Source organism: Microtus oregoni, unplaced genomic scaffold, assembly GCF_018167655.1.
Source record: "Microtus oregoni isolate MIOR12 unplaced genomic scaffold, Mior012 000009F_ref0000495, whole genome shotgun sequence".
Classification (NCBI taxonomy): Eukaryota; Metazoa; Chordata; class Mammalia; order Rodentia; family Cricetidae; genus Microtus; species Microtus oregoni.
Window position 1 is genome coordinate 38,588,020 of NW_024543068.1, and position 57,588 is coordinate 38,645,607.

A 57,588-nucleotide genomic window follows, 5' to 3' on the forward strand; every position below is an offset into this window, starting at 1 on the left:
AGTTAGGAACTCTGAGACACCTTCCAACACACACCGAAAAGAAAAGGAAAAAAAAAAAAAGAAAAGAAAAGGGGAGAGAGACAAATGGAGAGATAGGGAGGAAGAAAGGAAAGGGAAAGAAAAAAGGAAGAAGAGAGATGAGGGCCCGAGAACCAGGTTATATTATTTCCAGGCCAGTCTGGGCTACGTGGAAAATCTACAGGAAAAGTAAATAATAAAAAGGGCATCATCAGTTGTAGTTTAATTTCCTTGAGTGTTTGTTGTGGGATTTTTATATACTGCGTGAAGATGTATTTGCTGTGGTTGGTGTAAAGCTGAATATGCAGGAGGAGGTATAGGGTTTTCCAGGGAGACAAAGGAAGAGGCACACGGGAGATGCCGGGAGACACTGGGAGCGAACAGGAGGTGCAAGGAGACGCCAAGTGGTAGAACGTAGATTAATATATAAATGTGTGGCTAAGTTATATAAGAGGAACATATCTAAGCTATAGGCCGAGCTTTCACAATTATTGTCTCCTTGTTTTTTGTGAGCTGGCAGACCAAAGAAAAGTCTGACTGCAGGTTTATAAAAAGTACTTGTGTGTATGGATGTTTTGCCTGCGTGCATGGATGCCTTTGCACCACATGTGCGGAGTGCCTGTGGTGGCTAGAAGAGGGTGTTGGAGAGCCTGGAATTGGGAGTCACAAACGGTTGTGAGCTGCCATGCGGGGGCTGAGAATTAATTGAACCTAGATCCTCTGGAAGAACATTAGTCTTAATCCAGTCCCAGGCAAAAGCCATTAATGTTTTTTTTCTTGTTTGTGAGGGTTGCTTGGTTGGATTGCTTATCTCTGGTAGTGGCCTTAGCTGCCTTGGACCTCAGAGAGTTGTATTATTTTATATCCCAGACAGTGTGTCTTCCAATCTTCCGTGATTAGTACTTGTCAATATTTACATCGGAGTTAAAAGATGGCGGCTAAGAGCACGGACTGCACAACTCTTACAGGAAATTAAACCCAATTTCTCAGGAACAATATATAGTCTATGTAAAAAACCACAAGTGGTACCCTAATTACTCTGAGTCGCCTGTAAATAATGCAAGCGGAAAGAATAAGACAACAGTACGGACTTTTAGAAGCTACTTTTCAACCAGAGAAACCAGGGGAGAGCGCGAACGCAGTCCCCCACTACCACAAATTATGCAGTCGAGTTTCCCGCATTTGGGGAAATCGCAGGGGTCAGCACATCCGGAGTGCAATGGATAAGCCTCGCCCTGGGAAAACCACCTTCGTGATCATGGTATCTCCCCTGCCAGGTAAGTATGAGTTGCTCTTGCCACCACCGCGCCCTCCCTCACGACACACGCACTTACAACCGACGGTCACCGCCCTCGCGATGCCCCCTCGCCGCCCTCTCATGCCGCCCTCCGAGCTCCTCACCGACATCCCATCCGCCCCACGCGGGACGGTCACCGCGCCGGACGCGCCTCGCCGACACCGCCGGACCGGCAGACACTGCGCCACAGCTCATCTGCATACGCCCCGCCCTCCCCTGCGCTCAGAGGCTCTGCCCCGAGCTTCCGCCCAGTGTGCACCCAACTCTAGGACGCGCCCAGAGGGGCCCTCGCCCTGGGCCTGAATGGGGACTGCGCGGACGGCCACACCTCCAGACCTTTACACACAAGCCCCTTTACAAACCACCCGCCGTCTGCGGGCACCGTCTCGGGATGACAAGCTGGGGTGTCGATGCAGTGTTGACGTGAGCCTGTAGTTCCAGCACTAGGACCAAGGGCTCAAAGTCATCCCCGGCCAGGTAGAGACTGTGAGGCCAGCTGGGCTACAAGCGGGCCGTGTCTCAGAAGAAAAAAACAATAATTCACGCGCCCGCGCAGATAGCTTGCTGTGTGAGCCTGGAGACCTCTCTTCTACCCCCAGAATCCACAGGAGGCTTCCAAGAAGCTTTTCTCTGACTCCTATGCTCCGTGAAAACAAACAAAACAAAACAACACAACGGGGGAAAAGAGCCCACAAACACTAGGTTCTTTTCTTTTGCTCAGTTCAGTTGCTGCTGGGTGTGGAGGTTACAGACCTTTAACCTCCGTATTCCAGAGGCAGAGGCATGGGCTTGGTAGGCAAGGCAGAGTGTAGGGCCCGGTTTGCCCCTGTTCCTGGGGTTCATCTTGAGGACAGTTTCTGGTCAGCCAGCTAAAACATTCTGTTTGTTCCTGTGCTCTCCCTGCCCCGCCTGGTGATTAGCTGTAGGGCATTATTGACTCCATCTTTGGTGTGGTCATTTCCCACCTGCCTGGGCTGAAATCCTTGTGCAGCAGCGAGGTATATAAGGATTTCCCCAAGGTTGAATAAACGGCATTCGCTGTTTTCCTCTCAAATGACCCAGGTCTCTTTGTGTGTTCTTTCAATCTCCAGGCCCTTGCCCAACTTGCGCATGGTACAGTGACACGCGAACTGTACCGAGGGGGTAACACAGAATCGGGTGTTAGAGCAGAGGGAGGCGGGGACGCAGAGGAAGCTCTGAGATCGAGGGCCTACTTGTCTACGTCTCGAGGTCTAGGCCAGCCAGGACCACATAACGAGATCCAATTTGCAAAGGAAAAAGGAGAAATTAGAAATTCAGCTACTGGTCTCCTATCAACCGCCTGCACTGAGTTTGAGGCTCAGTCAGGGCTTACAGACCCGGAACAACTTAAGAGGAGCAGCGACCCTCCCAGCTCAGCAGAAGCGCGAGAGAGGACACCTGCCTGACAAGAGGCCCGAGGTTCGGCCTTGGGACTCGGGGGATCACAGCCACTTAAAGCAGAGTAGGAAAGACCAGTAATTAGAAACCGATTTGCTCAGTGGCTTACTTTAAAGCACTGCTTGTACGGCCCGTTCCTCCAGCGTGACTTCACTTGCTATCTGAAGCAGGGTGGGCTGGAGAAATGGCCGTTAAGGTCCTGTCCCTAACGACCTGCTGCTGACTGCGGCCAGGCTTTTGTTAAGGCTTGCTTCCTTGCCTGCCCCATCTGGTGGTGTTGTGTAGGAAATGAGAATAGGAGCTGGACCCGGCACTGGAGCCTTTTAGGGGCTGAACTGCTTTCTGGGGACCGCTCCTCCCCTCCACTCTCACTGTCCCTGCTGTGCTTCCGTTTAAAGTAAGTCAAACACACGAACGCACAAGAGCAAGGGTTGTGTAGCTCAGATATATTTTGATGGGGTCCTCCTTTAGTCAATGCTGTTTCAGAGACTGGACCAGGTTGGGCGTGGCCTTGGTACCAAAAAGGTGCGTTTCCTTTCTCGCACCTGGATGTTGGATTCGGCTCCTGTTTCCCATTCATACAGAGGACTGTGTTCTGTAAGTCTCCCTTTAAATAAAGAACCCCTTATTTTACCAATTTGGAGCTTTATTCGCGTTTTCCTTCTGGCGCTCCCGATGTGGGTATGAGCCAAGAGCCAATATATAGGTAGATTAGTGTGAGCTTATTACACTTATAGCAATAGTGAGCAATAGAGTGAATACTTGTGAGTTTTGTTTTTTATTTTTTAGTTTTTTGAGACAGGGTTTCTCTGTAGCTTTGGAGCCTGTCCTGGCACTAGCTCTTGTAGACCAGGCTGGCCTAGAACTCACAGAGATCCGCCTGCCTCGGCCTCCTGAGTGCTGGGATTAAAGGCGTGCGCCACCACTGCCCGGCGTGAGCTATTATTTATAGTAAATTTACATTGGTATAAATTTTGTATATTGATACAGATTCAAATTATATTTATGTTGAATATGCTCCTATTTTGACAATATTTGTACACCTATGCAAAGTTATTTTGTCATATACCTCTGTTTAAGACATTTTGTATATTAATACAATCTTAGGATGGGTTTATCATATTCCATTATACATTTCTACCTCTGATCAAGATACTTACACATGGTTTATATTTTGAGACCACTGTCCTCATTTACTGCACCGTTGTGTAAGATGGTTTAATATTCTAATATAAAATCTTAGTCTTTAGATTATACAGGTATTAAGTATTATAGGTCAATAGTCATCCATGGGAGCTGGAGAGATGGCTCAGTGGTTAAGAGCATTGCCTGCTCTTCCAAAGGTCCTGAGTTCAATTCCCAGCAACCACATGGTGACTCACAGCCATCTGTAGTGAGGTCTGGTGCCCTCTTCTGGCCTTTGGCATACACACAGATAGACTATTTTGTATATATAATAAATAATAAATAAAAAAAATAGTCATCCATGTTTGTCATACTCATAGTTAGACTAATCAGGTTTTTTAGATACATAGGGATTGTATTTCACATAGATAGGTAACGACTCCAAAACACTGTAGAACATGACATTTAATTAACTTAGGGTTTTGCCTTGAAACACGACTGCTCTTGGCAGCACTGATCTATTCCCAAAAAAATGTTGAGCACCAGAGAAACCATGTATCTGCCAGAGAAGAAAGATGGGAGTTGAGACATAGACAAGTAGGCCCTCGATCTCAGAGCTCCCTCTGCGTCTCTGCCTCCCTCTGCTTTGCCGACCAGCCCCTGCTTCTGCCTCTGGAATGCGGAGGTTAAAGGTGTGCAACCTCCACACCCAGCAGCAACTGAACTGAGCGAAAGGAAAGAACTTAGTGTTTGTGGGCTCTTTCCCCCCGTTGTGTTGTTTTGTTTTCACGGAGCTCTCGAGCATAGGAGTCAGAGAAAAGCTTCTTGGAAGCCTCCTGTGGATTCTGGGAGTAGAAGAGAGGTCTCCAGGCTCGCACAGCAAGCTATCTGCGCGGGCGCGTGAATTATTGTTTTTTTTCTTCTGAGACACGGCCCGCTTGTAGTTCAGCTGGCCTCACAGTCTCTACCTGGCCGGGGATGGCTTTGAGCCCTTGGTCCTAGTGCTGGAACTGCAGGCTCACGTCAACACTGCATCGACACCCCAGCTTGTCATCCCGAGACGGTGCCCGCAGACGGCGGGTGGTTTGTAAAGGGGCTTGTGTGTAAAGGTCTGGAGGTGTGGCCGTCCGCGCAGTCCCCATTCAGGCCCAGGGCGAGGGCCCCTCTGGGCGCGTCCTAGAGTTGGGTGCACACTGGGCGGAAGCTCGGGGCAGAGCCTCTGAGCGCAGGGGAGGGCGGGGCGTATGCAGATGAGCTGTGGCGCAGTGTCTGCCGGTCCGGCGGTGTCGGCGAGGCGCGTCCCGCGCGGTGACCGTCCCGCGTGGGGCGGATGGGATGTCCGTGAGGAGCTCGGAGGGCGGCATGAAAGGGCGGCGAGGGGGCACCGCGAGGGCGGTGACCGTCGGTTATAAGTGTGTGTGTCGTGAGGGAGGGCGCGGCCGTGGGGTTAGCAACTCATACTTACCTGGCAGGGGAGATACCATGATCACGAAGGTGGTTTTCCCAGGGCGAGGCTTATCCATTGCACTCCGGATGTGCTGACCCCTGCGATTTCCCCAAATGCGGGAAACTCGACTGCATAATTTGTGGTAGTGGGGGACTGCGTTCGCGCTCTCCCCTGGTTTCTCTGGTTCTAATAAAAGACTTGTTTTCTGGTGCTTTGTATGTTCAGTTTCCTATTGTTGTTCGGGAATACTGACCGTAGGTTTTTGCATTGCCTATATGTCTACCGGGCTTAAATGTATCTGACTATGAAGAAGTTCTCATTTAAAACAGTTGGTTAGTGAGGTGTGGTGCATTGCTACGCAGAACGCCTTTAGTCCTAACACTTGGTAGGCAAGCAGGAGGATCTCTGTAGAGAAGATCGTGTCTTGAGAAACAAAATAATGACTATAATTGTAATTTTTAATCACGTGTATACAATATTCTGCCTGTGTGCATGGCACAAAAGAGGTCACCAGACCTCATTACAGATGGTTGTGAGCCACCATGTGGTTGCTGGGAATTGAACTCAGGACCTTTGGAAGAGCAGGCAATGCTCCTCTGAGCCATCTCTCCAGCTCCCCCACATATTTGTAAAATAAATATGCCCGTCGAGACTGGGCCTCCCTGCAGCCTCAGACCCCGATTACATCCTGGAGTGGCCCTCTTCTTTTGATCTTCCCGAGTAACTCAAAAGGCCAGCGCGTTTCATGCTCAGCTGCTGAAATGCCTCTGTCCAAGACCTTTCTAATAATAAAAGTTAAAATCCTGCACTTTCTAATAAGAAAATTAAAATCATGCTCTTGCTGAGGGTCCCAGGTCCATCCTTCAAGTCGGATGACTTCCACTCAGCCTTGCAGTTCCTGCACGGGAAGACCTCTCTTCTGGCTGGGCTCTCTGCACGCTCGTGGAATACACAAACACATAACTATCTAAGCTAGAATGAGGGGGTGGTTCCGTCAGTAAAACACGCGTCAGATGCATGCCCCTTAATCTCATACCGCTGCGCAGGGCTTTAAAACTTCTCAGCCAGCTGTGGTTGCCATGAGTTAGTGTAGTTCTAGGCCACCGGAGTGACAGTGACAAGACATAAGAAGGGAAACACACACACACTATACATATATATAAATTTATGTGATCTCTCACGTAAGATGTGGTACAAGCTTCAAGGAAGAGTGCCCGCAGAGAAGGTGTGTGTGTGCTGTGTTTCCTGCGTCGGAGCCCTTGCACCTTTGGCATTACCTGCTTATGTTTTAAGGAACAGTCTGGCTTCTTCTGGAAGGGAAGACCGTATGTTTAAGTTTCCAGAGTCTACTGATGAACCATTGCCATATGCAGGAGTATATGATATTAATGGAGAAAGATGAGTTAGTATTCAAGGGGAAAAGAGGAAAAGGTTTCCAAGTTTAATCTGGTGCTTAGTAAATGAAGAACAAAAAGCAAATTAAGACAGATTCAGCAAAAATGGGATAAGGAGAGAAGAGAGAGATAAATGCCTGTAACTTCTTGAGATTGGTTTTGGGGAAGGTTTGGAAAGGAGTTAGAAATATGGAGAAGGATGGAGAGATGGCTCAGTGGTTAAGAGCATTGCCTGCTCTTCCAAAGGTCCTGAGTTGAATTCCCAGCAACCATATGGTGGCTCACAACCATCTGTAATGAGGTCTGGTGCCATCTTCTGACCTGCAGACATACGCACAGACAGAATATTGTATACATAATAAATAAATATTTAAAAAAAAAACAAAAAAAAAGAAATATAAAAAGACTCTAGACTGTGTGACTGTTAACCACAATCGCTTGCCCTTAGCTCAAAATGCCGTGAACTCATAACCTAGATAAAGATTTATATCGGAACTAATGCCAAGCCATGTCTAGCATGACCAACCGCAGACTCACACCAGGGACATCTGTCTGATGAAAATCTCTTCTCATGTATCTGATATAATGAATCTAAGAATAATCTGTATCATATAAAAAAACAATACATGCTGTTAAACAATCTTTTCTGTATAAGGGATGAGCCTCATGCCTAGTAAAGACGCATTCAGGTGCAATTCCTTTGAGTCTTGGGTCTGTTTGTTACTCGCCAACTCCTGACCCACCTATTCCCGAGATCCTGTCCCGTCGGTCGCAGTGTTCCGGCTGAGCTGGTCCGTCGCAAACGGTGCTCACTAAGAATTACGAGAATGTCCAGTCTGTCTATATTTGGAAGATTCAGAGAAAATATTCCATTATCTATCCTATCTTGGTGTGTCAAAAGTTTTGTACCTAATTTACTTCCTATCATAACTTGTATTACCGACCTAAAATTATCTTTTTAGACCTTAAAACAGTTTCTTAGATAAACGACCTAAGCTTTTATGTCTCTCAACCTTATATACTTTATACTTCTTTTGTAAGTTTTTTAGTTCTGAATTTCATAACAAAAACTGTAACTATATCTCTTCAACTCCATCAGAGATCTGAGAAAGATATACTATTACTTGAGTAAACAGGAAGTGCAGAGCAAGAACTGCCAAAACTATAGAAATGACAGACAGCTGGCTGCCCGGGAAGTCACCCGGGTTTCTTCTGCAACGTTGGGGCATCCATCTTTGGCCTATGGGCCTAGATTATCTGACAGATTTTTCTGTGATGCAGGGATTTTGAAAGACTGCCATAGGGGGCTGGAGGAATGGCTCAGCGGTTAAGAGCACTGACTGCTCTTGCAGAGGTCCTGAGTTCAATTCCCAGCAACCATCTATGATGAGACCTGGCGCCCCCTTCTGGCCTGCGGGCACACATGGAAGGAATGCTGTACACATAATAAATAAATAAAATAAATATTAAAAAAAAAAAGACTGCCATACTTGTCTTGGCAAAGTCCAATAGTCTCTCTGCTTTGTATCCTGCTTGTCCAGTTTGTACAGCATAGAGTCAGCAGTTGAGAAGGAGCAGTTTCTTGTCCAGATGGTTAGTTTTGCTACATTGAAAACAAGCTCCATATGGGGTTTCATTGATGTCCATCATCTTCTCTGAAGTAAATTGGTGCTGCCAGGAGCAGATGTGTCACACTCACAAAAAGTCCTATGTTAACAAACCATTTTAAATGCCATATTCTGTAGGTCTTTGAGGTGTTTGAAGACCGTCTGTCTGTCTGTCTATCTATCTATCTATCTATCTATCATCTATCTATCCAAAACATATTGCTGTCTGACCTTGAAAACATACCTAAAATGTCGATGAGTGGCTTTGGAGACTGTCCTGGAACTCGATCTGTAGACCAGGCTGGCCTGGAACTCACAGAGATCTGCCTGCCTCTGCCCCCCGAGTGTTGGGATTAAAGTCATATGCCACCACCACCCACCTTCCCGCATCTCTTTATTATCCTAAATAGTTTGCAGTAATAACTTTCAAGGACTGGGAATGTACATTATTACATTGTTAGCTGTATAGGTACAACTCCTTAAACAAGAGTGGAAATTTATGTACAGTCGGGCAGTGGTGGCACAAGCTGATCCAGGACAGGAGCCAAAACTACAGAGAAACCCTGTCTCAAAAAACCATAAAAAAGAAGAAACCTATGTACAGCATGATCTAACAACAACAACCCCTTAAGTTTTTAAAAATATTTATTTATTATGTATACAATATTCGGTCTACATGTATGCCTGCAGGCCAGAAGAGGGCACCAGACCTTATTACAGATGGTTGTGAGCCACCATGTGGTAGCTAGGAATTGAACTCAGGACCTTTGGAAGAGCAGTCAGTGCTCTTAACCGCTGAGTCATCTCTCCAGACCAAAACCCCTTAATTTTGTATCAATGTACAAAAATATCTTATGCAAGAGCAGAAACATATCCAGTGTAGAAAACAATCTTAATTTTTTTTTTTTTTTTTTTTTGGTTTTTCGAGACAGGATTTCTCTGTGGCTTTGGAGCCTGTCCTGGAACTCGCTCTGTAGACCAGGCTGGTCTCGAACTCACAGAGATCCGCCTGCCTCTGCCTCCTGAGTGCTGGGATTAAAGGCGTGCGCCACCATCGCCCGGCAACAATCTTAATTTTTGTATCAATATAAAAAACTCTATATCAGTGTAGAATATTCAAGACTAGTAGTTGTTCTTTTAGTTCTAAAGTAGATTTAATGATCTATGCTTTTTTTTTTTTTTTTTTTGGTTTTTCGAGACAGGGTTTCTCTGTGGCTTTGGAGCCTGTCCTGGAACTAGCTCTGTAGACCAGGCTGGTCTCGAACTCACAGAGATCCGCCTGCCTCTGCCTCCTGAGTGCTGGGATTAAAGGCGTGCGCCACCACAGCCCGGCTGATCTATGCTTTTATCCTGTCACTTCTTTTGTTTTTGCTTTGTTTTGTTTGTTTTCGAGACAAGGTTTCTCAGTAGCTATGGAGCCAGTTCTAGTTACCTGATAGACACTCAAACCTGATGAAATGATGAACAGAAAGCTACATAAAGTCCCTTTCTAAGCCGGGCGTTGGTGGTGCACGCCTTTAATCCCAGCACTCGGGAGGCAGAGGCAGGCGGATCTCTGTGAGTTCGAGACCAGCCTGGTCTACAGAGCTAGTTCCAGGACAGGCTCCAAAGCCGCAGAGAAACCCTGTCTCGAAAAACCAAAAAAAAAAAAAGTCCCTTTCTAGAATTAGTTAGTACTCTATATGACCATTAATATGACAGAAATTATGCATGTATATATGTTTCTATATCCTATACATTTTGAGATAATATTTATACCTTAACCCTTTTCCTCTGACCCATCTTTTTCCAGTCTCAGGGCACTTTCAAAAGTTGACTTCAGCACTAATGTCAACTCTTCCAGGATGTTGAAGTTTCAAATCTTTTGTGAAAAACCACAGTCCAGTTCTCCTGACCTGGCTTTCAAGTTTGAAGCACAGGTCCAATGCTTTTGCTTTTCACTTTGGTAGCAAGTAACTCAAGTGACTGATCCAAGGTAAGGAGTCACTCTACAAGTGTGGCTTCCAGTGCCCCCAGGGTAGAGAGGCACTACCAGGGCCAGAGCCCCCCAGAGGCCCCCCCCCCCGGGGCTGGGCGAATTGGGCTACATGTCAAAAGCCTGATCTCAGGTTTTTTGATTTAGCATTTTTATTTTTTTTAATACGTTGGTACCAAGCATTGATCTCACATGGTGGGCATGCCCTCTCTCACCTAGCTATGTGTAAATTCCTGCTCAAGTTCCAGTTTTGTTGTTTTGAGACAGGGTCTCACTGTCGCTCTGGCTGGCCTAGACCACGCAGAGTTTACCACACACCCGGCACTCGAGTGTTAGTGTGTTTCTATTGTTTGTGTAGCCCTGGCTGAACCAGAACTCACTCTGTAGACCAGCCCGGCCTCCAGCTCACAGAGATCCTCCTGCTTCTGCCTCCCGAACGTGGAATTAAAGGCCTGAGCCCCATTTGGCCCGAGTCTTAAGTTTTTAAATTAAAATTCCAAGAGCATGTTTCTGCCCTTCATGATATGCCCAATAGATCCGTTAGCTTCCGCGGCGCGGGGGTGGGAGGGAGTGGTGGTGGTGGAAATGGTGGAGAGTGCGGGGGGAGGGGGTATCAAAAAGTGTCGTGAGCATGTTTTTGTCGTTGTGACAAACAAATGGAGAAGTTGAACATGAGTCAAGTCCCCAAGTGAAGGAGCGACCATAGTTTCCTTTGCCTTTTTGTTGTTGCGTTTCTTTTGTTGGTCCGTTGCTGATGTTTCTGGTTTTTCAAGACGGGTTTCTCTGTGTAACAGTCCTGGCCGTCTTGGAACTCGCTCTGTAGACCAGGTCGGCCTCGAACTCAGAGATCCGCCTGCCTCTGCCTCCTGAGTGTTGGCGTTATCCTTTGCCTTCTTGCAACCGTCCGCATATGGCAGCTACACATAATAATTCGATTCATTAACAACGTTTCCATACGTGCACAATGTATTTCAACCGTGTCACGACCCGCGTCACTCTTGTCCCCCTCACAGTCCGGCAGATCCCTTTCCTCTTCCCAGCCAGCCTCCCCCACTTAACGTTTTTAAACTCTGTTTATGTGTGCACAGACCCGTGAATGTCCGAGGAGGACGTCGGATCGGGTGGAGCCGTGAGCTGTGGATAACGGGTCGGAGATGCTGTGAGCTGCCCGGTGAGCGCTGGGCACGGAAGCCCGGTCCTCTGCAGGAGCAGCCAGCGCTCTAAGCTGCCGAGTCATTTCTCCGGCCCCACTGCTCCTTCTAGGTCTGGTTTATGGGTTTGTGTCCTCGTTTGCGGGTCCGTTGGTTTTGAGACAAGATCTCACTGGTAGCCCTGGCTGGCCTGTACTAGAGATGTGTAGACCATCCATACCTATAGCCCTGAACTCACAGCGATCCGGAACCGCCAGAGTGCTGGGGTCGATTAAAGGGGCCGTGCCGGCGAGTAGCAGGTCAGCTTCACACGAGTTAGTGCCAGCTGGGAGGAGGGTTGAAGCTCGGTTGAGAAAGGATCGGGCTGAAGGCCGGAAGCCTGAATGAGGGAAGGCCCAACCAACGACGAGAAAGCCCGGCACGATCAAATCCCCGAGTGCAGTGGACGACGGCCCCCCGCCGGGATCCTAGGTTTAGGGTCCTCCTAGGCTACAAAGTGCGGTCTGGGAGGGGGGTAAGGGGGAATTTAAAAACAAAAAACAAAAAAAAGCAAAGCAGCGCGGGGCGGGGCGTATGCAGATAAGGTATCGCGCAGTGGCTGCCGGTCCGGCGGTGTCGGTGAGGCGCGAGGCGCGTCCCGCGTGGTGACCGTCCCGCGTGGACAGGATGGGATGTCCGTGAGGAGCTCGGAGGGCGGCATGAGAGGGCGGTAAGGGGGCGTCGCGAGGGCGGTGACCGTCGGTTATAAGTGCGTGTGCCGTGAGGGAGGGCGCGGTCGGGGCGGGAGCAACTCATACTTACCTGGCAGGGGAGATACCATGATCACGAAGGTGGTTTTCCCAGGGCGAGGCTTATCCATTGCACTCCGGATGTGCTGACCCCTGCGATTTCCCCAAATGCGGGAAACTCGACTGCATAATTTGTGGTAGTGGGGGACTGCGTTCGCGCTCTCCCCTGGTTTCTTTGGTTAAAAAATAGATCTTTTATTACATTGGTGTTATTGGTTTTTTTTTTATTCTCCACATTCGGCTTAAAAAAGACGAGATCTCGGTACCAGTCGGTAATACATTGATACTAAGTATATTATTATGTGAAGTTATTAAGTTCAGTTTCTCTGCAAAACTTGCAAGCCGCTGAGCCATCTCTCCAGCGTGATGTATGTAGTAAGTCTTGGCAGTTGCTAATCAGGAAAGATTGGGAGACTTAGCCAACTTTGCTTGTTCTGATTCGCTGCATAAGGTCAGATTTTACCTATTGGGCACCACTCCCTACTCCCCACCCACCAGTTATTTTGGGATGAGCTATATTACATAATGAGAATCTATGGTAGAGGCAGGGAGGAGGAAAGAAAGGTTCGATGGCAGACAGGTGTGTACACCTGCTTCCACACCATCTGGGACATAAGACAAACTCTCTGAGGCTCCAGACCAGCTAAGGCCACTACAGACAGGCAATCCAACCAACCAACCCTCACAAAAAACAGTGGGTAAGAATACTGTTTTTCCAGAGGACTGGGTTCAATTCTCAGCCCCCGCATGGCAGCTCACAACCGTTTGACTCCCAATTCCAGGCTCTCCAACACCCTCTTCTAGCCACCACAGACACTGCGCACATGTGGTGCAAAGGCATCCACGCACGCAGGCAAAACATCCATACACACAAATACTTTTTATAAACCTGCAGTCAGACTTTCCTTTGGTCTGCCAGCTCACAAATAACAAGGAGACTTATTAATTATGAAATCATAATTAATGATTATGATTGGACGTGTTCCTAACTAGCTCTTATTAATGATTACAGCTTGGACGTGTTCCTAACTAGCTCTTATATTACTTAACCCATTTATATATTAATCTCCATTCTACCACTTGGCGTCACCTTGCACCTCCTGTTCGCTCCCAGTGTCTCCTGGCATCTTTCCTTTTTCTTCCCGGAAAACCTTCCTCCTGCATATTCAGCTTTTTATTATACCAACCACAGCAAATACATCTTCACGCAGTGTATAAAAATCCTACAACAAAAACTCTTTCAAGAAAATTAAACTACAATTGATGATGCCCTTTTTATTATTTACTTTTCCTGTAGATTTTCCTCCTAGCCCAGACTGGCCTGGAAATAGTATAACCTGGTTCTTGGGCCTTCTCTCTTCTTCCTTCCTTTTTCTTTCCCTTTCTTTCCTTCTTTCTTTTCTTCCTCCCTCTTTCCTCCCCATCTCCCTTCCTCACTCCCTCCATCCCTTCTTCCCTATCTCCCTTCCTATCTCCCTTCCTTTCTCTTTCTTTCTTTCTTTCTTTCTTTCTTTCTTTCTTTCTTTCTTTCTTTCGTGTGTTAGAGGGTGTCTCAGAGTTCTTAACTGGCCCGGAACTCTCAGTACAGACCAGCCTTGCACTGGGCTCACAGAGAGCTCACAGAGATCCACCAGCCTCGATCTCCAAAATATTAAAACTGAGTTCAGCCCTTGAAACTCACATGGTGAAAGGAGCAAATGGATTTCTACAAGGTGTCCTCTGGCACATGTACCCACCCACCCCAAAAATGTGGAAAAATTTTAATGTACAATTCGTGTTTTAATTAATAAAATAATAAAGGTTCCTTATGCTCTAGCTTTGGTGGAGGGATGTTGTGATAGAATCACGAGGAACATGGTTTAGTATTGCTGACCACCGGCAGAGGAGATAGCAGATCCAACAGGAGCGCCACTCACCTGCTGCTTACAATTCTTTATGGGTGATAGGGATCCAGATTCTGGTTCATACAGATCTGGGAAATGGTTTATCCATTGAATCATCCCTATCACCCTGCCTGCTTAGTCCCCAAGAGCAGCTGCTTCTTCTTCCTCTTCTCCTCTTTCTCCTCCTCTTTCTCCTCCTCCTCCTCTCTTCTTCTTCTTCTTCTTCTTCTTCTTCTTCTTCTCTCCTCCTCTTCTTTTCATCCTCCTCTTCTTCTTCTCTCCTCCTTCTTCTCCTCCTCCTTCCTTTTTTTTTAAACTTTAAAATGTATCAAATATAGCCGGCAGTGATGGTGCACGCCTTTAATCCCAGCACTCGGGAGGCAAAGGCAGGAGGATCTCTGTGAGTTCGAGACCAGTCCCATATACAATAGCTAGTGCCAGGACAGGCTCCAAAGTTACAGCGAAATCCTGTCTCAAAAAACCAGGAAAAAGTTGTATCAAATGCATATATGGGTGTTTTGCCTGCATGTATTCCTGTGCAGAGCCACTGAGGCCAGAAGGCGGCCTCGGATCCCCTGAAGCAGAGCATTGTGCGCGGCTATGTGGGTGCTGGGAATTGAATCCAGGTCCTCTGGAAGAACGGTTCTTAACCACAAAGCGTCTTGTGCATGTAACCAACCACAGATGCTGTGAGGTGATGTGTGCAAGGCTGCATCGCAGACGGCACGTAGTTTCACAGCTCTCCTCCCCACGCTGACAGTCCTTACAGTCATCTGAGTTCCCTGCAGTTGAGTGCTCAGTTACATACTGACATAGGAGGGTCCATCTGTCTCTGTGTTACTTTCACTGGTTAATAAAGAGACTGCCTTGGCCTTTTAATAGGGCAGAAAATTAGGTGAGTGGAGTAGACAGAATAGAATGCTGGGAATAAGGCAATGAGGCTGACGCCGTTCCTCTCCTCTCTAAGGGACGGACGCCCCTTAGACTCATCCCGGTAAGCCACAGTCAAGTGGCAATACAGATTATTAGAAATGGGTTGGATCAATATGTAAGAGCTAGCCAATAAGAGGTTAAAACTAACAGGCCAGGCAGTGTTTAAAAGAATAGAGTTTCCGTGTTATTTCTGGGGCTAAGCTAGCCGTGCGGGACGAAAAGCAGGCCTTCCCGCAGCTCCTTCTACAAGTTATGTGAGGGGAGTGTATATTGCCAGAGACGGTAAAGCATAGCCTCCTTCCACGCGCGGGTTCCTGACCTGAGATGCAGGAAGCAGTTCCCTCCCGGCAACCCAGTGGCAGCTATAAATGAGCATGTTACTAGCGGGCCAAGGAGAGAACACCCGTGCCCCGAGGACGGCTTCTACGGAGTCCGCCTATGCAGATGATCTGGCTACAGCAATACATCTGTTAGTGTACTTGTTCTTCATGTTCTTTTTTCCTTCCACACCGGTGGCTTCCGAAATAATGGATGTGCTGTACGGCATTAAAGCCGTAAAGGGGGGCTGGAGAGATGGCTCAGTGGTTAAGAGCATTGCCTGCTCTTCCAAAGGTCCTGAGTTCAATTCCCGGCAACCACATGGTGGCTCACAACCATCTGTAATGAGGTCTGGTGCCCTCTTCTGGCCTGCAGGCATACAGGCAGACAGAACACTGTATACATAACAAGTAAATAAATAAATATTAAAAAAAAAGAATATAGTGACTGGTATGGGGCTTGGGAACTGGGGCTCAGAATAAATGATGCCTGTCTCAGGGTTTCTATTGCTGTGATGAAACTCCACGGGCAGCGGTAGGTGGCCCTTTAACCCAGCATACAGGGGACAGAAGCCAGAAGATCTCTGAGTTCGAGGCCAGCTTGGTTTACAAATTTACAAATTGAGTTCCAGGACAGCTAGGGCTGTTACACAGAGAAACCCTGTCTCGAAAAGCAAAAAAACAAAACAAAAAACCGAAAGAAAAAGAAAAGGCCTCACAGAGAGTTTATAAAGGCATTTTCTCGACTGAAGTTCCCTCCCTTCCAGTGACTATCTTGTGTCAAGCTGACACATAGTGAGTACACCTTGAATTCAGCACTGATCCTGCACCGTCTGAGTGCGGCTGAGATTAAACAGGAGCCTCAGTTGAGATACTGCTTCAATAACATCAGCGATAGGCAGGAGAACCGGAAGAGCATTTTAGTGGTTGATGGGCCTGTTGTTCCCGGAGTCTGTAAGAAAGCAGGCTGACCTGAGCAGCGATGGTGCACGCCTTTGGATTAAAGCTGTTATTTCCAGGCCACCCTTGTGTACAGGGTGAGTGAGTTCCAGGACAGTCAGGAAACTCTGTCTAAACAAGGAGGAAAAAAACAAAGAAAAAGAGAAGAAAAAGCAAAGGAAGCTTGAGGGTACCATGGGCTCTAACATCAGCGTCAGACCACGGAGCCTCTCTCAGATCAACTTACAACTCTGAAAATAAGACTTTGGTTAGCTAAGAGCAGAAGGTAGGCGTACCAGAGCATACAAAGCAAACAAAAGACATTAAAGAGAATTAGGAAGTTCTTTTCTTCAACCAGAGAAACCAGGGGAGAGCGCGAACGCAGTCCCCCACTACCACAAATTATGCAGTCGAGTTTCCCGCATTTGGGGAAATCGCAGGGGTCAGCACATCCGGAGTGCAATGGATAAGCCTCGCCCTGGGAAAACCACCTTCGTGATCATGGTATCTCCCCTGCCAGGTAAGTATGAGTTGCTCTTGCCACCACCGCGCCCTCCCTCACGACACACGCACTTATAACCGACGGTCACCGCCCTCGCGACGCCCCCTTACCGCCCTCTCATGCCGCCCTCCGAGCTCCTCACGGACATCCCATCCTGTCCACGCGGGACGGTCACCACGCGGGACGCGCCTCGCGCCTCACCGACACCGCCGGACCGGCAGCCACTGCGCGATACCTTATCTGCATACGCCCCGCCCCGCGCTGCTTTGCTTTTTTTTGTTTTTTGTTTTTAAATTCCCCCTTACCCCCCTCCCAGACCGCACTTTGTAGCCTAGGAGGACCCTAAACCTAGGATCCCGGCGGGGGACCGTCGTCCACTGCACTCGGGGATTTGATCGTGCCGGGCTTTCTCGTCGTTGGTTGGGCCTTCCCTCATTCAGGCTTCCGGCCTTCAGCCCGATCCTTTCTCAACCGAGCTTCAACCCTCCTCCCAGCTGGCACTAACTCGTGTGAAGCTGACCTGCTACTCGCCGGCACGGCCCCTTTAATCGACCCCAGCACTCTGGCGGTTCCGGATCGCTGTGAGTTCAGGGCTATAGGTATGGATGGTCTACACATCTCTAGTACAGGCCAGCCAGGGCTACCAGTGAGATCTTGTCTCAAAACCAACGGACCCGCAAACGAGGACACAAACCCATAAACCAGACCTAGAAGGAGCAGTGGGGCCGGAGAAATGACTCGGCAGCTTAGAGCGCTGGCTGCTCCTGCAGAGGACCGGGCTTCCGTGCCCAGCGCTCACCGGGCAGCTCACAGCATCTCCGACCCGTTATCCACAGCTCACGGCTCCACCCGATCCGACGTCCTCCTCGGACATTCACGGGTCTGTGCACACATAAACAGAGTTTAAAAACGTTAAGTGGGGGAGGCTGGCTGGGAAGAGGAAGGGGATCTGCCGGACTGTGAGGGGGACAAGAGTGACGCGGGTCGTGAACACGGTTGAAATACATTGTGCACGTATGGAAACGTTGTTAATGAATCGAATTATTATGTGTAGCTGCCATATGCGGACGGTTGCAAGAAGGCAAAGGATAACGCCAACACTCAGGAGGCAGAGGCAGGCGGATCTCTGAGTTCGAGGCCGACCTGGTCTACAGAGCGAGTTCCAAGACGGCCAGGACTGTTACACAGAGAAACCCGTCTTGAAAAACCAGAAACATCAGCAACGGACCAACAAAAGAAACGCAACAACAAAAAGGCAAAGGAAACTATGGTCGCTCCTTCACTTGGGGACTTGACTCATGTTCAACTTCTCCATTTGTTTGTCACAACGACAAAAACATGCTCACGACACTTTTTGATACCCCCTCCCCCCGCACTCTCCACCATTTCCACCACCACCACTCCCTCCCACCCCCGCGCCGCGGAAGCTAACGGATCTATTGGGCATATCATGAAGGGCAGAAACATGCTCTTGGAATTTTAATTTAAAAACTTAAGACTCGGGCCAAATGGGGCTCAGGCCTTTAATTCCACGTTCGGGAGGCAGAAGCAGGAGGATCTCTGTGAGCTGGAGGCCGGGCTGGTCTACAGAGTGAGTTCTGGTTTAGCCAGGGCTACACAAACAATAGAAACACACTAACACTCGAGTGCCGGGTGTGTGGTAAACTCTGCGCGGTCTAGGCCAGCCAGAGCGACAGTGAGACCCTGTCTCAAAACAACAAAACTGGAACTTGAGCAGGAATTTACACATAGCTAGGTGAGAGAGGGCATGCCCAGCATGTGAGATCAATGCTTGGTACCAATGTATTAAAAAAAATAAAAATGCTAAATCAAAAAACCTGAGATCAGGCTTTTGACATGTAGCCCAATTCGCCCAGTCCCGGGGGGGGGGGGGGGGGGGCTCTGGCCCTGGTAGTGCCTCTCTACCCTGGGGGCACTGGAAGCCACACTTGTAGAGTGACTCCTTACCTTGGATCAGTCACTTGAGTTACTTGCTACCAAAGTGAAAAGCAAAAGCATTGGACCTGTGCTTCAAACTTGAAGCCAGGTCAGGAGAACTGGACTGTGGTTTTTCACAAAAGATTTGAGGGCTGGAGAGATGGCTCAGAGGTTAAGAGAACTGACTGCTGTTCTAAAGGTCCTGAGTTCAATTCCCAGCAACCACATAATGGCTCACACCCATCTATAATGAGATCTGGTGCCCAGAACACTATATATGTAAAATAAATAAATTAAAAAAAAAAAAGATTTGAAACTTCAACATCCTGGAAGAGTTGACATTAGTGCTGAAGTCAACTTTTGAAAGTGCCCTGAGACTGGAAAAAGATGGCTCAGAGGAAAAGGGTTAAGGTATAAATATTATCTCAAAATGTATAGGCTATAGAAACATATATACATGCATAATTTCTGTCATATTAATGGTCATATAGAGTACTAACTAATTCTAGAAAAGGACTTTATGTAGCTTTCTGTTCATCATTTCATCAGGTTTGAGTGTCTATCAGGTAACTAGAACTGGCTCCATAGCTACTGAGAAACCTTGTCTCGAAAACAAACAAAACAAAGCAAAATCAAAAGAAGAAGTGACAGGATAAAAGCATAGATCATTAAATCTACTTTAGAACTAAAAGAACAACTACTAGTCTTAAATATTCTACACTGATATGGAGTTTTTTATATTGATACAAAAATTAAGATTGTTGCCGGGCGATGGTGGCGCACGCCTTTAATCCCAGCACTCGGGAGGCAGAGGCAGGCGGATCTCTGTGAGTTCGAGACCAGCCTGGTCTACAGAGCTAGTTCCAGGACAGGCTCCAAAGCCACAGAGAAACCCTGTCTCGAAAAACCAAAAAATAAATAAATAAATAAAAAATAAAAAAATAAAAAATATTAAGATTGTTTTTTACACTGGATATGTTTCTGCTCTTGCATAAGATATTTTTGTACATTGATACAAAATTAAGGGGTTTTGGTCTGGAGAGATGACTCAGCGGTTAAGAGCACTGACTGCTCTTTCAAAGGTCCTGAGTTCAATTCCTAGCTACCACATGGTGGCTCACAACCATCTGTAATAAGGTCTGGTGCCCTCTTCTGGCCTGCAGGCATACATGTAGACCGAATATTGTATACATAATAAATAAATATTTTAAAAAAATTAAGGGGTTGTTGTTGTTAGAACATGCTGTACATAGGTTTCTTCTTTTTTATGGTTTTTTGAGACAGGGTTTCTCTGTAGTTTTGGCTCCTGTCCTGGATCAGCTTGTGCCACCACTGCCCGACTGTACATAAATTTCCACTCTTGTTTAAGGAGTTGTACCTATACAGCTAACAATGTAATAATGTACATTCCCAGTCCTTGAAAGTTATTACTGCAAACTATTTAGGATAATAAAGAGATGCGGGAAGGTGGGTGGTGGTGGCATATGACTTTAATCCCAACACTCGGGGGGCAGAGGCAAGCAGATCTCTGTGAGTTCCAGGCCAGCCTGGTCTACAGATCGAGTTCCAGGACAGTCTCCAAAGCCACTCATAGACATTTTAGGTATGTTTTCAAGGTCAGACAGCAATATGTTTTTTTTTATTTATTTATTATGTATACAATATTCTGTCTGTATGCCTAAAGGCCAGAAGAGGGCGCCAGACCTCTTTACAGATGGTTGTGAGCCACCATGTGGTTGCTGGGAATTGAACTCAGGACCTTTGGAAGAGCAGGCAATGCTCTTAACCACTGAGCCATCTCTCCAGCCCCAGCAATATGTTTTGGATAGATAGATGATAGATAGATAGATAGATAGATAGACAGACAGACAGACGGTCTTCAAACACCTCAAAGACCTACAGAATATGGCATTTAAAATGGTTTGTTAACATAGGACTTTTTGTGAGTGTGACACATCTGCTCCTGGCAGCACCAATTTACTTCAGAGAAGATGATGGACATCAATGAAACCCCATATGGAGCTTGTTTTCAATGTAGCAAAACTAACCATCTGGACAAGAAACTGCTCCTTCTCAACTGCTGACTCTATGCTGTACAAACTGGACAAGCAGGATACAAAGCAGAGAGACTATTGGACTTTGCCAAGACAAGTATGGCAGTCTTTTTTTTTTAAAAAATATTTATTTTATTTATTTATTATGTGTACAGCATTCCTTCCATGTGTGCCCGCAGGCCAGAAGGGGGCGCCAGGTTTCATCATAGATGGTTGTGAGCCACCATGTGGTTGCTGGGAATTGAACTCAGGACCTCTGGAAGAGCAGTCAGTGCTCTTAACCGCTGAGCCATTCCTCCAGCCCCCTATGGCAGTCTTTCAAAATCCCTGCATCACAGAAAAATCTGTCAGATAATCTAGGCCCATAGGCCAAAGATGGATGCCCCAACGTTGCAGAAGAAACCCGGGTGACTTCCCGGGCAGCCAGCTATCTGTCATTTCTATAGTTTTGGCAGTTCTTGCTCTGCACTTCCTGTTTACTCAAGTAATAGTATATCTTTCTCAGATCTCTGATGGAGTTGAAGAGATATAGTTACAGTTTTTGTTATGAAATTCAGAACTAAAAAACTTACAAAAGAAGTATAAAGTATATAAGGTTGAGAGACATAAAAGCTTAGGTTGTTTATCTAAGAAACTGTTTTAAGGTCTAAAAAGATAATTTTAGGTCGGTAATACAAGTTATGATAGGAAGTAAATTAGGTACAAAACTTTTGACACACCAAGATAGGATAGATAATGGAATATTTTCTCTGAATCTTCCAAATATAGACAGACTGGACATTCTCGTAATTCTTAGGGAGCACCGTTTGCGACGGACCAGCTCAGCCGGAACACTGCGACCGACGGGACAGGATCTCGGGAATAGGTGGGTCAGGAGTTGGCGAGTAACAAACAGACCCAAGACTCAAAGGAATTGCACCTGAATGCGTCTTTACTAGGCATGAGGCTCATCCCTTATACAGAAAAGATTGTTTAACAGCATGTATTGTTTTTTTATATGATACAGATTATTCTTAGATTCATTATATCAGATACATGAGAAGAGATTTTCATCAGACAGATGTCCCTGGTGTGAGTCTGCGGTTGGTCATGCTAGACATGGCTTGGCATTAGTTCCGATATAAATCTTTATCTAGGCTATGAGTTCACGGCATTTTGAGCTAAGGGCAAGCGATTGTGGTTAACAGTCACACAGTCTAGAGTCTTTTTATATTTCTTTTTTTTTGTTTTTTTTTAAATATTTATTTATTATGTATACAATATTCTGTCTGTGCGTATGTCTGCAGGTCAGAAGATGGCACCAGACCTCATTCCAGATGGTTGTGAGCCACCATATGGTTGCTGGGAATTCAACTCAGGACCTTTGGAAGAGCAGGCAATGCTCTCAACCACTGAGCCATCTCTCCATCCTTCTCCATATTTCTTTTTTTTTTTTCTTTTAAATATTTATTTATTTATTATGTATACAATACTCTGTCTGCGTGCATGCCTGCAGGCCAGAAGAGGGCACCAGACTCCTCTATAGATGATTGTGAGCCACCACGTGGTTGCTGGGAATTGAACTCAGGACCCCCGGAAGAGCAGGCAATGCTCTTAACCTCTGAGCCATCTCTCCAGCCCCTTCTCCATATTTCTAACTCCTTTCCAAACCTTCCCCAAAACCAATCTCAAGAAGTTACAGGCATTTATCTCTCTCTTCTCTCCTTATCCCATTTTTGCTGAATCTGTCTTAATTTGCTTTTTGTTCTTCATTTACTAAGCACCAGATTAAACTTGGAAACCTTTTCCTCTTTTCCCCTTGAGTACTAACTCATCTTTCTCCATTAATATCATATACTCCTGCATATGGCAATGGTTCATCAGTAGACTCTGGAAACTTAAACATACGGTCTTCCCTTCCAGAAGAAGCCAGACTGTTCCTTAAAACATAAGCAGGTAATGCCAAAGGTGCAAGGGCTCCGACGCAGGAAACACAGCACACACACACCTTCTCTGCGGGCACTCTTCCTTGAAGCTTGTACCACATCTTACGTGAGAGATCACATAAATTTATATATATGTATAGTGTGTGTGTGTGTGTGTGTGTGTGTGTGTGTTTCCCTTCTTATGTCTTGTCACTGTCACTCCGGTGGCCTAGAACTACACTAACTCATGGCAACCACAGCTGGCTGAGAAGTTTTAAAGCCCTGCGCAGCGGTATGAGATTAAGGGGCATGCATCTGACGCGTGTTTTACTGACGGAACCACCCCCTCATTCTAGCTTAGATAGTTATGTGTTTGTGTATTCCACGAGCGTGCAGAGAGCCCAGCCAGAAGAGAGGTCTTCCCGTGCAGGAACTGCAAGGCTGAGTGGAAGTCATCCGACTTGAAGGATGGACCTGGGACCCTCAGCAAGAGCATGATTTTAATTTTCTTATTAGAAAGTGCAGGATTTTAACTTTTATTATTAGAAAGGTCTTGGACAGAGGCATTTCAGCAGCTGAGCATGAAACGCGCTGGCCTTTTGAGTTACTCGGGAAGATCAAAAGAAGAGGGCCACTCCAGGATGTAATCGGGGTCTGAGGCTGCAGGGAGGCCCAGTCTCGACGGGCATATTTATTTTACAAATATGTGGGGGAGCTGGAGAGATGGCTCAGAGGTTAAGAGCATTGCCTGCTCTTCCAAAGGTCCTGAGTTCAATTCCCAGCAACCACATGGTGGCTCACAACCATCTGTAATGAGGTCTGGTGACCTCTTTTGTGCCATGCACACAGACAGAATATTGTATACACATGATTAAAAATTACAATTATAGTCATTATTTTGTTTCTCAAGACACGATCTTCTCTACAGAGATCCTCCTGCCTTGCCTACCAAGTGTTAGGACTAAAGGCGTTCTGCGTAGCAATGCACCACACCTCACTAACCAACTGTTTTAAATGAGAACTTCTTCATAGTCAGATATATTTAAGCTCGGTAGACATATAGGCAATGCAAATACCTACGGTCAGTATTCCCGGACAACAATAGGAAACTGAACATTCAAAGCACCAGAAAAGCAGTCTTTTATTAGAACCAGAGAAACCAGGGGAGAGCGCGAACGCAGTCCCCCACTACCACAAATTATGCAGTCGAGTTTCCCGCATTTGGGGAAATCGCAGGGGTCAGCACATCCGGAGTGCAATGGATAAGCCTCGCCCTGGGAAAACCACCTTCGTGATCATGGTATCTCCCCTGCCAGGTAAGTATGAGTTGCTCCCGCCCCGACCGCGCCCTCCCTCACGACACACGCACTTACAACCGACGGTCACCGCCCTCGCGACGCCCCCTCGCCGCCTTCTCATGCCGCCCTCCGAGCTCCTCACCGACATCCCATCCGCCCCACGCGGGACGGTCACCGCGCGGGACGCGCCTCGCGCCTCGCTGACACCGCCGGACCGGCAGCCACTGCGCGATACCTTATCTGCATACGCCCCGCCCCGCGCTGCTTTGCTTTTTTTTGTTTTTTGTTTTTAAATTCCCCCTTACCCCCCTCCCACCCCACCTCGGGCCACCGCGAGGACGACAGGGTCTCCCCGACCGCACTTTGTAGCCTAGGAGGACCCTAAACCTAGGATCCCGGCGGGGGGCCGTCGTCCACTGCACTCGGGGATTTGATCGTGCCGGGCTTTCTCGTCGTTGGTTGGGCCTTCTCTCATTCAGGCTTCCGGCCTTCAGCCCGATCCTTTCTCAACCGAGCTTCAACCCTCCTCCCAGCTGGCACTAACTCGTGTGAAGCTGACCTGCTGCTCGCCGGCACGGCCCCTTTAATCGACCCCAGCACTCTGGCGGTTCCGGATCGCTGTGAGTTCAGGGCTATAGGTATGGATGGTCTACACATCTCTAGTACAGGCCAGCCAGGGCTACCCAGTGAGATCTTGTCTCAAAACCAACAGACCCGCAAACGAGGACACAAACCCATAAACCAGACCTAGAAGGAGCAGTGGGGCCGGAGAAATGACTCGGCAGCTTAGAGCGCTGGCTGCTCCTGCAGAGGACCGGGCTTCCGTGCCAGCGCTCACCGGGCAGCTCACAGCATCTCCGACCCGATATCCACAGCTCACGGTTCCACCCGATCCGACGTCCTCCTCGGACGTGCACGGGTCCTTGCACACAGGTGGTATGGCACACATGAATACACATAAAATAAAATTTAAAAATGTTAAGTGGGGTAGGGGCTCCTTGCGGATACTCAGTCATGAAATCCAGGAGGCGACTTCTCCCAGGTGCCAGTGATCCTGGGTTCCAGGGCCGAACTTCAGGCACCTTCAGAGGCCAGAGGAAGGAAGCCGCTTGTTTGTGAGCCAGCTGACATGGATGCTGTCCCCTCACCACATAATAATCAAAACACTAAACATACAGAATAAAGAAAGAATATTAAGAGCTGCAAAAGAAAAAAGCCAAGTAACATATAAAGGCAGACCTATCAGAAGTACACCTGACTTCTCAGTTGAAACAATAAAAGCCAGAAGGACCTGGTCAAGTGTTATGCAGACATCAAGAGACCACTGGTGCCAGCCCAAAATACTATACCCTGCAAAACTTTCGGTCACTATAAAACGGACAAAACAAGATATTCCAAGGCAGAACCAGAGTTCACCAATACCTCCAGCCACAAACTCAGCCCTACACAAAATACTAGAAGAAAAACTCCAACCCAAGGAAGTTGGCTACATCCACAACAGACAATAGATGATCTCACAGCAGCAAATCCTAAAGAAGGGAAAAACACACACACGATAACATCACAAACAACGAAAACTAAAACAACAGGAGCTAATAGTCACTGGTCATCAATATGCCTTAATATAAATGGACTCAACTCACCTATAAAAAGACATAGGCTAGCCGGGCAGTGGTGGCGCACGCCTTTAATCCCAGCACTCGGGAGGCAGAGGCAGGCGGATCTCTGTGAGTTCTAGGCCAGCCTGGTCTACAAGAGCTAGTGCCAGGGCAGGCTCCAAAGCTACAGAGAAACCCTGTCTCGAAAAACTTTAAAAAAAGAAGACATAGGCTAGCAGATTGGATACGAAAGCAAGATCCATTCTTCTGCTGCATACAAGAAACACACCACAGGGCTGGAGAGATGGCTCAGAGGTTAAGAGCATTGCCTGCTCTTCCAAAGGTCCTGAGTTCAATTCCCAGCAACCACATGGTGGCTCACAACCATCTGGAATGGGGCCTGGTGCCTTCTTCTGGTCTGCTAGCATACACACAAACAGAATATTGTATTCATAATAAATAAATAAATATTAAAAAAAGAAACACACCTCAATCTCAAAGACAGACATTGCCTCAGAGTAAGGGTTGGGAAATTTTTTTTTTCCCCAATCAAATTGACCAAAGAAACAAGCTGGTGAAGCTATCCTAGTATCTAACAAAACAGACTTCAAAAAAAATCAATCAAAGAGACTAAGAAGGACATTTCGTATTAATCACAGGAAAAATCCATCAAGAGGAAACCTCAATACTGAACATCTATGCCCCAGATACAAAGGCCCCCTCATATGTGAAAGAAACACTTCTAGAGCTTAAATCCCACATTAAATCCCACACACTAAGACTTCAGCACTCCACTCTCACCACTGGACAGGTCTGTCCGACAGAAAATTAAGGGAGAAATAAGGGAAATAACAGATGATATGACTCAAATGAACTTCTGTGACTTCAGACATCTATGGAACATTCCATCCAAACAGAAAAGAATATACCTTCTTCTCAGCACTTCATGGGACCTTCTCAAAAACTGACCACATACTAGGTAACAATGCAAACCTCAACAGATACAAAAAACTGGAATAACCCATGTACCTTATTGGATCACCATGGCTTAAAATTAGAATTCCACAGCCACAGTAATTCAAGCCCACAAACACATGGAAACTCAACAATGCTCACCTAAATCATCAATGGGTCAAGAAAGAAATTAAAGACTTCCTAAAAAAGTCAATGAAAATGACCACATAACATTCTCAAATTTACGAGAACGAAACCAGTGTTAAGAGGAAAGTTCATAGTACTAAATACCTACATAAAGAAGCTGGAAAAACACTACCACACTAGTGAGTTAGCAGAACATTTGAAAACTCTAGAACAAAAAGAAACAAACTCACCCAGGAGGACTAGACAGGAGGGAAAACTGAGAGCTGAAATCACCAAAATAGAAACAAAGAAAACAATACAAAGAATCAATGAAACAAAGAGTTGGTTCTTCGAGAAAAGAAACAAAGTAGACAGGCCTTTATCCAAACTAACCAAAAGGCAGAGAGCGAGAGAGAGAGAGAGAGAGAGAGAGAGAGAGAGAGAGAATATCCAAACTAACAAAATCAGAAACGAAAAGGGGGACATAAGGACAGACATGGAGGAAATTCAGAGAATCATTAGGTCATATTTTGAAAACCTGTACTCCACAAAATTGTAGAACTTAGAGGAAATGGACAATTATCTCGATAAATATCACTTACCAAAATTAAATTGAGACCAGGTAAACAAATTAAATAGACCTATAACTGCTAAAGAAATAGAAGCAGTCATCAAAAGTCTCCCAACCAAAAAAAGGTCCAGGACCAGATGGTTTCAGCGCAGAATTCTACAATATTTTCGAAGAACTAATACCAATACTCCTCAAATTGTTCCACACAATAGAAACAGAAGGAACATTGCCAAACTCTTTTTATGAGGCTACAATTACCCTGATACCCAAACCACACAAAGACATATGAAAATCTGCCAATGTAATACACCATATAAACAAACTGAAAAACAAAAGCAAGAACAAAAACGCATGATCATCTCATTAGATGCTGGAAAAGCCTTTGACGAAATACAACATCCCTTCATGATAAAGGTCTTGGAGAAAGCAGGGATACAAGGAACATACCTAAACATAATAAAGGCAATATACAGCAAGCCAACAGTCAACATCACACTAAATGGAGAGAAACTTAAAGCAAATCCCACTGAAATGAAGAACAAGACAAGGTTGTCCCCTCTCTCCATATCTATTCAATATAGTTCTTGAGGTTCTAGCTAGAGCAATAAGATAACAAAGGAGATCAAGGAGATACAAATTGAAAAAGAAGAAGTCAGATTCTCACTATTTGCTGATGATATCATAGTTTACACAAGTGACCCCAAAAATTCTACCAAAGAACTTCTACAACTCATGAACACTTTCAGTGATGTAGCAGGATACAAGATTAACTCTAAATAAAAAAAAAAATCAGGGCTGGAGAGTGGCTTAGAGGTTGAGAGCATTGCCTGCTCTTCCAAAGGTCCTGAGTTCAATTCCCAGCAACCACATGGTGGCTCACAACCATCTGTAATGGGGTCTGGTGCCCTCTTCTGGCCTGCAGGCATACACACAGACAGAATAATGTATATATAATAAATAAATAAATATTAAAAAAAATCAGTAGCCCTCTTTTATACAGATGATAAATGGGCTGAGAAAGAAATCAGAGAAACGTCACCTTCACAATAGCCACAAATAGCATAAAATATCTCTGAATAACTCGAACAAAATAAGTGGAAGACTTGTATGACAAGAACTTTCAGTCTTTGAAGAAAGAAATTGAAAAAGACACCAGAAAATGGAAAGATCTCCCATGATCTTGGGTAGATAGAATTTACATGGCAATGGCAATCTTACCAAAAGCAATCTACAGATTCAATGCAATGCCCATCAAAATCCCAGCAAAATTCTTCTCAGACCTTGAAAGAACGGTACTCAACTTCACATAGAAAAGCAAAAAACCGGGGCTGGAGAGATGGCTCAGAGGTTAAGGGCAGACTGCTCTTCCAGAGGTCCTGAGTTCAATTCCCAGCAACCACATGGTGGCTCACAACCATCTGTAATGAGATCTGGCGCCCTCCTCTGGCGTGTGGGCATATATGGAGGCAGAATGTTGTATACATAACAAATAAATAAATAAATAAATAAATAAATCTTAAAAAAAAAAAAAAGCAAAAAACCCAGAATAGCCAAAACCAACCTGTACAATAAAGGAACTTCTGGAGGCATCACAATCCCTGACTTCAAACTCTACTACAGAGCTACAGTACTGAAAACAGCCTGGTATTGGCATACAAACAGACAGAAGGAACAATGGAACCGAATTGAAGACTGGGTATCGAGCCACACACCTACAAACACCTGATTTTTGACAAAGAAGCAAAAAAAATATCAAATGGAAAAAAGAAAGCATATTCAACCAATGGTGCTGGTATAACTGGATATCAACATGTAGAAGAATGAAAATAGATCCATATCTATCACCATGCACAAAACTCAAGCCCAAATGGATCGAAGACCTTAATATAAAGCCAGCCACACTACACCTCATATAAGAGAAAGTGGAAAGTACACTTGAACGCATTGGTACAGGGAATCGCTTCCTAAATATAACCCCAGTAGCATAGACACTGAGAGAAACAATTAATAAATGGGACCTTCTGAAACTGAGAAGCTTCTGTAAAGCAAAGGGCATGGTCAACAAGACAAAACGGCAGCCTACAGAATGGGAAAAGATCTTCACCTACCCCACTTCAGACAGAGGTCTGATCTCCAAAATATACAAAGAACTCAAGAAATTGGTCATTAAAAGATCTCTGTGAGTTCGAGGCCAGCCTGGTCTAAAAGAGCTAGTTCCAGGACAGGAACCAAAAAGCTACGGAGAAACCCTGTCTCGAAAAAAAAAAAAAAAAAAAAAAAAAGAACAAATAATCCAATAAAAAGGGGGAGGGCAGACCTAAACAGAGAACTCTCAACAGAAGAATCTAAAATGGCTGAAAGACACTTAAGGAAATGCTCAACATCCTTAGCCAGCATAAAAATGCAAATCAAAACAACTCTGAGATTCCATCTTACACCTGTAAGAACAGCTAAAATCAAAAACACTGATGACTGTTGCCTCCCCGTCCCTCCTGAAACATTCGACCCCAGGATTCTCCCAACCTGTCCTGGCTCGCCTGCCGCCATGGCTGACAAAGAAGCTGCCTTTGACGACGTGGTGGAAGAGCGTGTGATCAGTGAGGAGTACAAAATATGAAAGAAAACACCCATTTTCTTTATGATTTGGTGGTGACTCATGCCCTGGAGTGGCCCAGTTTAACTGCCCAGTGGCTTCCAGATGTTACCAGGCCTGAGAGGAAAGATTTCAGCATTCATCGACTTGTCCTGGGAACACACACATCGGATGAACAAAACCCCCTGGCGATAGCTCCCCAGTGACGATGCTCAGTTTGATGTTTCACGCTATGACAGTGAAAAAGGAGCATTTGGAGGTTTTGGCTCGGTCAGCAGGAAAATTGAGATAGAAATCACAACCATGAAGTCAACAGGGCTTGGTACATGCCAGAACCCTTACATCAATGCAACAAGGACTCCATCCAGTGACGTGCTTGTTTTTCTTTTCTTTTTTTTTTTTTTTTTTTTTTTGGTTTTTCGAGACAGGGTTTCTCTGTGGTTTTGGAGCCTGTCCTGGAACTAGCTCTTGTAGACCAGGCTGGTCTCGAACTCACAGAGATCCGCCTGCCTCTGCCTCCCGAGTGCTGGGATTAAAGGCGTGCGCCACCACCGCCCGGCGACGTGCTTGTTTTTGACGACTCAAAGCATCCTTCTAAACCAGACCCTTCTGGAGAGTGCAACCCAGATTTGCGTCTCTGCGGACATCAGAAGGAAGGTTATGGTTTTTCTTGGAATCCAAATCTCAGCAGGCACTTACTCAGTGCTTCAGATGACCATACCATCTGCCTATGGGACATCAGTGCAGTTCCAAAGGAAGAAAAAGTGGTGGATGCAAAGACCATCTTCACGGGGCATACAGCAGTAGTAGAGGACCTTTCCTGGCATGCGCTCCTCGAGTCTCTGTTTGGGTCAGCTGCTGATGATCAGAAACTTATGATTTGGGATACTCATTCCAACAACACTTCCAAGCCAAGTCACTCAGTCGATGCGCACACTGCTGAAGTGAACTGCCTGTCTTTCAACCCTTACAGTGAGTTCATTATTGCCACAGGATCAGCTGACAAGACTGTTGCCTTGTGGGATCTGAGAAATCTGAAACTCAAGTTGCATTCCTTTGCCTCACACAAGAATGAAATATTCCCAGTTCAGTGGTCACCTCACAGTGAGACTATTTTGGCTTCTAGCAGTACCGATCGTAGGTTGAATGTGTGGGATTCAAGTAAAATTGGAGAACAGTCCCCAGAAGATGCAGAACATGGCCCACCAGAGCTGCTGTTCATTCATGGTGGTCACACTGCCAAGATACCTGATTTCTCCTGGAATCCCAGTGAACCTTGGGGTGATTTGTTCTGTATCAGAAGACAGTATCATGCAGTGTGGCAGTTGCAGTTGGCAGAGAATGTTTACAATGATGAAGACCCTGAAGGAAGTGTGGATCCAGAAGGACAAGGATCCTAGACATGCCTGCACTTGTGATTTAGACTCCCCTTGTTTTCTTCTGAACCCTGAGATGGATTTAACACTGGTTTGAGACACAGACTTTGTTCAGCTATCTGGCTACAATAGGTGCCACCAACAATACTATTAGCCCAAACCAGGGGTGTTTTCTAAAATCTTAACTGGGGGACTTAATTCAACAAAGCCACAGACTTATATTTAAATTTTTCTTCAGGAATTTTCTAGTAACAAACCCATGTCTAAAGTGGCTTCAGAGATGGGGCATTATTATATGTGATTATTTTTCTATAAATATTGTAAGATGAGACCTTGCGATGTTTATACTCCTGGCTCGGACACCTTCACTTGGCTCTCTATTCCTTATCCACCCTGGCCACTTACTGGAGAATCTGAAAGACTTGGGGATACACCTTAAGATGAAAAATCACACATAATATGCCCCATTTCTGAAGCTACTTTAGACCTGGGTTTATTACTGGAAAATTCCCGAAAATTTATAAATTTATAAAAATGAATAAATTTTGATCAGGAATAAAAATGACATCTTGCAATATTTATACTCCTGGCTCAGACACCTACGTCACTTGGCTTTTGTTGTGTGCAGTTTTTTGTTTTTGTTTTTTGAACTTGGGACCACCAAGTTGTGAGATGTATGGTTTTTTATTTTATTTTTTTATTTTTTTTATTTTTCGAGACAGGGTTTCTCTGTAGCTTTTGGTTCCTGCCCTGGAACTAGCTCTGTAGACCAGGCTGGCCTCGAACTCACAGAGATTCACCTGCCTCTGCCTCCCAAGTGCTGGGATTAAAGGCGTGCGCCACCACCGCCCGGCCGAGATGTATGTTTTTAACTGATAGTCAAACCACTGGTGAACTGTTGAGAAAGAGTGAATTGCTAGTTTGTATTTGTTTTTAAAATTAAATTAATCCTTGATAAGAGTTGGTTTTTTAGGAGTTAGTCTTTGACCACTATAGTTTGAAGCCATCTCCATTGTGGTTGACCTGTCTCACCATCAGGCTTGTTACTCTCCATGACTAACTGTGTAAGTGCTTATAATGGAATAAATTGCTTTTCTATGAAAAAAAAAACACTGATGATAACTCATGCTGGAGAGGATGTGGGTAAAGAGAACACTCCTCCATTGCTGGTGGGTGGGAGTGCAAACTGGTCCAGCTGTTTTGGAAATCAATATGGTGATTTCTCAGAAAATTAGGAAATAACCTTCCTCAAGACCCAGCAATACTACTTCTCGGTATACACCCAGAGGAGTCTCAATCGTACCACAAGGACATGTGCTCAGCTATGTTCATAGCAGCTTTGTTTGTCATAGCCAGAACCTGGAAACAACCTAAATGCCCCTTGACCGAAGAATGTATCAGGAAAATGTGGCACATTTACACAACAGAGTACTACACAGCAGAAAAAAAAAATTATGACATCTTGAATTTTGCAGGTAAATGGATGGAGCTAGAAAACATTATTTTGAGTGAGGTAACCCAGACCCAGAAAGGCAAATATCATACGTACTCACTCATAAAAGCTTTTAGACACAAAGTAAATAAAACCAGCCTACAATTCACAATCCCAAAGAACCTAGACAACAGTGAGGACCCTAAGAGAGACATACATAGATCTAATCTACATGGAAAGTAGAAAAAGACAAGATCTCCTGAGTAAATTTGGAGCATGGAGACCATGGGAAGAGGGTAGGAGTGGAGGGGAGAGGAAGGGAGGGGAGTGGAGAAAAATATTTAGCTCAATAAAAGCAATAAAAAATTATATATATAAAGGTTAAGTGGAGGAGGCTGGCTGGGACTGTGAGGGGGACAAGAGTGACGCGGGCCGTGAACACGGTTGAGATACATTGTGCACGTATGGAAACGTCATTAATGAATCAAATTATTATGTGTAGCTGCCGTATGGGGAGGGTTGCAAATAGGCAAAGGTCCCAGCACTCAGGAGGCAGAGGCAGGAGGATCTCTTGGAGCTGGTCTACAGAGTGAGTTCTGGGACAGCCAGGGCTACAAGGGAACTAACTACAAGGCTGGGTGAAGTCATCCGACTTGAGGGATGGATGGGCCTGGGACCCTCAACAAGAGCATGATTTTAACTTTATTATTATAAAGTGCTGTGTTTTAGCTTTATTATTAGAAAGGTCTTGGACAGACGCACCCTGAATTACAGCAGCTGAGCATGAAACGTGCTGGCCGTTTGAGTTACTCAGGAAGATCAAAAGAAGAGGGCCACTCCAGGATATAATGTGCGTCTGAGGCAGCAGGGAGGCCCAGTCTCGATGGGCTGAACCCCGAACATATTTATTTTAAAAATATTATAATTATTATTTTATTGTTTCTCAAGACAGGGTCTCTGTGAAACAGTCCTGCTGTCCTAGACCAGGCTGGCCTTGAACTCACAGAGACCCTCCTGCCAGCCACGCCTATCAAATGTGGGATTAAAGGCCTGCTGTGCATATTATATTCACTGTTTTAAACAATGATCTCTTCACAGTCTAAATACCCTTAGAAAAACTACTATGTTCTAATGTTTAACCTTAGCTGCGAGATTTCCACTGTAAGACTTTAAGACAATCCTGAAGCCATTTTTTGACAATTTTGAATCCCCTCCTCCCCTGGGAACCAAGGACCTAACATACTCAAGTTCCTGAACAATTACCCATATACCTATGCTTTGGTTCGGTACCCTGGGAAACAGGGTCAAAATAACCTCTTACCTCTGGCAACAGCTGCTCTCGAGGCAATTATTGGTAATAGCCCTTTCAAATAAGCCAATCAGAATAGTCAAAGAAAACCCCCCCTTGCTTTTGTGGCCCCTTTAAAAAAAGACTACCAGCTATTCGGGGGTCCCTCAGCTTCCCGAATGCTGGGGGACCCTGTCAAGTGACAAGAGGGGACTAGACACACAACCAGGTAGAACAGCGAGTCTTTCATTCAGAACCAGTATTAGCCAGGGGAGAGCGCGAACGCAGTCCCCCACTACCACAAATTATGCAGTCGAGTTTCCCGCATTTGGGGAAATCGCAGGGGTCAGCACATCCGGAGTGCAATGGATAAGCCTCGCCCTGGGAAAACCACCTTCGTGATCATGGTATCTCCCCTACCAGGTAAGTATGAGTTGGTCTTGCCGGGTACAAGGACTCCATCGTTATCGCCCCACTCTGAACTTACGGTCTTCTGTTTTGTGCTTTCTCTCCCTCACTTTCACTTGTTCTCATAGTGCCCCCTAAATAAACCCTAGTCATCATGTAGGTATCATTCTTAAACGGCATGGGAAGTGTACGTGTGGGAGACCGGCATCCTCGGCGTGCACATAATTTACATACACCGCGCCCCTGAGGTGACGTTGAGGGAACTCGAGTTTTGGCCCGTAAAGAAGACTTCGCCCACTAAGGCCTGGGGGGGTGGGGGGAGGCGGGCTCGGGGTTGTTGGTTGAGAGTCAAGTCTAGAAATCAAAAGGGATGTGAAAACCTATCTTTGAGACCCGGGGTCGCTCAGGTTACTCGTCAGAGGCTCTGGACAAAAAGGAAGTTTTAACTCGTCGTTTCCACCAGCGGAAGGAACTCATCCTCATAAGATTCAGTTCTAGGAGATTCACCCCTTTAATGTTGAACTTCTAATAGAAAATCGTTTTTTGTTCATTTTTCCTGAGTAGGTAATCATACATTATCTATTTGCGCACAACCACTAAGCCTAATAATAAAAACCTGGGAGAAAGGCCAAGATAACAGCTTGGAAGAAATCAGACTGGATGATGATCCATAATTGTAATCTCAGCGCTCCGCTGGTCAAGGTAGGTAGAGCGAAGTTAGTTTGTGCTACACAGCGAGTTGCGGGTCAGACTGGATTAGTGAGACCGCATCAAAAACAAAATAAAGCAACAATACTGAAAAAAATCCATAAAAAGACAGCGGCTGTTTCAATGTAAAAACAAACAAACAAACAAACAAACAAAAACGCCAAGAGACGAGTTTGATCCATCCCGCCCCCCTCCTTCGCAGCGCTGCGCCTGCGCAGGCGCACAGGAAGGACTCGCAGTACGAGCGGAAGTGGCGTCCCCAGACGCTTTAGGGAAGGTAGCCGCGGAATACACCGAGACCCGGGCCGTTGGTGGACCGCGTAGGCCTCCCTAGGCCGCCATGAACCGGCTCCAGGATGACTACGATCCCTACGCGGTAGAAGAGCCGAGTGACGAGGAGCCGGCTCTGAGCAGGTGGGCCGCTGCCCCGCGGTGTCCGCCCGGCCCTGGCCGAGGCCGTTGTGCTCGCCGCGCCTGCCGAGCTTGGGCGCACTGCCGCCCGCATCCCTTGTAGGAGCCTCGGGGTGCCTGGTGGGGCTGCTCAGTCTCTGGGGAGCCAGGATGGAAAGCAGTGCGGGAAGAGGGATGTTCCGGAATCACGGGGCCCCCAAGCGTAAATCCTCAGCTGGAACCCTGCTCCTTACCGTTTGCTAGCACTGTGACTGAAGGCAGGTCAGTTCTCGGCTTCGCGTGTGTAACTGGAAATACAAGTGTCGGACTAGTGAGGGCTACAGGCCTCAGCTGGAAGACTGTCGAATAGAAATAAGGGAATAGGCAACGGGAAATTTTTGGATTATAATAGAGATAAATACAAAATTCTTGTCTTCCATTGGTTTACCTTATAATAGGGGAAATGAAATGCGTATCTTCGAAGGCCATCGTACATGACATCTGATAGGCATAGGTGAACTTCTGTGGTACTTTTGGAAAGGGAGTATTTATCCACTTGAGGGAACTTGGGATTTGGGATGTTTTTACTTATGTGTAAAACACATCTTTATCCCCTCCCCCTTGCTGGATATTAAATCCAGAGTATTTTTTAATATATATATATATTTACATATATATAAAATATATTTCTTTCATTTCTTAATCTTAATTTTAGTTTTGAGACAGGGTCTCTGTGTAGTTCTGCCTGGCCTGGAACTTACTCTGTAGACCAGGTTTGTGTTAAACTCAAGAGAGTCACTTGCCACTGCTTCCAAGTGCTGAGTTTAAAGGCGTACACCTCCAGGCCTGGCTTGTTTACTTCTTTAATAACCTAGATTCTAGAGCAGTGCTTCTCAACCTTCCTAATACTGGAACTCTTTAATAAAGTTCTTCATGTTGTGGTGACCCCAACCATAAAATTATTTCATTGCTTGTCGAGGTGTTCTTTGTTGTTTGGGTCGGTCAAATGAAGAGGGTCCCTCCAAGATGAATGTTAGGCAGTTTGGCAGCAGGGAGGAACTTCTGTGACCTGAACCCCAACAGCCGTGCAAAGGTGTATTTATTGATTGTTACACAAAAGTTGTCTTTTGTGTAAAACAAGTTCCTCGTACTAAAGTCCCTGATATAATGGTATATCCTTCTGAAGAAAAGGGACACACGTGCCATTTTCGTCCTCACTGGGTACTGTTTGCTGTACCCAATAATCAAGGTGCCAGGACCGTCTTGTTTCCAAAGCCATGCAAAGTCTGTAAAGCTTTCAGGAAAGCAGCTCTGTAGATCCCAGAAACCAATCACTGTTTTCCACAGTGATTTCTTCACAGTCTAAGCTTTCCTAGAAAACAACTATTCATTCTGAAGTTTACCTCAGATACAGTGAGAAACACTATTTCATTCTAATGCTTACCCTAGATACAATGATTCTACTAATTTTCCTTTCTGCCATTGCTACTTTGTAAATATAATTTTGATAGTGTTATGAAAATACCTGTATGCAGGATATCTGGTATGTGGGTCACAAGGGGGTTGAGAACCAATGCAGAAAAGCTGTGTGCGTGCTGAGAAGATGGTTTAGCTGGCAGCAGACTGTGCTAGCCGGAGGACGTGAGTTCTATCCCCCGAACTCATGTAAAAAGCTGGATGTGTTAGTATTTGTCTTTAATCCCAGCACTTCTGTGGTGAGATGAGAGGCAGAGACAGGAGATGCCGTCAGAGGCTCGAGGACAACTAGCCTGTAGCGTACTGCCACAAACAAGAAAGACCCTTCCTCAACGAGGCAAAAGGCAAGAGCCAATTTCTCAAATTGTCTTCTGGCTTCCAAACGCACTTGCACACATAAAAACAGACGTGACACGAACCCTAAACCAGTGAAGATGCAGATCATTGCGTCATTGCAAGTATGCTCTTCTCCTCTCAGGCTGGCCTCAAGCTTCCTGCACTCCTCTTCCCGCACACACTGCTCTTCTTTCCCTTCTGGCCTCCTAAGATACAGTGTGCACCATCATATCCAGCTCCCCTCTTGCTGCTTGCTTGTTTGTTTTGTTTTTCCAGACAGGGTTTCTCTGTGTAGTCCTGGCTGTCCTGGAATTAGCTCTGTTGGCCAGACTAGCCTCAAACTCACAGAGATCTGCCTGCCTCTGCCTCCCTTGTGTTTGAGTTAAAGGAGTGCACCACCACCACCTAGCAAATAATCTGAGCTTTCTACTTTGGTAAGGTTAGAGTATAGGAATGGTTTTCCGACCTGAGTGTACTGGCCTTTTTGGATAAGGACATAGAGGGTAATTAGTAGTGGACAGTAAGGTGGGAAGGTTGGAGCTACCTTATGGAAGGCTGTTTTGAATGCTGTGCTCAGAGGACTGAGTTGGGTGGTGATGTGATGAGGCCTTTAAGTGACATTCTGCTGATTGGGTGAATGAACAGGAATGAGACAGGAGAGATGAGGCCAGGGAACCCTTGCCAGATGCTGCTGGAGGCAGAGTTAAGAGGTCGGAGTGAAAACAGCGATGTGACAGGAGAGTAGAGCATGCTGGCCAGTTTACCTGTCATGGACAGCATTTTCTTGGGAGTAGATTCTGGTTAAAACCTTAGCCATTGCCAGGCAATGGTGGCATTTGCGTTTGATCCTTGTACTTGGGAGGCTCTGTAAGTTCAGGCCAGTCAGGCTGCCCTGTGAAACCTGAAACCGTGTCTCAAAGAGGCAAACAAGCAGACAAGCAACCCACCTGTAGTCCTCAGCAAATTCAAATGGAGTGATTTGCATTTTTCTGATTAAGTCTCTGGTGGAGCCTTGAAAGCATTGTCTGGTAAGGAAACAGCAGTCAGGAGGATTCTCCCTATGTAAGGACTCTGTTGTGATTATTGATATAGGATCTCGTGTATCCCACACTGGTGGCTTGTGATCCTCCTGCTTCCACCCCTCAAGTGCGGGGATTATAGGCGTCCACCGCCACATGTGTTTTATGTGATGTGCTCAGCCCAGCCTCATGCCTGCCAGGCAAGCACTTTACCAACTCAGTTACTGTTGGAGGAGGGAGCTTGTTGGTTCCTGGCTGCCTGGCTAGCTTAGACCCGAAATAATCACACAGAAACTGTATTAATTAAATCAATGCTTGGCCCATTAGCTCTAGCTTCTTATTGGCTAATTCTTATATTAATTTAACCCATTTCTGTTAATCTGTATATCACCATAAGGTCCTGGCCTACCAGCAAAGTTTCAGCACGTCTATCTCCGCGTCTCCAGACTCTGCTTTCTTCATCCCAGCATTCCGTTTAGTTTTTCCCTCCTAGCTCTGTTCCCCTATAAGTTACATCCTCAGCCTTATTATTATGTGTATTCTTCATATTGTATTAGAAAAGTCTTAGCCATTTACCAACTCAGTTACAGCCTCAGCCTTATTATGTATATTCTTTATATTATATTAGAAAGGTCTTAGACATTTAATTTTTCTAGTTTGAGACAGGGTCTCGTGTAGGCCAGGGCTGTCTTTGACTCCATTGTGTAGCCGCTCTTGAACTCTGGCCTCCCAAGTACTGGGATTACAGGTGTTCAACACCATGCTTGAGTTAATTCATTAAAAATTTTAAATAACTTTTATTTTCTTAAATTTGTGCATGTGGGCATGTGGGTGCCCTGGCACATTATGGAGGTCAGAGGACAGCTTCTCTCCTTCTGTGTGGGTCCCAGGGATTGAATTCGGGTCAGCAGGCTTGGTGACAAGTGCCTGACCTACATATGAGCTGTCCTCTGTCTTGCTGGCCCTGACTAAATTCAGTTTTGTTGTTTTAGTCCTCCTAATTACTGATTTAGTTGTATTATAATTCTGTTGATAGGAAACTAATCACAGAAGGCAATACAAATTGACAGAAATTGGCTAGGAGAATCCAGAATGTAGTTTAAGTTTCTTGGGGTGAGTGCTATAGCGCAGTGGTAGAGCAGGTGCTTGCTGTGCATGAAGCCTTGGTTCAGTTACTAGCACCAGGAAAAAAATCCTCATTGTATATAGTTTCTCTTTTCACAGTTTTCTGTAGCAACATGTCCTTTAAATTATATTATTTAATTCCTATTAACATTTTATGTTGAAATATTAGCTGTGTATTAATTATATATTTATGTATTTTACCTAAATAAAACTCTCAGATCTGTGAGATAAGCTTTTTTAGCTGATAGAATTATGAATTGGTGCACATATTGGAAAGCAATGTAATAATATAAGAAGTTGGAAAGAGGGTTAATAGCATCGGCTGTTTTTCCAGGGGACCTGGGTTCGATTCCCAGCACTCACATGGCTTACAACCATCTAACTGTAACACTAGTTCTAGAATCCAGTGCCCTTTTTGGCCTCTGTGGCGCCAGGCCACACAATGATGCACAGATACACACACAAGTAGAAGACCCGCCGGGCGGTGGTGGCGCACGCCTTTAATCCCAGCACTTGGGAGGCAGAGGCAGGCGGATCTCTGTGAGTTCGAGACCAGCCTGGTCTACAAGAGCTAGTTCCAGGACAGGCTCCAAAACCACAGAGAAACCCTGTCTCGAAAAACCAAAAAAAAAAAAAAAAAAAAAAAAAAAAAAAAAAAAAAAAAAAAACAAGTAGAAGACCCCCACACACTCACAAGCCAAAGAAGCCAGGCAGTGGGGGCGCACACCTTTAATTCCAGCACTCAGGAGGCAGAGGTAGGCTGATCTCTTTTTTGAGTTTGAGGCCAGCTTGGTCTACAGAGTGAGTTTCAGAACTGCACAGAGAAATCTTGTCTCAAAAAACCGAAAACCAGAACAAAACAAAAACAAAAACAACCAACCAAACAAAAAAACCCAGGAAACCCTTCTGAAAACTGGATTAGCTGATCTGTTGCCTATTAATTATCATTGCTGTATGTAATATAACAGGTACACCAGATGTAAATTTGTAAGACTTAGTTTTCTGTTGAGCAGTGAAATGCTAGAAGTTGTGTTTGGGTTTTGTTTTGTGATGCTGTACTGCAGACCTAGGGCCTTGACATGCTGCATGAGTGCCCAACCACTGAGCCACATCCCAGCCGTGACTTTAATATTTTTAATATTTGGGACTGGAGAGATGACTCAGTGGTTAAGATCACTGGCTGTGCTTCCAGAGGTCCTGAGTTCAATTCCCAGCACCCACATGGTGACTCACAACCATCTGTAGTAGGATCTGATGCCTTCTTCTGCATAAAGGTGTACATGCAGATAGAACACTCATTTACAAAAAGTAAATTAATTAATTAAAGACAGAAAAATATTTTAATATTTATATTTCCCATGCTTTAAATGTATGCTAGTTCTGAAGATGAAGTCGACGTGCTATTACATGGAACTCCTGACCAAAAACGAAAACTCATCAGGGAATGTCTTACTGGGGAAAGTGAATCATCTAGTGAAGATGAATTTGAGAAAGAAATGGAAGCTGAATTAAACTCCACCATGAAAACAATGGAGGATAAGTTATCCTCTATGGGGACAGGTAAACTTTGGGCTCTGTTCCCTCAGATATCCTGTAAGGGATTGTGTCCTTTTGTGTTGCTTTGTGTATGTGCTCAAGAATCACTGTGTGTCTTGGTGCACGTGTGTGTGTGTGTGTGTGTGTGTGTGTGTGTGGGTGGTGGGTGGTGGTGGGGGTAAACCTGGGTCTGTGTTTGCTAGGCAGAAGTCTACCACTGAGTTACAGTCCTGCCTCTTAAAATTTGAGAAGGGTCTGACTAAGTTACTCAGCCTGGCCTTGAACTCCCTGTAGTCTCTGTGATCCTGCCTCTGCTTCCTGGGTGGCTGGGAGACAGCTGCATGCGCATGTCTGGTTAATACACTACTTACCACATGAAGACACGAATGTGCTGACTGTCTGTGCCTGAGTTTTCGTTAATGACTAACACATGTGCTATTGGAAAGATACTATTTGGTAGCAAGTACTTCTCTTATTTCCTTTTGTGGTTTTTAACACATGCTGGGCGTAATGGCATACACCTTTGATCCCAGCCTAGTATATAGAGTGAGTCTTAAAAAACCAAACAAAAACCCCAAAAAACCACAAGGCGTACAAAGCATTTTTAGAGTCTGATGGCAGATTAATGGTATGTCACTACAAATTTCTGTCTCTTTGTAGTAAGTAATAAACATATTTCAGTTTAAGATTTTTATGTATTCTAGCCATAAATAAAGGACATTGAGCTTATAATTCATGTTCCTAGAGAAGCTAAATAAGAAGGTGAATCCAAAGACAAACACATAGGCATCCTCATGAATATTAACCTTCATCAGGCGATGAAAGGAGACAGAGACAGAGACCCACATGGGAGCACCGGACAGAAATCTCAAGGTCCAAATCAGGAGCAGAAGGAGACGGAGCACGAGCAAGGAACTCAGGACCACAAGGGGTGCACCCACACACTAAGACAATGGGGATGTTCTATTGGGATCTCACCAAGGCCAGCTGGCCTAGGTCTGAAAAAGCATGGGATAAATCCGGACTAGCTGAACATAGCGGACAAAGAGGAATACTGAGAATTCAAGAACAATTGCAGTGGGTTTTTGATCCTACTGCACGTACTGGCTTTGTGGGAGCCTAGGCAGTTTGGATGCCTACCTTACGAGACCTGGATAGAGGTGGGCAGTCCTTGGGCTTCCCACAGGTCAGGGAACCCTGATTGCTCTTCGAGCAGATGAGGGAGGGGGACTTGATCGGGGGAGGGGGAGGGAAATGGGAAGCGGTTGCGGGGACGAGGCAGAAATCCTTAATAAATAAATAAATTTAAATTAAAAAAAAAAAGAAAAACTTAAAAAAAAAAGATTTTTATGTACAATTGACTTGACCCAAAAATTGTTTTGTGGAAGTAGGACTGGTTAGAACTGGTTTTCATGTTTGTATGTGCTGTAATTTGAAGAACAGAAAGATGTAATTTAAGCGGAGGAAGACTCAGGGACACAGGCTTGTGAAGACAAGCTGGAGACGCTGGAGACGAGGCGTTTGTTCTTGGTCCATCTCCTTGTCTAATGCCCTTGGAGCAAGACATCCTTTCCTGTTCTCCATGGAGTATTTGTTTTTTTGTTTTTTTTTTTGTTTAAGATTTATTTATTTATTATGTATACAGTGTTTTGCCTGCCTGTGTGCCTGCAGGCCAGAAGAGGGCACCAGGTCTCATTACAGATGGTTGTGAGCTACCATGTGGTTACTGGGAACTGAACTCAGGACCTCTGGTAGAGCAGCCAGTGCTCTTAACCTGAGCCCTCTTTCCAGCTCCCTCCACGGAGTATTTGTATTGTACATTAAAAGATAGAAATATGTATGCTGAGACCATGGAAATACAGCATTTAAATTCCAATTACATTTGTGGGGAGAGAGAAAGGATGATTTTCTCCTAATCTGGAAAACTCGTCAAGGAGTGCATAGGCACAGATATCTCGTAGTCAATACTCTACAACCGAGATTGTGACGGAGTGTGTACGGAGTATTTCAGTTTGTAAACGCCCCTTCTGTTTGGTAGGGTCTTCCTCGGGAGTTGGGCGTGTTGGAGGAGTCACAGCAAAGTACTATGATGACATTTATTTTGATTCTGATTCTGAGGATGAAGACAAAGCCAGTGAGTAACCTTTTTCTTAGCAGGTTAAATTTTCCACCTGAGTTTTATATTGTTTTTAAAATTGGTTGTGTGATGTCTTACTCTTTTGACTCTTTTGGGCCCCGCCACCAGCTCCTGAGGCTTATTCTAGTTATGAATGCCGGGCCTTAGCTTGGCTTGTTTCTTGCCAGCTTTTCTTAAATTATCCCCCACCACCTTTGCCTCAGGGCTTTTCTCTTCCTCTTACTTCTGTAATCTTACTTCCACTCTTACTCCATAGCTTGCTGTGACTGGCCCCTTTTATTTATTCTCTGCCTGCCAGCCCCGCCTATCCTTGCCCCTGCCTCGCTATTGGCTCTTCAGCTCTTCATTAGGACCATCAGGTGTTTTGGACAGGCAAAAAATCACAGCTTCAAAGCAACACCTCAAATAATATTCCTCAACAAAATTTGATTTTATGTTAATGGGTGTATGGGCTGCATGGGTATCTGTGTGAGCGCCATGTGCATGCCTGGGGCTGGAGAGCAACAGGTGTTGGATTCCCTGGAATGGAGTTGTAGATGTTTGTGAGCCACCCTGTGGGGCCTGGAAATCAAGCCTGGGTCCTCTGAAAGAGCTGCCAGTAATCTTAACTGCTGAGCAATCTCTCGGCTTCTCTCTTATTTATTTTTAAGAAACTAGACTAAGCCAAGTGTGGTGACTACACCTTTAGTCCCAGTACTCAGGGAGGCAGAGGCAGGACAGCCAGAGCTGCACAGTAAGACTCTGTCTCAAAAGAAAAAAAAAAGGAATTTTATGCTGTTGATGAGGGTGCAGAATTGGTTCATAAGAAATGCAGGCGTGGGCTGGAGAGATGGCTCAGAGGTTAAGAGCATTGCTTGCTCTTCCAAAGGTCCTGAGTTCAATTCCCAGCAACCACACGGTGGCTCACAACCATCTGTAATGAGGTCTGGTGCCCTCTTCTGGCCTGCAGATACACACACACACAGAATATTGTATACATAATTAATAAATAAATATTTTTTAAAAAAAGAAATGCAGGCGTGTAGGTGCGTGTGCGCGTTTACAGCGGCATCCTCAGCATGGGGGCTATGGCCCTTTTGGGAGCAACCCTTTCACAGGGGCCACCTAAGACCATCAGAAAACACGTATTTCCAGTGTTCTTAGGATCTGAGACACTACGCTTCTTTATCCGCCTCTAGGTGGTGCATCCACGTGCCCACGGATGAGTCCCAGGTGTGATGACATCATCACGCCAAAACCCTTCCTGTACACCCCAGACAAATACAAGTGTATGTGACAGGTTTGGTGCAGTGCTGCGCTTATGCAGCCCGGCCACCTGCGTAGAGAGCAGCTATGTATTGAATGCAGCAGTGTTGGAGGTAGGACTACACTTCCTGAGTTATAATTGCTGGGCAAATGTAAAATCATCAGCTACTGGATGCTGACCAGTCTTTATAGTCAGCTATGGTTAATGCGAATACTGCCCCCTCGTGATAGTAGCGGGATGTAAAAAACAAAACAACAAAACAGAATGGTAAAATCAAAGGAATTTTTTGTTTTTGTTTTTTGAGACAGGGCTTCTCTGTATAACGTCTCTAGCTGTCCTGGAACTCACTTTGTAAGGTCTACAGAGATCCACCTGCCTCTGCCTCCCAAGTGCTGGGATTAAAGGCATGTGCCACCATGCCAGGCCAATCATAGGAAATTAATGAACTTCATTGACTGAAATATTTCATGAGTCATCTTTTGTTTTTGTTTGTTTGTTTATTTATTTGTTTGTTTTGGTTTTTCGAGACAGGGTTTCTCTGTGTAACAACTCTGACTATACTGGAACTAGCTCTTGTAGAGCAGGCTGGCCTTGAACTCACAGAGATCCACTTGCTTCTGCCTCCCTGAATGCAGGGATTAAAAGTGTGTTTTGCAACTGTGCAGTGAGTTGGGTACGCTGAACAGAGCTCTGCTATTTCACACTAAAGTGTGATGCTTGTCCAGAGGAAAAGTTTAAAACGTGTTCTTGAGCTTTGTGATGAACTGAATTTTTTAAAGATTTATTTGCTTATGCATTTTATGTGCACGAGTCCTCTGTCTTCATGCACAGCAGAAGAGAGTGTCAGATCTCATTACAGATGGCTGTGAGCCACCATGTGGGTGCTGGGAATTGAACTCAGGACCTCTGGAATAGCAGCCAGTGCTCTTAACCTCTGAGCCATCTCTCCAGCCCCCTCAGAAAGCAAGACTGCAGTTGGAAGCATTTTTCAGCCATGGAAGTGAGTTGCAGAAAACAGCTTACTTGATGGACGCCTTTGCCATTTTGAGTGAGTTAAATTTATTACTGCAAGGACCAAATGCAGCATGCCTTGATTTGTCTGAAAAGGTCCAGTCATGCCAATGAAACTTCAGCTTTGAAAAAAAGAAAGAAAGGAAAAAAAGATGATTAATAGAATTCACATGTTGCCTACCTAATCTGCTTTCTTTGAGAAACATTACATTGAACTAGACAAAAGGATCATGATGATAATTTCTGTGAAAGAACACTTACACAGACTTACACTCGATATTTCATCGTGTTTTCAAATCTACCTGACACCCCATTCTCAGTCCAAGTCAAGGTGTTCCTGAGACAGCACAAGAGGCGCTCACTGAATGAACAGCTCTGCAGTGAGAACTGATTTTCCTGCACTCCAGTTACAAAAAATGTTCTGTCTGAGACTGTGTTGCGCCTTCTTCCATTTCCAACAACATATCTTTGGAAACGGCTTTCCAGCTTGTTGGTTATCATGTCTAAATACAGTAGACTTTGCTCTTGCAAAGACCGCCTCAAGAATTTCAAATCTGATGAGAAAGAAACAGTCTCAACCTTCCCACTGAGGTTGGCTTTTTAGGCATACTGTTAAGTGTAGCAATGTAGTTTACTGTTGTAAAGACTGTTTACATTAAGACTGTTACCCATCATGCTTCAAGACAAAATTTCATTTATTTGTAATTGGAAATAAATGTTCCATAATATATAATTACATACTGTTTTTGCGATTAATCACTATGCTTTAATTATGTCCAGTTTGTAACAATGAAAATAAATCCTGCATGTCAGATATTTACATTATGATTCATAATAGTAGCAAAATTACATTTATGAAGTAGCAATGAAAATAAACTTATGTTTGGGGCTACCACATGAGGAATCGTGTTAAAGGATCAAAACATTAGGAAGTCTGTGAACCAGTGGATTAAAGGCCTGTGCCACTACATGTGTGCATATTGTGCACATATATACATTATATGTATATGTATATATTATTTATATATTTTTTTCTCATCATTTTTCAAGACAGAGTTTCTTTGTAGCCCTCAGCTGTCCTGGAACTTGCTCTGTAGACCAGGCTGATCTTGAACTCACAGATTCCCTTCAAAGGCAGGTGCCACCACCATCTGGCTCTTATTCATATTGACCTCCACCTATTTGTTCTATCTATTAAGCTGGCCTCCAACTCACAGAGATCCACCTGCCTCTGTCCTGCCGGTTCTAGTTTTAGGATATCCAGGAAGATACAGAGAAACCCTGTCCTGAAAAAGACAAAACAAAACAAAAATTCTGCTGTATGTGTGTGTTTATGGAAGCTCGTTCTGCTCCTGTGTGGCTGTAGCAGCCAACCTATGATAGTTCTCTTCTTTCACTGTGTGAGTCCCAGGACTGAACTCAGGCTGTCAGGCTTGGTGGCAGGAGCCATCTTACCTGCCTCCCTTCTATTTTTGGCAGAGTCTCATAAAGGAGAGGCTGGTCTTAAACTTGGTCTGAAGCCAAGGATGCCCGTGAACTCATGATCCTACTGCCTCTGTCTCCCAAGCACTGGGTTAACAGATGTGTCACCATGGCCAGTTAGTTTTAAATGGGTTTTTTGAGACTGAATTTTTATTATGAGAACTTAGCCCTTTGGCCTCCTCTATCTTTAATTTAGTGTCTTAATTGCACAAAACTCTTATTTGAAGAATAGCTGTATTTTATTTAATTTTATGTATTGCATTTTTGGGTAAGGTTTTACTTTTATTGCCAGGGTGGCCTGAAACTCACTGTGTGGTCCAGGCATGGCAGTTCTCTTGTCTCAGCCTCTCACATATTGGGATTGCTGGCTAAAGAAAGGCTTTAGGCATCTTTTAAAAGACAATGTAATGAGAATAAATACATAGTGCGGGAAACAGGAGAGTCATTTTATATTAAAGAATTGTAATCTTTAGACATGATACTGATCCATATTATTAACCTTTTAAAAATTAGCACAAGTGACCAAGAAGAAGAAGAAACAGCGCAGGATCCCAACAAATGATGAGTTACTGTATGATCCTGAGAAAGATAACAGAGACCAAGCCTGGGTTGATGCGCAGAGAAGGGGGTAAGCATTTAAATCTTTATTTATAACTTTAGAGAGTGATTTTTCCATGCTTTCTTATTTTACTGTGTGTGTATTTGTTTTCACACAAACACATCAGGAACAATTTGAGGAGGAAAACTTCAAAAGTTTATCTGAAAATAACTAGCAGATTTTAGTCAGACAGTTGAATGTCTATCTATCCATCCATCCATTTATCCATCCATTTATCCATCCATCCCCCCATCTATCTAATTTCGAGACAGGATTTCTCTGTGTAGCCCTGGCTACACATTGTAGACAAGGCTGACCTCGAACTCAGATCCACCTGCCTCTGCCTGAAATTAAAGGTCTGTGCAATCACTACCTGTTTATTATTAAAACAGATTCTCATGTAGCCCAGGATGGCTTCAAAACTTAATATGTAGTTAGAGCAGGGTTTAAACTCCTGATGATCCTGCCTCCACCTTCCAAATGCTCTTGGAGTTACAGATTCGTCAACATGACAATGGTTAGTTACTGATGGATCTAAACTGCCCTAGTCAATCTCTTCATTTAAGAATAGAACTTTTTATTGTTCTTGTGAGACAGGGTTTTGCAGTGTAGCCCTGGCTGGCCTGGAACTCATGATGTATTTTGCCCTGGCTAATTTACAGCAATTCTGTCTCAGCCTCCTGAGTGCTGGGATTAGAGATTTGCATTCATCTGTATTCTTAACCCCCTTTTTGCTTTTTTTTTTGTGGGGGGGGGGTTTCAAGACAAGAGTTTCTCTGTAGCTTTGGAGCCTGTCCTGGAACCAGCTCTTGTAGACCAGACTGGCCTCCAACTCACAGAACCCTTTTCTTCTTAAAACATGAAGTGGTAGGCTGGGCGGTGGTGGCACACGCCTTTAATCCCAGCACTCGGGAGGCAGAGGCAGGTGGATCTCTGTGAGTTCGAGGCCAGCCTGGTCTAAAAGAGCCAGTTCTGGGACAGGCACCAAAGCTACAGAGAAACCCTGTCTCGAAAAACCAAAAAAAAAAAAAAAAAAAACCATGAAGTGGTTCAGGCTGACCTTGAATTTACTCTGTAGCCCAGTGGACCTGGAACTTGCAATCCTCTAGGCTCAGCCCCATCGGAAGCAGGGATTATAGGCCTGTACCAATAGGCCTGGTTATAAAACTAACTTTGGTGATTGGTTGGCTGGTTTGTATTTTGGTCTTTTCAAATTAGCTTTTCCCAAAAAGACATGTTTTTTTGTTTTGTTTTGTTTTGTTTTTTTCCCTGAGACAGGGTTTCTCTGTGGCTTTGGAGCCTGTCCCGGAACTAGCTCTTATAATTTTAAATTATTCTGAGATTAGAGTTTTAGCCTCTAAACTGTTAATTTTATTTTTGTCTGCCCTGGAACTCACTATGTAGAACAGGCTGGCCTTGATTATGCAGAGATTCATCTACCTCTGCTTCCTAAGTGCTTTTTGTTATTTTGTTTTTTAGTCCCAAATTCTGGGATTAAGGCTTGCGTCACCTTGCAGGCCCAGGAGCAAATTGCTTTTGAGGTTCATCTACATCATAGCACAGTACTCCTTTCTATGGCTGAACAATGCCATTGTCTGTCTATCTTGATTTTTGTTATCCGAATGTCCCCTGAGGGGTATTTGTTCTAACTACCTTTTGACCGTTTTTTTGAATAGTGTTGTCAGAACTGGTGTTCGGGTGTTTATTTAAGTCATTTTTTACATTTTTTATTTTTGGTTACAAATCTCGGTGGAGCATTGCAGGATCACATGGTAATTCTGTGTTTTAATTTTTTGTGTGCCTGTGTGTGGTGCTGGAGCTCGCACTTAGGCAAGTACTCTGCTGCTGAGCTACTCACTCCGCGCCTAGGAGGCTGTGCTTCCATCTGGATGGGGATGGCTAGCTCTGTTTTCCGAGTCTGGAGGGCTGATGCTGCTGTGGGATCTCTGTACACACCCTGCACCTCCAGTTCTCACTGTGTCCTTTCTTTCTCATCCCGTTTCACTCCTGTGCTGCTTCCTCCAGCGCCCCCTGGTGTTTACTTATTGAAACTGCCTTTATTTTGTTTTTGGAGGCAGGATCCGAGGAAGCATAGTTTGGCCTGGAATTGGCTGTGTGGCCTAGGCTGGCATTGGATGCTTTTGTTCTTCCTGCCTTAGCTTTCCGAATTTATTTTACTTTACATTTGCTTATCCTAAAATTTACTATTGCTGTGTGAATATGTGGCAAGGCATGCTTGTGGAGGTTAGAGGACAACTTCTAGGGCTGTCAGGTTAGTAGCAAGCACCTTGACGTAGTAAGCCATCCTACCAGCTCCTCTACCTTCAGTGTTTGAAACAGAGTCTCTACTGAACCTACAGCTCGGCTTGGCTGGCTGCCAGTGAGCTCCAGAGATCTGCCTGTCTCCATGCTGTTGTCCCTGAGAGCACTGTGGTCACAATGCCTCTGCCTGCTCTTTACGTGTGCACTGGGCCCTTAGCCCAGCCCTCACACTTTGTCCAGCAGGCACTTTACCCCACCCTCTCTTCCTCAGGCTGGTCTGGAGCTCACCACGCCGTGTCCCCCCCCCCCCCCCCTTCCTCAGGCTGGTCTGGAGCACACCACGCCGTGTGTCCCCCCCCCCCCCCCCCCCCTTCCTCAGGCTGGTCTGGAGCTCACCCTACAGTCTAGGCTGCATTTGTAGTCTTCCTGCTGTTGTCCCTAGTGCTAGGGCAAAACTCAAGTTTTTCCAGCCAGGGTTTCTCTGTGTAGCCCTGGCTGTCCTGGAACTTGCTCCATAGACTAGGCTGGCCTTGAACTCAGAGTTCCACCTACTCTGTTTTCTGAGTGCTAGGATTAAAGTCCTGTGCTTTTAACCGATTAGCTTAAATTTGTGACTACAAGCATAAACTAGTTTCTTAGACTTTCCTTGTTTTTGGCATCTTAAGTGTCTTGAGAGCCCTGGCCAGGTATGAGGAAGGGTTAGTTTCCTGCTAGAATTCACCTGAGATTTTCCTCACAATCTCACTGATAATGGGGTTTTGGTTTATTGTTAGGATTGGCCTTTATGAGACTTGTCTCATTTTAGCTCATACTGACCTTGAACTCTGGATCCCCTGCTTCTGTCTTGGAGTGCTGGGATTTTAGGCATGGGACCACATCACACCAAACTACTCTGAAAGAAAATTACTATGTACAGTCCACACTTAAGGAGTTAAGCTCTTTCTTTTTTCTTTTTTTTTTTTAAACTTTCTGCCTCTGCAAGATGTTTTATGTAGATCTTGTAAACCATATCCCTAGATTTATCCATTTTTGGTGCTGGAGAGATGGCTCAGCAGTTAAGAGCACTTGTTGCTCTTGCAGAGGACCTGAGTTTGGTTTCTAGCACTCACCTGGTGGCTCACAACCTTCTATAGCTCCAGTTTCTGGAAACCCCACACCTTTTTCTGACCTCCCGGGGTATCAGGCATACATGTAGTGCACTTAGATACATGCAGATAAGACATTCATATACATAAAGTAGATAAATAAAAATAGTAATGATAATAATAATAATAAAAATTAGTAATGTCTCTGAGTTCTGAATCCTTTTTCTGGACCATGGCATTAGAAACCAGGATTTGGTTGATTAATGTATGTTTTCTTCTCAAATTTATCTTTCTGTTTTAGTTATCATGCTTATGGCCTGCGGAGATCACATCAGAAACAGCAGCCGGTTCCGAACAGTGACGCTGTTCTGAATTGCCCTGCCTGCATGACCACCCTGTGCCTTGACTGCCAGAGGTAAGGGGCAAAGGTAAACATGCACACAAATGAGTTTTTTTGTTGTTTTTTCTTTTTTAAAAAAATATTTATTTATTATGTATACAATATTCTGTCTGTGTGTATGCCTGCAGGCCAGAAGAGGGCACCAGACCTCATTCCAGATGGTTGTGAGCCACCATGTGGTTGCCGGGAATTGAACTCAGGACCTTTGGAAGAGCAGGCAATGCTCTTAACCGCTGAGACATCTCTCCAGCCCCCTGTTTTGTTTTTTTTTTTTTGAGACAGGGTTTCTCTGTAGCTTTGGAGCCTGCCTAGGAACTTGTTCTGTAGACCAGGCTGGTTTCGAACTTACAGAGTTCTGCCTGTCTCTGTCTCCCGAGTGCTGGGATTAAAAGTGTGTGCCACCACGGCCTGGCTGGCTCACAACCTTCTACCATGAGATCTGGTACTCTCTTCTGCCTTGCAGGCATATATACTGGCAGAATACTGGTATATAACAAACAAACAAACAAACAAATATTTTTTTCCCCTCTCATGTTTTTGAGAAAGGGTTTTTCTGTGTAACACTCATAGTTGTCTTGGAACTTGCTTTGTAGACCAGGCTGGCCTCGAACTGAGATCTACCTGCCTCTACCTCTTGAGTGCTGGGGTTAAAGACGTGTGCCACTACACCTCATATAAATAAACAAATCTGTAACATGAGGGCCGGCTATGGGGATTTCAGTCCTGCCCGATACCCAACAGCTGGCAAGCCCAAAAGAAAATCACACAGAGATCTCATAAGTTATAAAACTGATTGGCCCATTAGCTCAGTCTTCTTATTAGCTCTTGTAGCTTATATTAACCCATTATTCTTATCTATGCTAGCCACACCGCTCACCTTTCTCAGCCGGGCAGGTCACATGTTGCCTCTTTGGTGTTCTGGGCTGGACTGGAGGAATGGGCTTCCTCCTTCCAGCATTCTCCTGTTCTCATTGCGCTGCCTCCACTTCCTGTCTGGTTGACCTGCCTATACTTCCTGCCTGGCCAATCAGCGTTTTATTAAAATACATGATTGACAGAATACAGACAATTCTTTCACACCACTTCCCTCTTTTTTTTTTAAAAAAAAAAAAAAAACAAAGGAAAATACCCATAGTCCATTTTTTGGGAATGTGGGTGTAGTATTCCAGGCTACTTCCTGCTGGTTGGGAGTGCTGATAATCTTATGGGGACTAAAGAAAATTTAGAGTTATAATCAAGTCCTGACTGGAGTATCCTATGAGTTTTGATCATCTCAGGCAGCAGTCTTGAATCTGTTCTAGATGAAGAGCTCAGACATCCGGGCCATCTGTTTCTGCTGGAGATTTCTCAGGTGGTCTTCCTTAATCAAACTGGATGTTTTTTTTTTTTTTAATTTTATTTATTTATTATGTATACAATATTCTGTCTATGTGTATGTCTGCAGGCCAGAAGAGGGCACCAGACCTCATTACAGATGGTTGTGAGCCACCATGTGGTTGCTGGGAATTGAACTCAGGACCCTTGGAAAAGCAGGCAATGCTCTTAACCACTGAGCCATCTCTCCAGCCCCCAAACTGGATGTTTCTTATCTCAGAATGAATCCACAGCCTCTGGAGGCACCGCTTAAGAACATTTGTTGCTTTTGCAGAGGACTCAGGTTTGGTTCCCAGCACCCAGAGGGCAGCTCAGTTCCAGGGAATCTAGAACTTTCTTTTGGTCCCTACAAGCATCAGGCATGTCGAGACAGGGCTTCTCAGTGTCGTGTAGTCCTAGCTGTCCTGGAACTCAGAGATTTACCTGCCTTTCTCTCTCAGGTTCTGGGATTAAAGGTGTGTGCCACCACCGCCTGGCTTAATTTTTTTTTTTTTTAAACAAAACAGTATAAATCTAAAATAATTGAAGACAGAAGGTTAAGTGTTCCTGACTTAATTGAAGTGTCGGCACCGTGAGCCTGGGTACCATGGTAATCTTATTTGCATTTTGTTTCCCTCCAATTTGATTTTAGACTTGAAGCAGTTAACTATCTCTGCGCCTAGATGATAAAGGTGTTGATTAGCGCACAGCTTGAGCTCTACTCCATGTCATAGGAGGAGAGAGCTGACTCTCCCTGAGCTCCACACACGTTCTGTGATGTGTGCCCACCTCTCCAAACCTCACCTTCACAAACGCGGGACTGGCATGGTGGTGCACACCTTCTGCCCCAGACCTGGAAGGCAAAGGCATGAGTGAGGACCAGGAGTTAGAGGCCAGCCTTAGTTACATAGCTGGTCTGAGGCCAGCCCAGGTAGGTAAGGACCAGCCTCAAAAAGCTTAGACATTATCCATCAAGTTCTCAGTAACATTTTTGTCTTCTTAAGTTTAAAAAACAATTTTAAAAAGATTTATTTGTTATGTACACCTGCATAATATGTTTGCCTGCAGGCCAGAAGAGGTCATCAGATCTCTTTACAGATGGTTGTGCGCACCATGTGTTTGCTGGGAATTGAACTGAGGATCTCTGGAAGAACAGTTAATGCTCTTTGAGCCTTCTCTCCAGCCCTTAAAAAACAAATTTAAAAATTGTTTTAGAAATACTTATTTTTCTGGGATCAAAGTTGTTTCTCCCTCCTTTATTTTTTATTTTAGTATATATGCGCCATATCGCCTGGCTTTCCCCTTGAACACATCCCCGTCTGTCTGTCTATCTGTCTGTCTATCTTTGAGGCAGGGTCTCTTTGTAGCCTTGGTTGTCCTAGAACTCACTCTGTAGATAAGGCTGGCCCATGAACTCACAGAGATCCCTCTGCCTCTGAAATCTAAGTGTGCCACCACTGCCCAGCCTTCCATTTCAGAAGTGTGTTTCTCTGTGGGGTTACCGTGCATGCCTGCTTTCTCATTACTTGAGAGTTTGAGACAGGAAGATTGTGAGTTCCGGGTTTGGTTCGGCAGCTCTCTCTCAAAAACATAAGTAAATAAATAAACAATGCTTTCAAATTTCCTTCAATTCACGTTTCATTCCCCTGTCTTGAGTTTAGTGGCTATCCATATAGGTGTTCTCACGTTTGATCTAAAGATGACTGCCGTGAAATCCAGACTCTCCATTTCCTTCTAGGCATGAGTCCTACAAGACTCAGTACAGAGCGATGTTCGTGATGAATTGCTCTGTCAACAGAGAGGAGGTTCTAAGATACAAGAACCCAGGAAACAGGAAGAAAAAGCGGGGCGCTAAGAAGATGAGGTCGAACCCCGAAGGTCCTGTGGAGACAGACGTGGAGGAAGTCTATCACCCTGTCATGTGCACAGAGTGCTGCACTGAAGTGGCCGTCTATGACAAGGATGAAGTCTTCCACTTTTTCAACGTGTTAGCGAGCCATTCCTGAGGAGCGGCAGGTAACTGACTCCACAGCCCTGCGTGAAGCACATCTGGACTCTTTCCTATCATACCACTCAGTGACATTGGTTATTAAAGCAGTATTTCATCGTTACGAAAGAATGGTCATCAACCTTTATCTCTTCTCCCTTTTTTCTTTTTAATTTTCCCATGAGTAATGACGGACTGATTATTTTCACTTTTGGTGCATCTTTGGAGACTTTGGGGCTTTTGATTTATTAGATTAGCTTCCAAGAATTAAATAGTTCTGGAATAAGTATTTGTTTCTTAGTGTTTGGTCCATTTTCTACTGCTATAGCAAAGTACTAGAGGTTGATGCTTTGTAAAGAAATGAGTTTCAGGGATTGTCAAGATGGCTCTGCACTTCTTGTGTGAGCCTGACAACCAGGGATTGCTCAATACCTGGAGCCCTCAGTGGAAGAACAGTATGACTCAAGATTTCCTGTGACTGACCGAGACATGCACGCATACCCATGCACACGTGCAAACACACACACACAGGACCTAAAAAGTGGAGGAGTGTTGAGAATTTGGTGGGGTAGCAGACAGAAGTGGGGCCAGTAAGTAGAAAGAAAGTTCAGTGCCATGCATATGAGAATGCCATGATGAAACAAACCTGTTTTGTATGTCATGGAACATTAAATAAACTACTCTTAGGAACTCTCACAGCGAGCAGTCTTGACACCAGACATTCCCAAGGCTGTTTAGGCCGGGCGCACAGAACTGTGCCACAGTGCAGTTCGCTTTAAATGGAGCATAAAATACCTGTTTAAGGGGCTTAAACAGACCCAGTTGAAGTTAATTGTTCCTTCTTCAGCTGGCTTATTGTATCATGCTCTATTGCTGTGTGATGTGACCACAGACATAAAGAACAATACACGTTCATTGTCATTATAATTTTTTTGTGTCAGGAGCCTGGCTACAGTCAAGCAGTGCATTCAACACAAGCTCACAAAGGTGATAAGGAACCTGGTTGGGTAATGCCTCTTGGAGACTTGGGTAGGCAAGTTCCTATTCCCGGTGTTTCAGGCCATTGGCAGAATGTATATCCTTATAGCCACGGACTGAAGTGCCTACCCCCCTCCCCCACCTTGCCACCTTGCTGGTTGTCAGCCAGGAGGTAGTGAAGTCCCCCCCCCAACATTGATTAGCCAGGAGCTGCTCTCGGCTCCCAGAGGCTGCCTGCCTCCAAATGTAGAAATACATAAACTATTAAATATCTCTCATTAATTGTTTTATTTTTATTTCAAAGAAACATATACACACACACACTTTTATGGTATGTGTTTCTGTGTGGCAAATGTTGACTATGCTTTTTTTTTGTTTGTTTGTTTTCTTAGTTCCTAATCCGAACTAGACACTCCTAGGAGTAGTTACTGCCTCAGGCTTTTGAATCCTTACCAGAGATTTGGAGCAGAAAGAACAGAAAAAAGATGCTGTAATTAGGAAAGCTGGACCCCGTTGTGAAACAGCGACCTGCACCCATTTTCCTTTGTAAATAATTTTTGAGCTACTTCTTTTCATTTTTGATATTTGACTATCTCTGACTCACTGGTTTGCTGTGGTTTCTTAGCAGACATGGGAAGTTTTTGTGTTTGTTTTGATTTTTCCTTTACTGGGGATTGTACCCAGGGCCTTATGCATGCCAGGAAGTGATTTATCACTTATTTATAACCTAGCCAACCGGATACTGATGCCATGTTCTCCTGCCCCCACCCCTGGGACTAAGGGCCACAGAGTCCAGCCATGACAGGAGTGGGAAGGTGTTTCATAAATAGACCATGGAGCAGCCATCTCTGGGACAGGCCTGGGACTGGTGTCACAGCACTAGCCTTCTAGCTTGTCTGAATGGAAAAGAGACGAATAGGCACACCATGCAGACAAAGTGGGTATTTATTTAGTGTGTTATAGAGGGGAAAGGGAGAAGGGGGAAGAACAGGGGGGGAGGGGGGAGGACAGACCATTACAGTAATGACACTTGCAAGCCTTATCTAAAGGAGCAAGTTACCCCACCACAGGACTGTGATATGCTAGCCTTTAGTTGCTGTTAGAGGAGTCTTCAATTTGTACTATATTGAAAGTTCACCTGAAATCCAGGTAGTATGACCATTTAAAGTTTTTTTTTGTTGTTGTTTTTTCTTTTCTTTTTTCCTTTTTTTTTTTTTTTTTTTGGTTTTTCGAGACAGGGTTTCTCTGTGGTTTTGGAGCCTGTCCTGGAACTAGCTCTTGTAGACCAGGCTGGTCTCGAACTCACAGAGATCTGCTTGCCTCTGCCTCCCAAGTGCTGGGATTAAAGGCATGGGCTACCACTGCCTGGCTGTTTTTTCTTTTGGTGTTTAAAGCTTTTTATCAGATACTTTGTACACAAAGTCGCGAAGTAGGACTTTTCTGTGATAAACCCATGTGGTTCTTAGGCCTTTAGAGCTAGTTTGCAGAAGTAGGGGAGAGTTAGAAGCTGTAGGCTAGAGAAGTCTGCTGTAAGCAGAGCTTAACAGGACATTCTGTGGGAGTTTAGGAAACCAGAATGAGTGGAAGTGGTGGCACACATCTTTATCCCAGCATTTGGGAGGCAGAGGCAGGTGGATCTCGGAGTTTGTGGTCACTCTGGTCCTCAGTGTGAGTTCCAGGACAGCCAAGGCTACACAGAGAAACCCTGTCTCAGAAAACTGTAGTAAGATCTGGTGCCCTCTTCTGGCCTGCAGAACACTGTATACATAATGAATACATAATAAATAAGTAAATAAATAAATAAATGATATATTTATTATGTATACAACATTCTGCCTGCATGTATGCCCGCACACAAGAGGAGGGTGCTAGATCTCAGTACAGATGGTTGTGAGCCACCATGTGGTTGCTGGGAATTGAACTCAGGACCTCTGGAAGAGCAGCCAATGCTCTTAACCACTGAGCCATCTCTCCAGCCCCATAAATAAATCTTAAAAAAAAAAAAAACCCAACAAACTTAAGCTGGCCAGGCTTGCCGTTTCCACACCTGAAACTCACTGTTGCCAATACAAAATCCGCAGCTCTCATCTTACAGGGAGTAAGAGCTAGTTTATTCTGGAGCCA

At 45.0% G+C, this 57,588-nt stretch overlaps 1 protein-coding gene, 6 non-coding genes and 1 pseudogene across 7 annotated transcripts; 4 read left to right on the forward strand and 4 right to left on the reverse strand.

Annotated features, from left to right (window-relative positions):
• Nucleotides 1-1,139: 1,139 nt before the first annotated feature.
• LOC121452622 lies at nucleotides 1,140-1,303 on the reverse strand. Its single transcript, XR_005974869.1, has one exon. It is a non-coding gene; the product is annotated as a U1 spliceosomal RNA (small nuclear RNA).
• Nucleotides 1,304-5,316: 4,013 nt separating this feature from the next.
• On the forward strand, nucleotides 5,317-5,480 carry LOC121452623. The gene has a single exon (XR_005974870.1). It is a non-coding gene; the product is annotated as a U1 spliceosomal RNA (small nuclear RNA).
• Nucleotides 5,481-12,226: 6,746 nt separating this feature from the next.
• On the forward strand, nucleotides 12,227-12,390 carry LOC121452624. Its single transcript, XR_005974871.1, has one exon. It is a non-coding gene; the product is annotated as a U1 spliceosomal RNA (small nuclear RNA).
• A 4,267-nt stretch (nucleotides 12,391-16,657) lies between these two features.
• LOC121452625 lies at nucleotides 16,658-16,821 on the reverse strand. Its single transcript, XR_005974872.1, has one exon. It is a non-coding gene; the product is annotated as a U1 spliceosomal RNA (small nuclear RNA).
• A 7,030-nt stretch (nucleotides 16,822-23,851) lies between these two features.
• LOC121452626 lies at nucleotides 23,852-24,015 on the reverse strand. The gene has a single exon (XR_005974873.1). It is a non-coding gene; the product is annotated as a U1 spliceosomal RNA (small nuclear RNA).
• A 5,768-nt stretch (nucleotides 24,016-29,783) lies between these two features.
• LOC121452531 lies at nucleotides 29,784-31,231 on the forward strand (annotated as a pseudogene).
• Nucleotides 31,232-34,194: 2,963 nt separating this feature from the next.
• On the reverse strand, nucleotides 34,195-34,358 carry LOC121452627. Its single transcript, XR_005974874.1, has one exon. It is a non-coding gene; the product is annotated as a U1 spliceosomal RNA (small nuclear RNA).
• A 926-nt stretch (nucleotides 34,359-35,284) lies between these two features.
• On the forward strand, nucleotides 35,285-54,624 carry LOC121452567 (E2F associated phosphoprotein). The gene is made up of 6 exons (XM_041658780.1): nucleotides 35,285-35,457; nucleotides 40,768-40,949; nucleotides 42,964-43,059; nucleotides 47,315-47,429; nucleotides 51,048-51,161; nucleotides 54,238-54,624. Exons 1-6 carry the CDS (start codon nucleotides 35,384-35,386, stop codon nucleotides 54,503-54,505), a joined length of 849 nt encoding a protein of 282 aa, XP_041514714.1. The 5' UTR covers nucleotides 35,285-35,383; the 3' UTR covers nucleotides 54,506-54,624.
• The last annotated feature ends 2,964 nt before the right edge of the window (nucleotides 54,625-57,588 follow it).

Excerpts from the sequence above, each read along its gene's own strand:
- LOC121452567 (XM_041658780.1), top strand. The coding sequence starts at position 35,384 with ATGAACCGGCTCCAGGATGACTACGATCCCTACGCGGTAGAAGAGCCG. Across the intron at positions 35,458-40,767 it reads GAGGAGCCGGCTCTGAGCAG|TTCTGAAGATGAAGTCGACG; the intron begins GTGGGCCGCTGC and ends AATGTATGCTAG. Across the intron at positions 43,060-47,314 it reads TGAGGATGAAGACAAAGCCA|CACAAGTGACCAAGAAGAAG; the intron begins GTGAGTAACCTT and ends TTTAAAAATTAG.